Source organism: Besnoitia besnoiti (assembly GCF_002563875.1).
Source record: "Besnoitia besnoiti strain Bb-Ger1 chromosome Unknown contig00015, whole genome shotgun sequence".
Taxonomy (NCBI): Eukaryota; Apicomplexa; class Conoidasida; order Eucoccidiorida; family Sarcocystidae; genus Besnoitia; species Besnoitia besnoiti.
This window is the reverse complement of record NW_021703917.1, coordinates 1,656,786-1,710,507: the sequence shown is the minus strand read 5'-3', so window position 1 is coordinate 1,710,507 and position 53,722 is coordinate 1,656,786. Positions and strand designations below refer to the sequence as shown.

Sequence of the window (53,722 nt, the reverse complement as noted above, 5' to 3'; positions counted from 1 at the left end):
CTCGAGGGGTCGTGGGGCTCGGGGGGGGGTCGGGGCTCGACGTGGGGCTCGATTTCTCCATACGGGGGGGCTGGATCTCTCTCCAGTGGGGGGCTCGACTTCTCCATACGGGGGTTGGATCTCTCCATACGGGGGCTCGACTTCTCCAGTCGGGGGCTTGATTTCTCCATACGGGGGCTGGTTCTCTCCATACGGGGGCTCGACTTCTCCATACGGGGGCTGGATCTCTCCAGTCGGGGGTTGGATCTCTCCATACGGGGGCTCGACTTCTCCAGTCGGGGGCTCGATTTCTCCATTCGGGGGCTGGATCTCTCCAGTGGGGGGCTCGACTTCTCCATACGGGGGCTCGATTTCTCCAGTCGGGGGCTCGACGTCTCCATACGGGGGCTGGATCTCTCCAGTGGGGGGCTCGACTTCTCCATACGGGGGCTCGATTTCTCCATACGGGGGCTGGATCTCTCCAGTCGGGGGCTCGACTTCTCCATACGGGGGCTCGACTTTCTCCAGTCGGGGGCTCGATTTCTCCAGTGGGGGGTTCCATCTCTCCAGTGGGGAGCTGGATTTCTCCAGTCGGGGGCTCGACTTCTCCGTACGGGGGCTCGACTTCTCCGTACGGGGGCTGGATCTCTCCAGTCGGGGGCAGGAGTTCTTCAGTGGGCGGGACCTCGGTGGTCCCCTCCTTGTAGATCTCAGATTCGGCGCACAGGCACTTGACGTTGTCACATTGGTCTCTCACGCGGATGCGGAGTTCCGGCTTCGGGTTGCCACATTCCGTCCAAGAAAGATGTCCGGCACTTCGGGGTGTAACTCGGCGGAGCGAGGCCGTGTATACACGGAGCACAGTTTGAGCCGTAGCCATTGCCAGCCTTGGCATTGCTGGGCAGTGCGAGAACCACCACGATCGCACGTAGTTTGGCAGCTCCTGAAGCACCAGGGGAAAGTAGCAAGAGAGGTTTTCCGAGGAGTGTCCCCTCGATTCATCGGCTGGGGGACGGGGGGGGAGGGGGAAGGAGCCCATGTAACAACTACGAATCGTCGACGGACCGACACCAGTTCTCGGAAACGAGCTTGTTCGAGTGGAAGCTCGAATAGAGGCCCCAATCTCCAAGTGTACCTGGTGTCTCCGCGTGCCAGCATTTATGTGTTGGCAGTCCGTACCCACCCCAAGTTTCCTTGTGCCGACGCGAATGCACGCAGTGGATGCCTTGCCTGCGAACCCGTTACTTGGGGATATTTGTATTCTGCGACGCGTACAGATTTTAACCGATTCCGCCTAACTACCACTCGACAGTGCTGCTAACGACCACTATGTAGACTGCAGCCCTAGAATTCGCGCGAGGACATCGGAGCTACAGAGTGCTTGGGAGTGACGCGTCATCGCAGGAGCCAGCGCTGTGGCTGTCGTGATGTGGGACGTCTTGTCTTTCTGCGCGTTGTCCTCCCTGGCGTGCATCAACGTTCTGAAAGGCTTTTCCATAAAATGCTTCATTCGTCGTGTTTGACGGTGGTTCGCACATAGTTGTGAAACATCAATACACGATGCATCTAGGGTAATCAGGACTTGGAGCCTCTTTGGAAGGCTGGAGACGAAAAATAACCTGAGTCATAACTACGTTCTATAGCGAGCGCTGGCCTTCGTGACGGCCTCGCTCGCACACCACTGACATGTTTACGTAGGAATATGAAATGAGTATCAGGTAAATGCCGTTGTAAACTCCGCGAGACGGAGACAAACGTTTCGTCCTAGTACAATCTGAGACGAGAGTAACATCTCCAAGGGAACAGGAGACAGATGTTTCTCCAGTTACATCACATTGGTTGTACGCGTCCTCCGCAACAACCCCGGACCATCTTCGTTACACACATGCATTGATGTATGGAGAACTAACTTAGTCCATATCTGCCCACGCGTCGTCTTCGATTTCGATAACGGTTTCCGTCTCCGGTGCCTCGCCAGTCACACCACCTTCTTCTGCGCCTTCGAACATGACCTGCTCGCCTTCTGCTTCGCCGCCGCCCCCGCCACTTGCGTACATGCCCGCGCCGATCGCGGCAGCGAGCAAAAGAACACCACCAACGACACCACCGGCAATTGCTGCAGTCGGCGGACCTCCTTCTTCTTTCTCACTATTGCTTCCCTCAGTCGAGGTGTCCTCCTCTTCGATCGGACCCTCCTCAGTGCTCTCGTCTACTCCAGGTTCGCCTTGCTCGCCCTCGCCACCAGTGGTTGGGGGTTCGATCTCTCCAGTCGGGGGTTCGATTTCTCCAGTGGGGGGTTCCATCTCTCCAGTGGGGGGCTGGATTTCTCCAGTCGGGGGCTCGACTTCTCCATACGGGGGCTGGATCTCTCCAGTCGGGGGCTCGACTTCTCCATACGGGGGCTGGATCTCTCCAGTCGGGGGTTGGATCTCTCCAGTCGGGGGTTGGATCTCTCCATACGGGGGCTCGACTTCTCCATACGGGGGCTCGACTTCTCCAGTCGGGGGCTCGACTTCTCCATACGGGGGCTGGATCTCTCCAGTCGGGGACTCGACTTCTCCATACGGGGGCTCGATTTCTCCAGTCGGGGGCTGGATCTCTCCAGTGGGGGGCTCGACTTCTCCATACGGGGGCTCGATTTCTCCAGTCGGGGGCTCGACGTCTCCATACGGGGGCTCGATTTCTCCATACGGGGGCTGGATCTCTCCAGTCGGGGGCTCGACTTCTCCATACGGGGGCTCGACTTCTCCAGTCGGGGGCTCGATTTCTCCAGTGGGGGGTTCCATCTCTCCAGTGGGGAGCTGGATTTCTCCAGTCGGGGGCTCGACTTCTCCGTACGGGGGCTCGACTTCTCCGTACGGGGGCAGGAGTTCTTCAGTGGGCGGGACCTCGGTGGTCCCCTCCTTGCAGATCTCAGATTTGGCGCACAGGCACTTGACGTTGTCACATTGGTCTCTCACGCGGATGCGGAGTTCCGGCTTCGGGTTGCCACATTCCGTCCAAGAAAGATGTCCGGCACTTCGGGGTGTAACTCGGCGGAGCGAGGCCGTGTATACACGGAGCACAGTTTGAGCCGTAGCCATTGCCAGCCTTGGCATTGCTGGGCAGTGCGAGAACCACCACGATCGCACGTAGTTTGGCAGCTCCTGAAGCACCAGGGGAAAGTAGCAAGAGAGGTTTTCCGAGGAGTGTCCCCTCGATTCATCGGCTGGGGGACGGGGGGGGAGGGGGAAGGAGCCCATGTAACAACTACGAATCGTCGACGGACCGACACCAGTTCTCGGAAACGAGCTTGCTCGAGTGGAAGCTCGAATAGAGGCCCCAATCTCCAAGTGTACCTGGTGTCTCCGCGTGCCAGCATTTATGTGTTGGCAGTCCGTACCCACCCCAAGTTTCCTTGTGCCGACGCGAATGCACGCAGTGGATGCCTTGCCTGCGAACCCGTTACTTGGGGATATTTGTATTCTGCGACGCGTACAGATTTTAACCGATTCCGCCTAACTACCACTCGACAGTGCTGCTAACGACCACTATGTAGACTGCAGCCCTAGAATTCGCGCGAGGACATCGGAGCTACAGAGTGCTTGGGAGTGACGCGTCATCGCAGGAGCCAGCGCTGTGGCTGTCGTGATGTGGGACGTCTTGTCTTTCTGCGCGTTGTCCTCCCTGGCGTGCATCAACGTTCTGAAAGGCTTTTCCATAAAATGCTTCATTCGTCGTGTTTGACGGTGGTTCGCACATAGTTGTGAAACATCAATACACGATGCATCTAGGGTAATCAGGACTTGGAGCCTCTTTGGAAGGCTGGAGACGAAAAATAACCTGAGTCATAACTACGTTCTATAGCGAGCGCTGGCCTTCGTGACGGCCTCGCTCGCACACCACTGACATGTTTACGTAGGAATATGAAATGAGTATCAGGTAAATGCCGTTGTAAACTCCGCGAGACGGAGACAAACGTTTCGTCCAAGTACAATCTGAGACGAGAGTAACATCTCCAAGGGAACAGGAGACAGATGTTTCTCCAGTTACATCACATTGGTTGTACGCGTCCTCCGCAACAACCCCGGACCATCTTCGTTACACACATGCATTGATGTATGGAGAACTAACTTAGTCCATATCTGCCCACGCGTCGTCTTCGATTTCGATAACGGTTTCCGTCTCCGGTGCCTCGCCAGTCACACCACCTTCTTCTGCGCCTTCGAACATGACCTGCTCGCCTTCTGCTTCGCCGCCGCCCCGCCACTTGCGTACATGCCCGCGCCGATCGCGGCAGCGAGCAAAAGAACACCACCAACGACACCACCGGCAATTGCTGCAGTCGGCGGACCTCCTTCTTCTTTCTCACTATTGCTTCCCTCAGTCGAGGTGTCCTCCTCTTCGATCGGACCCTCCTCAGTGCTCTCGTCTACTCCAGGTTCGCCTTGCTCGCCCTCGCCACCAGTGGTTGGGGGTTCGATCTCTCCAGTCGGGGGTTCGATTTCTCCAGTGGGGGGTTCCATCTCTCCAGTGGGGGGCTGGATTTCTCCAGTCGGGGGCTCGACTTCTCCATACGGGGGCTGGATCTCTCCAGTCGGGGGCTCGACTTCTCCATACGGGGGCTCGACTTCTCCATACGGGGGCTCGATTTCGCCAGTCGGGGGCTCGACTTCTCCATACGGGGGCTGGATCTCTCCAGTCGGGGGCTCGACTTCTCCATACGGGGGCTCGACTTCTCCAGTCGGGGGCTCGACTTCTCCATACGGGGGCTCGACTTCTTCAGTCGGGGGCTCGACTTCTCCATACGGGGGCTGGATCTCTCCAGTGGGGGGCTCGACTTCTCCATACGGGGGCTGGATCTCTCCAGTCGGGGGCTCGACTTCTCCATACGGGGGTTGGATCTCTCCATACGGGGGCTCGACTTCTCCATACGGGGGCTGGATCTCTCCAGTCGGGGGCTCGACTTCTCCATACGGGGGCTGGATCTCTCCATACGGGGGCTCGACTTCTCCGTACGGGGGCTGGATCTCTCCAGTCGGGGGCAGGAGTTCTTCAGTGGGCGGGACCTCGGTGGTCCCCTCCTTGCAGATCTCAGATTCGGCGCACAGGCACTTGACGTTGTCACATTGGTCTCTCACGCGGATGCGGAGTTCCGGCTTCGGGTTGCCACATTCCGTCCAAGCACCGAAGGCCTCACACACTTCCGCTGTAGCAGACGCGCATACACACAGGGCTGCCGAATACGCCTTTGCACGCTTTTCAGCTTTGCAAGCATGCGACTCTGACTGGCTGGTCCCCACATGTGCGGCACAACAACTCGCAGCGTTGTTGGTCCATTCCGTACGGCACCCCGCGTCCTCACGTCGCCCCTCTCAGCCCTCTCAGACGCAATTCGAAGAACCGCATATCGCGCTTACTCTCGCAATGGCGAACTTCTTTGAGGTTCGGGCACTCCGAGTAGCTCCTCTCCTGCATGTGGCCTGCGCATTCGCTCCACTCGCTGAGCGAGCCACCTGGATCGCACATCACAACGCACCGAGCACGCCTCACTGTAGTTCCAGCCCTGCTGTTACTGCCAGAGCACGCAGCGACCTGACTGCAGAAGGTGGTGGTCACGCCGCGAACGCCTTCAGCGCATGCCCTTTGGGGGCACAGGCTCCTGCGACCCTGGCACGACTTACAGGTGGACTCGGTCTCAGTCTCGTGGCCATCCGGGAAGCAGAACCTGACTTCGGTGGTGTCGTTTTGCAGGCAGGAGCGGGTCTGCTGGTGCAGGCCGTCCTGCACTGGCTCGCAGAGAGACCACGCGCTCCAGGATCTGCAGCTGCCGTCCTCAGCGCCGCCGACGTTGCTTGCGGGGCAGTCGGCGAAGATCTTCTCAGACGAACATTGCTCGCGGGTCGTCATCATCATGCTCTCGATTGGCAAGCCACACTCGGTCCACTCTTCCCACGGTCCGCATGCGCTTTCGATAGCTGCACGCGCGCACAACGCCAGTCCGACACGTACGTGCAAAGGTGCCGGCGTACGGCGACGCAATTTTGGTGGCTGCAGGGACAGCCTTCATGAGAAACTCGCAGCACAGTTGGCATTAGTCACTCTAACACGGCACTGAGCTGCGACACTGCACGCAGAAACCCTCGTGGGCCTTTCAGGTCCGTCGTCGGTCGAGCTTCGGCCACACTCACGGACCGACTGCATGCACGCTTTCAGAGCTACACTCGCCTGACTCTCCGAACCCAGCTGGGAAGTCGTTACCTTCCTTCGGGCACTCCAGGACTTGCACTTGGTTCGCGCATTCCGGAGACTCGGTGTTTTGGCGGCGACGGGTGCTCATGTTGTTGGCCTCGCCCGGGCACTCGCTCCAGGAGCCCCACGGTCCGCACGGGTGTTCAGCATCCTCGCCCTCGCCTTGACCCGGTTGGCAGACGGGCGGCAGCGTCACTTGCTCAGCGGAGCACGGCAGCTTCTCCACCTTCTCCGGCAGGCCGAGGCACGTGCGGGTCTGGACGCCCTCTTGATCGCACATCGACCACGGGCCCCAGCTGACGCAGAAGTCCTGAGAGGGCACCATGTCCACGGAGACGCAGCTCTTGCCGTCGCCCATGTAGCCAGTGTTGCAGCGGCACAAGAAGGATCCCGGCGTGTTCTCACAAACCGCGTTCGAGTCGCAGAGCTGCTCGCCAGACTCGCACTCGTTGATGTCCTGGCAGTGCTTGCCGTCTCCGCTGTAACCGGTTCCGCACTCGCACGTGTAGCTGCCTTCCGTGTTTGTGCAGTGGGCGTGCGGGTCGCAGCTGTCGGTCTGGGTCGCGCACTCGTCGATATCTGCGCAGGAGTTGCCGTCGCCTTCGAAGCCTTCCTTGCATGTGCAGACTGCCTTGTCGTGGTTCTCGCACGACGCGTTAGGAGAGCACGGGGAAGTCTCACCCTCGGTGCAGAAGTCAGTGTGGACGCAGTTGCCGCCGTCGTCGTGGAAGCCGGGTTTGCACGCGCACGTGTAAGATCCTGGTTCGTTGACGCAAGTAGCATTCTCGCCGCACACGTCTGCGACCTCGCACTCGTCCCGATCGACGCAAGACAAAGTGCTGCCTTCGCCCGAGGCAACGTAGCCGTTGTCGCACTCGCACTTGTAGGATCCATCGGCGTCCACGCAGTGGGCGTTGACCGGGCAGGTGTGCACGCCCTCGCATTCGTTCACGTCTGGAGCCCATGCACAACGCCACACACACGCTAGCATCTCGGGACAGGGGCAAAGACCACCAGATATCAGTATGCATGCGACGTTCGACTTTTAATTCGCGGCTGGCGGGGGCAACTCTCTCAAGCAGCAGGCAAACCCCAGAGTCGACTTACTGACGCAGCTCTTGCCATCGCCGATGAAGCCTGACAGGCACTCGCACGTGTACGACCCCGGGATGTTGACGCAAGACGCCTTGTGGCTGTGGCACTCGTTGGTCGAGCTCTCCGCGCACTCGTCGATGTCAGCGCACACGCCGTCCCTCAACTCGAAGCCAGGCTGGCACGAACAGTTGTACGAACCGGTAGTGTTCTCGCAGACCGAGTTGGGTCCGCACGGCTCGCCACTCGTGCACTCGTCGATGTCAACGCAGTCGTGGCCCTGTTGGTTGTATCCAGCCTCGCACGTGCATGAGTATGCACCAGGAATGTTCGTGCAAACGCCGCCCTGAGCGGCACAGTCGTTCGAGCTGGAGTCGGCGCATTCATCGATTTCCTTGCACTGCTCGCCCTCCAGGCGGTAACCCGGTGCGCACTTGCACTCGAAGCTTCCCATGGTGTTATTGCAAATCACACCTTCGGAGCCGAAGCTCGCGCACTGGTTCTCCCCGCACTCATCGACATCGATGCATCCCTGCTCGCCGCGGCCGCCGTTGGCAGTGGTGTAGCCTTGCGGGCAAGTGCACGTGTAGTCGGTGCCGTCCTCGGTTTCAGTACACGTGGCCAGAGAGTGGCAGCCGCCCTGCCCGCAGTAGTCGACCTTCACGCAAGCGCCATCCTTCTTCTCGTAGCCAGCGTTGCAGGAAAACTCGACGCCTCCAACGGTGTTGACGCATGTACCGTTCGCAGGGGTGGCTGCAGCTCCTGATGTGCACTCATCGATGTCTTCGCACACGGTCTGCGAGCCGTTGACCTTCTGGAATCCAGCGTCGCAGACGCACTCGAAGCTGCCTGGAGTGTTTTGGCAAGTCGAGTGCTCAGCGCATCCCGCGGTGTTGGTCGCGCACTCGTCAATGTCCGTGCAAGTCTTGCCGTCCTCAGAAGGCGTGTAGCCTTGAAGGCAAGAGCAGGCGTACGACCCGACTGTGTTGGTGCAGACGCCTCCGTCGCTGCCCTTGGCGCAGTCGTTCGCATCGTCCACGCCGCACTCGTCAATGTCGATGCAGGAGATCGTGCCATCCGGATTGGTCACCACCGTGTATCCGGCCTCGCACTCGCACTTGTACGACCCCGCAGTGTTCACGCACACGCCGCCTTCACGGGGGCACAGGTCGACGCCTTCTGCGCACTCGTCGATGTCAACGCAGCCGTCTTGTGCGCCGACCTTCGTGTGGCCGCTGCCCTTGTAGCCGACGCGGCACGAGCAGGCGTAGTCCGTTCCAGCCTCGTTCTCTGTGCAGTCTGCATTGGCGTCACAGTCGGCGCGGTCCTGGGAGCACCACTCGACGTTGCTGCATTCCTTTCCGTTGCCTTCGAATCCGTCGTTGCACGTGCACTCAAACGAGCCCTCCACGTTCTTACAGGTGGCGTGGGGGGAGCAGTCGCTCTTCTTCAACGCGCACTCGTCGATGTCGTGGCACGCGAACGCATCGCCTTCGTTGTGCGCGAATCCTTCCGCGCAGGTGCACACGTAGCTGCCGACCGTGTTGGTGCAAGTCGCGTGGACGCCGCACTGGTGCGCGTTGGTCGCGCACTCGTCGACGTCTTCGCATGAGCGCCCATCGCCCTGGAATCCAGTCTTGCACGCGCACTCGTAGCTGCCCGCCGTGTTCTTGCACTCCGCACTCGCGTGGCAAGCGTGTTTGCTGGCACACTCGTCGATGTCCTGGCACTTGCCGGTGGGGAGAAGCTCGTATCCGTCGCTGCAGCCGCACGAGTAGGACCCCGGAGTGTTTGTGCAGACACCGCCTTCGGCAGGAGACGAGCAGTTGTTCTCTGTTTGGCATTCGTCGCGGTCCTGGCATCCGCCGGCGCCCAGGCCATCTCCGACGTATCCTTCAATGCACGTGCATTCGTAGCTCGTTCCGTTGTTGACTTCCTGGCAGGTGGCGTGAGGGGAGCAGTTGCTCTGCGCGCAGAAGTTGATCTTCTGGCACCCCAGGCCCCGGCGCTCGTAGCCGGCGTTGCACTCCCACTCGAAACCGCCTTCGGTGTTCTTGCATGAGGCGTTGGCCGGGGTCAGCTCGGGAGTAACTGCGCACTCGTCGATGTCGTGGCACGTGCGGCTGTCATCCATGTTGCCGTAGCCGGACAGACAGCGGCACACCCAGCTGCCTGGAGTGTTGTGGCATTCGGTGTGCTCGCCGCACGCGTCTTCGTTATCCGCGCACTCGTTGATGTCCGTGCATGTCTTTCCGTCGCCGGAGAACCCTGGGTTGCATGTGCACGTGTACGATCCGGCCGCGTTCTCGCAGGTTGCAGACTGGTGGCACGGGTTGGCTGCGCACTCGTCGTTGTCCGTGCAGGTCTTTCCGTCCCCGGAGAACCCGTCGTTGCACGCGCATGTGTAGGAGCCAGGGATGTTGGTGCACGTCGCATCTGCCGAGCAGCCAGCGCTTCCGTCCGCGCATTCGTTGACGTCCGTGCAGCTGTCCGCGCCTTTGCCTTCGCCAGTGAATCCGGCGTTGCACTGACACTCGTATGACCCGTCGGTGTTGACGCACAATGCATTCGTGTCGCAGTCGTTCTGTGGGGTATCCTTGTTGCACTCGTCGACATCGATGCACGGGCTGTCAGGCTTTCCGTTTCCAGAGTAGCCCGGGTTGCAGACGCACGAGAAGCCAACCGTTTCGTTGCGGCAAGTCGAGTTCTCGGTACAGTCGTCGAGACCCTCGACGCAGTAGTCGATCTTTCTGCAGGGGGACTCGATCGTGCCATCGCCGCGGTAGCCCTCCGGGCAGGCGCAGGTGAAGCTGCCTTCGTTGTTGGTGCAGAGTGCATGGGTGCTGCACGCAGTGCCCGACGCGCACTCGTCAATGTCCTCGCAGGTCTTCGTTTCGAGGTTCATGCGGAAGCCGTCGTTGCAGACGCACTCGAAGGAGCCGGTGGTGTTGACGCAGGTCGCGCGCGGGTCGCACATGTGCTCGCCTTGGCACTCGTTGACGTCCTCGCAAGATCCACTGTCGGTTTTCTGATATCCGGGCTTGCAATCACACTCGTAGCTGCCCTCAGTGTTGCGGCAGACGGAGTGAGCTGGGCACTGGTGGGTGTTGGTGGCGCACTCGTCGCGGTCCACGCAGGGGTCGTCCGTCGAGCCGCTGCCGTCCTTCCCATCCCAGCCTCGGTTGCATTTGCATTTGCTGTTCTGGCCGTCCGCGAGGCAGACTGCGTTCTCCGAGCACGTGTGGTCCTTGCACGGGTTCTGCGGCTCGCAGGTGATGCCGTCGCCGTGGAAGCCCTCTCTGCACTTGCAGACGCCCTCCAACTTGTCGCAGGTGGCATGCTGCGAACAAGTGCTGCAGTCGAACTTGGGGCAGACGCGGACTTCCTCGCGGTCGCAGTGCTCGCGCTGGCGTCGGTACACGACGCCACCGACACACTCGTTCCAGCTCGGCAAGTGAGGAGACCAGGGACTCCAGGCGCCGCCTGACCGCACGCACGACGAGATCCACAAAAACACACGCTCGCCTCCACGAAGCGGTTTCTATTAGGCAGTACGAAAGTCACTGACACTCCGAACCCGTATCACCTCCCTCCCCTCCCCCCCTCTCGCAACCGGGGACAATACTATGTCGGCCTCGCGAGGGAGCCGATACACACACACACAGCCCAGTTACCTCTCCCACGAACTGCTTACAGGTGCTGTCGGCCGCGCCGCACTCTCGGACCTCCACCAGCGAGCAGCTAGCGTTATGGCGCTCTTGCAAGCCCTTCGAGTTGCAGAAAGTCCACGGCGTCCATCCGCCGACGCATTCCTCCTTGTTGGGGCACTGGCGGCGCTCAACGTGGTGGTCGCAGCCTGCGCGGTAACGGGTCTGGATCTCGTGTCCCTTGCAGTCTTCCATGCTGGGCGTCCACGGCGTAAACTCGCCACCTGAACAACAAAGGTATGTCGGAGGGCGCAACCCGCACTTGGCCGCCACCTTACGCGGGTCGCCACAGGCGTCTTACTTCGCTCGTGCGCAGACGCTGCATTCTTTTTCGGGGCGTCCAGCATTTACGTCAACCCTTGCCGCGCCACCCCAATGCTGCGCGATGATCGTGCGCGGCCTATGCACACGAGCTTATCCTGCTTACATGATGGAGGCTTGGAGCATTCGCGGGTTTCTACCACATCTCCGCATCGAACGTTGTGGCGTTCCTGCATGAAGCTGTGCTCATCGCAGTACGTCCAGCGGGTAAATACGGCAGGGCATTCCTCTGCCAAGGCACCTGAACGCACAAAAGCAATTCGGCCAACTGATGAAACACGCGCTTCATCGAGGACTCCGCGAATGATGAATCTTTCGAGCGAGCTGTGTGACTCTCTGCAGCCCCTCGTGCTCGCCCACGCGTCGCCAGATACAGAGCGCGACAACACGCATGTATGGCGACGTTAGCCGGACATTGACACCTCCTGCTACGGAATGGAGGAGGCAGCCACAGTGGCAAAAGGACGTCGATGAGATGCGTGTGTGTCGCCTCCCCACAAGCCACGGCCCCCAGTTTGCTATCAGTGCCTCAACGGCTGCACTAAAAAAACCGCGTAGCGTTAGTTTCGAGACTCAACGAGAAAAACCTCATTGAACTCGGACGGACCACGAACGCCTCCACGGTGGAAGAGTTTTCTTCTCCTCCTGGGGCTGCGCCGCGTCCCCTCCGCGAATTGCCTACCTTGGGGGCCCCGGATCGATAGGATGCCAATGGCGACACAGAGTGTCGCCACGGCGACAGACGACCGGCGAAGCGCCATTTTACCGAACTTATCCACTCCCAGACTTCAACAATCATCCATGAACGTTGCAACACACCTCTACAGCCCCCAACCAATGAGGAGGGGGACACGACCTCCACCCGGCCGGGCAGGGGATCGAAGCCGCACACGACAGCCAGAAAGTGCTAGGGGTGCGGAGCACGCCCTTCTGGAGAGTTCGTCAGGTTACGATGAATGTTCGCTTAAGGAAAGGAAAAAAACAGCTGCATTTCACGCCCGTGGCACTACACCGGATTGCACGCAGTAGGAATTACTCATGAAAATAGAGGCGCCGAGCCCTGCCGCGGCGTCCGGTCAAGCTAGCGGGGCGGAAACCTCACGGCGGGGGCCCTAAGCGGGATGATACTGCGGCCTGTTGACCGGGGACGCAGGACATTGAGGAGGTAGATAATACGTGGAATTGGACAAGTTCCACGCGCCAAATTTTTTGGAAACAAACACGGTGAAAAATGGGGAAAAGGAAAACCGAAGCGATCCTCCGAGCTGCGTTGTTGTATTTACTACTAGGGGCGTCAACCAACCAGGGCCGTGGAATCCATTCCAGTGGCTCCGTGGGTATGCTGCCTCGCCCCTACAGGAATGGGGTCAAGGGAAGAAACAAAAAGGCAGGTACAGCACAGTGGCCGGCTCTTTCCCGTGACGGACACTGTTGGAAACTCTGAAAAGGAAAGAACTCCATGGAGCATGGAGAATTCGGTACATAAAGCGAATACCCCAGGCAGAATTCGTCCCGGCAGCAATGCACCACTTTTGCTGCTTGTTTTTTTGTGGCACACGAGAGCCAGCGCTCGACGGCACCGCTGCCTCGGTTTGGCTCGCCTACCCGTGGGTTGCTGCACTACGCACTACATACCCCGCGGCCGATCGGCATGATCCCACGCGCGGACGCTTCGCCCTGGGCCTTTCGGCTCCACTTTCGCCTGGTGCCAGCCTACTACTAGCGTGGGCGCGCGGCTTCTTGTCGCCCGCTCTCCGGCTTCCCACCGCCGCCGCGTTGGAGAACGAGTGCGCCGGGCGCTCGCCGCAGATCCCCGCGGCAGTCCGGGAGCTCGCCGCATCCGCCTGTCGAGATGCGCAGGTAGCTGCTGCGGTGCACTGCCTGTGCGAGGGGAGTGATCTCTGCGGACCGTCTCCAACACGAGAAACCCATTCTGCAGACAGCATGCTGCCCGCAAGGGAAATCGCCCTTGGCATGTCATGACATGCCGACGAATGCCTGCGAGTCAGCAGCGCCTGTGTTTGCTTCTTTCGCGCTCCGCCGTACTGCTGCGGCCCTGCACCACGCGGGCGCTGCCAGAACGGACCGAAACAACGAATCGGCTCCGCGAGCATTATAGGCGTCGTGGCGCCTGTAAGTAGAGCGCGTGCTGCACTTTTTCTCTCCGGTGTTTCCTGACGCATCGGGCAAAAGGGCTTTGGTCCGCAGACCGTGCAAGCGATTTGCGGCTCGCGAACGGTTAAGCACGATTGGAATTCACTTTTGCTGGGGTGGGGTAAAAGGCCTTCAACGGCAATTACCACCTTGGTGTCCGTGCAGGGGAGCGTTGACTTTTTTTCCGTAGTGCTACGATGGTAAATGCACTCGCTTGCACGTCGAATCTCACAGGAGGCGGCACTGCTGCGTACAAGAAGTGTAGTAGCCATCCGTTCTACAGGCTCTAGCGCGCTCGGAACCTCGAGATGTGGCATGTCGCGAGGGCAAGAGGTATCCTTGGGATAGGAATGCTTCATGATGCAACTCCGCTTGCAAAGCGCCCTCGGCCGGAACGCTGGCCAGATCGTTTCGATTGCAGCTATTCTGCGATATGTGGTGTTGCGACGCTTTCCCATGCGTCAAGTGCTTTCGCTTGAGCCAGCACAGTGCGGGTTTAAAATGCAAACAAGTTTGTGTCGGATGGTAGCTTGCCCGGCGACACAGTGTCCGTTGCAAAGACGTTACGATGCATCATGTGGATTTGCTCTAGTGACTACACGAGGCTCGCGCTAAGCACCTGGAGCTCGGGGAGATTGTTAAAAATTACGACTGAGAAGTCGACAGCCCACTCAATCCAGTTAAAGGGGAAGGTACCGATGTGTTCGCTAACCTAGTTATCTGTGCTGGAAACGAGAAACGTCTGGACCCCGCATGGCCACAGCCGTGATGCACGCATTATGCTCACGCTAGTGGATCATGCTTGCACCCGGCCGCGACACATGGTATCTTGCAGCCGTGACATGCGGAATTGTGCCGCACCCCTGTGGCGCGTTGCTCGAAAAACCTTTGAAATAGCAGATCAGTCCTTGTGCAGTGGTCCTCGAGGACGGTCTGCAACGCGGGAGCCAGTTTTCTGTGGGCCACGAGGAAATCAGTCAAGTTCCCAATACTGCGTCTTGGATGCAAGATAAGGCACGTCCACTCAATTCACGTGTCACTGTGAGGCCGGTTTCAACTCATTGTCCCAAGCCGTGACATCACTGGCGCATTGCTTCTCGATAACTGTCTCATTATCGCGCAGCCCTCTTCATAGACGACTACTTGCTGCTGCTTTGTTTGAAAGATCGTGCTGCAGAAGGATCGCAGCTTCGTGCTGCTCATGTCGTTGAACTTGCCGAAGGAGTTGTTCCACTTCGCACCGCTGCACAAACATCGTACAACACTCATTGCTTCTCATCAGTTGCCTCATCATTGGACATGCCAGGAATGCATCCAGTCACAATCACACCGCCTGACATCCGCCATACCCCGGCTCTGGTCTCTCGTACGCTAGAATTCCTCAGGCGTTGATGCGACTTTCAGCGCCGAGCTCCACTGGCGCCCCAGCGCTGTGCGCATGCCCCACCTAGCGTCCTCTATGTTGTCGGTTCGCCTCGTTACTTCCGTCCACTGCGAGGGCTCCCGCGAAAGCTTGCTTCCCTGAGTCCGCCTCAGACATCTGGTTCCGTCCTCACGGCGAAAAATGAAACCTTCTCATTTTGTGCGCTGTACTTCTGCATATGCTGTAGTCCTAGCGAGATACTCCCGGATGACGGCTGACTCTCACTAAGCGGCGGTTCTGCTTGCCTAACAGTCAGACTCCACGTTTGCAACTTGGCGCCGTTCGAAGATGATTGATAATATCTCATACGGCACCATTTGACGAAACCCTGCACCTCCGATCGCGACGCATTCCACGTGCTTTACTCCTCCTTGTTTGGCCTTGTTGTGTCAGGACTTCGTGGAGGAAAACATGGCTGTTTGTTGATCTGCTTCTCTATTTCTTAGTATGTTGTTACACTCACCTGTACGTGCGTATGAACGAGGACGAACGTCGCCGCCGTTACGACAAGCAAGGCGCACATGCACCCGAAAACGAGGAAAGTCCAAAAAACCCGGGCGTGATACTCAGCGGCGGCAGCGGCTTCGGCCACGAATCGGCAGTCGCTTTTCTGAAGTCAGACCCACGTTGCAAAAACAGAAGAGTTTTGGGGAGGCTTTTGCTATTTCGGAAAACAGAGTCACGCCTTCATTTGTCGTAGGCACTTCGAAAACGTATGGCCAGCCGCGATGCGCCGATCTTGTTGCGTATCGGTCGCCACTGCACACGTCTCCGCAGGCGCAGACTAATTTAGACGAAATAACGAAAATAAGTGACTTAAGAGGGCCCACCCATCGCGGAATCGGAGACCGTCAAGATGCTCGACCGACGCCGGCATAGTTACGAGCTGGCTCCTCCATTCAGCGTGTTCCCCCTTTAACTCAGTTATTTCAGTTCGTGCATAGACTGTACCAACACAGGGCTGTGCATGCACAGCTCGTCTGAAGAGCCACGAGCTTAGCGCCGCTCAATGGCAGTTTACCACCCACCCGACTGCACGAGAGGAATCTATTTCGGATGTGTTTCTACTTGAACAATCCATTTCGTCATACTAAACGTGCTGTCCAGTTGTCGCCTCGAGCACGTTCCTGCGACTTCGAACTGTCCTGCGTGAGACACTCAGGTACCCTTTTCATTCTGGCATTCTACCTTGTGAACCCATACTCTCCAGCGCATGCATTGGCGCTCTTTACTCCATCTACGTGTGTCAGCAAGGCGCTAGTGGGCGCCCACGCCGGATGAGCTCCAGAGACAGCAGAACCCAAGAGAGAGGACAGGAAAGGGAGTTTTTGTCTTCGTGCAAAGGCACTCTGCGAACGCGCGCTCTCTTTCTGGAATGAGAGGGTGACCGTCGAGAGCTGCCACTCTCCCGGCACTGCTCTCACGGCGCCAACACCAGCCACCAGAATCGGCCGCACATGTTGCAGAGACCGCTAGAGTAGCTAAGCAGATGACAACGCAGAGCAGGCCCTCAAAAAAGGGACTTACCGCCATCAAGCGTCGCTCCTCTTCGTCAATTACATCCACTGCTGCCCGTACTCGGCGCCGAATCCGCGCGCCTGCGCCAAGCTTCTCCACCACCGCCGACATGCTTTCAACCAACAGCGCATCGGCGCTATGCAGGCGCCGCACCAGCTGCAGGCCCAGGTCTGGAAAAACAGAAAGTGAACTCGTGAATCAACAAAAGCCGTAAATACACATTCCTTCACAAAATGGGGGCAACCAATGCTGCGACAACACCACGTACACAGCACTGCGGGCTGCATGCCATGGCGCAGGTCCGTTAGCTTACAGGGCGTCAGAGTTTGGTTTTCGCCAGACGACTAAATTATTTGTTATTTGGTTTTCTTGCCTCCCCTCTGGCATTAGCATACAGAGAGATCTATCGCCCGAAACTCTCTGCTGCTGGGCTCTTCTTACCGATCTCCCGCGCACTTTCGAAAAGTAAAAGCAGGCGCTGAAGTTGCCGCTGCGGTAATGCGTAGCCGAAGCTGAGTACATATTGCCCAGAAAAGAAAGGAGTAAGGAGATCACGAATCCAGCGCCCCACGGATCACCAACAGAAAGACGTACTGCTCGCATCAAGAACTTCGCCGTGCGTTGCTTTGTTTCTGCATGCGTTCCTACACGTCCACATTACTGTACGCCTTTGTATATATGATTGAACAGGTAGCAAAGGCGAGCGACATGAAGGAACACAGAGAAGCTGCTTCACACATGTGCAGCATCACGGGAAGCAGCCCGGGGTATCTGCCCGCACCGGCATGCGCGGATCTGTGGTGCTGAGCTTCTTTACCACGGGACCGCATTAGCACACCCGCGGCCTTGGAGACGCGTTCCACGAAGGTCCCACCAGACTGTAGGCATGGCTGCAGCCTGCTGCGAGCTTGTTCAGAGCCCGTCAGCCTGCGCGAGGCGATCCTCCGAGGACAGCCTCTGGCTGCACATGTGTAGCAGAATGCGTGATAGCTTGCGGCAGCTGTGTCACGCACATGCTCTGGGGTGCGCGCTTCCCGTTTTCCCGCTTCCTCGGTCCGTCTGGCACCCGTCGCCCTCTTGCTGTCCACTTCCCCGTGTCGGGTCCTTACTGGGCAACGATGACCTCCTGCGTGATGTCCTGAGAGACGTAGAAGCACCGGCGCGGCTGGTCCCCGCCCGGCCTGTGCGTCCTGCCGGCCGACGTTCTGGCGTGGAAGCCGTCGCCTTCGCGTTCTTCGCCACCTGCCGCAGCCCGTCGGTTCGCCTCTCTCGGCACGCTAGGGCCGCGCACAGGTCGGCGCCGTTCCCCGGCGCCTGGAGGCTCGCCGCCTTTCTCTCGCGACGCGCGCGGGCTTCTCCCTCCTCGCTGTGGCTCGCCGGTGGCGGGCGTCTCCAGCTGCAACTCCTCCGCCTGCTCAGCGGCGGCCGAAGGAAAGTGGAGAGGGCCCACAGGGGCGTCCGCACATGCCGCTGGCAAGGCCGCACCCCTGCGCACGAAGGCACATCGCACCGCAGCAAGCGGCGGAATACGAGGACGCGGCGTGAGAAGGCCCCCGTAGACAAGACAGGCAACGGCCCCGGGTCACAAGAAAGCAAAGTTCACATCCCTGTGCGTTGAGGATGATTATCAGCTTTTGCTGAGGGGTGACACCACAGCACACACCAGCAGGCGCCAACCCCCTGGCATGCCACTCCCTCAGCTAGCGCGTGCCCCACTATATATATATATATATATATGACGAGGCACAGATAGGCACATACACGCGAGCGCGAGTAGCTCAACGCACTCGAGTTTCGCGAAGGCCAGCGGGGCGAGCCAGCAGCTGTCAGGCCCCATATTAGTATGCGTATCGAGGTGAACTTGCTGTCGGCTTGAACGTGTTGGACGTGCCAGCACGTCTGCTGATTTCTTTCCAGCCAACGCGTCCACACGCCCTGCACGGCTCTCCCTAGCGGCGGCAGCCCGTGCGTGTCTTCGCAACTCTTTAAAGCGTCCTCTGCGGACTCTAGCTTCGCGTCTAAGCGGACCTCCGCGGCCGCCCCTCGCCGCTGCTCACCGGAAGGCCCACGCGTCGCCGGTCATTTCCTGCAGGAGCCGAGGCAGCCGCGCGTTCACGCCCTCCGTAGGCGACGTATAGAGCAGCGACGTGGCTGTCAACGGCGGCCAGAGATGCACAATTTCCCTGAAGGAAAGGCGAAAGCGTTGAGCCGAAATCTTGAATGACGGAAGACGCTCAGGCGCGCCGCAAGGGCACTGGAGACCGCCGCGAAGTAGCGTCGTGGATAGACACGAGACGAGGGAGCCAAGAAGGGAACACGCACTCCCCCTGAGTGCTTAAGCATATCTGCATCTCTGCCTATGGAGGCATCTCCAGCTGCCGGAGTGGACGCGCAAGGACGCCGTGCGATGGAGCAGGCTCAGGTTCGAGTGCGAAAGGCGTTAAAGGTGATATCGAGAAAAGACAGATAAAACGAGACACTCACCACTCCGAGCCGTCGTTACCGCTTTGGAGGTCTCCCAGAGCTTTTTTGAACGCCTGCACGCCGCCATCGTGCTTCGCGGCTGCGTCTAGCACAGCCGTGAAGAGGAGACTTCCTACTTGCCAGGTTTCGTCCTCCGCAGTCTCTCTCGCGCGCGGCATGACAAGCGAGGAAGCGCCAGAGGCCGAGAACAGCCTCTGTGCTTCGCCTAGGCCTCGCTGCCCCTTGGCCTCCACCTCGGCGACCAGGGCTCCTCGCGACTTGGTTCGTCTTCTCCCCGCGACGGCCTCGCGGCCGCGGCTCTCTCTCCGTGCTGCGCCGTCCGGTCTCTGGTTGCCGCCTCCGCCGTCTGCCGCTCCTTTGTCCTGCACGCGCCGCACCAGGCGCGCCGCTGCACTTTGTCGCGCGCGGCGAAACTTGATTGCAATCCCGAGAGGAAGGAAGCTCCAAGGAACAAAGAAGTCGCTTCGCACCGTCTCGCCGCGGCTCCTCGTCATCTCTAGGCTCGTGCTGTCCTCTTCGCGCCCTCCATCTGCTTCGCTGGCACCTTGTTGGGAGGCTATAGTTGAAACGACGTTTGATGCGAGATGCGCGTTTCGTCGGCGCCTCGGCGTCAAACCCAGGCTTTCGTTTTTTAGCGCCGCCTCTCCGATATGTCGCTCTCGCGTGCAGCGCCCGTCTGTCGCCCCGCGCCCTCCGCCCGCGTGGGCGTGTTCTCCAGTCGCTGCCTCCGCCGCGCACGTCTTCCTGCCTTCCATCCTGTTTGGCAAGAGGGCAGGAACCGCCGGCGCGCTGCGCCGCCTCTCGTCGCCTGCGCCTTCCTCTCCACTCCACAGCTTGGAGGCCACGTCCTCAGCCGTGCCCCCGCTCGAGGGGCGCACAGACAAGGTGGCGCTGGCGCCGAGGTCTACGGATCGGCGTCGCTCGTTTAGAGCGAAAAACGAAGAGACTGACGCAGGAAGCAGAGAAGGCGCGGCAGCGGCGGCGGCCCTAGACGCTCCCGGCTCGAGCGGAAGCGCGAGGCAGTGCGAGAGCGAGCTGCGAAAGAGCGACGGCGAAGCCGACAAGGAGTCAGGGAGAAACGGCAGCACCGTAGACAAGCCCTGCAGAAACGGGAGGTTCGGTTACAAAAAAGAGCAGTTTTTATGTCACAGAGAAAACGGATAAAGATAGATAGGAATCGCTGTGGGAAAGAGGATATCTATCGAACGCATGCAAACACTGGAGAGCGCCGCGTTCCCTCTCCACTGCAGTCAACAGACGGCACACTGGCGGCGCTCCACGCGCAGGGGGCTCGAAGAGCTCTCGGCTATTCTTCCGGCTTACGCGTGTGTGAAGGCGCCCATGATGGGCGCCTTCACACACGCATAGGCTGCCACGTATCTGACCGTACCACTTCCCTACAGACACTATCATCGAGGGGATCCACGCTTGCATGCAATCATATATATATATATATATGTTTTCATGTATATGCATATGGGCACGAAAACGTACGGAGGTAAGACAGCCCTCCACCTGCATTTGCGTGGGCGCCGCACACATGGGAAAGATATGGACAGAGACATGTACTTACGGGCAGGGGAAGGCATGTCGGCGTACATACATACATCGATACATCCATACATACATGCGTATCAAACAGGATATTTCGCTCACTTCGTGAGTCTTTATCCAGGCGAGCGACTGGGAGCTCTGCGCGTCTGGGGTCGCGGGAGTCGAGGGCAGCTGCAGAAGAAGGAAATCAAGCGAGCCAGCCGACGAGAGGAGAAGGAAGCTGACCGCCAGCGCGCAGCTGCAGCCGGCGAGGTAAAAGAAGATCGGCAGGAACGAGAGAAGGAAATTCTCGCGAGCCTGCCTCTGCGCGACACACACGACGGCAAGCACAAGAAAGAAACACAGGAGCAAACTTTTCAAAAATGGATAACAACGCGCTAGGCGGCAGGGCAGCTGCGCCACGCGCACGCAGAAGAAAGGCAAACACACACTCAGCGCCGCAACAACGATCAGGTGCGTACAAACTCCCGTGCGAGGCTGCGCCGTGCATCCGGTGCATCGATTTGTACGGGAAAAGCTACGCATTCACGCGAGTTCGGTGCAGAGAGCGGCCTGCGGCGATGCAGCAGAAATGCATTCAGAGACTTGCAGCAAACTGTCTTGCAGCTTCCCAAAAAAAGCCGAAAACCTCCAGGAGCACAAAAAAGCATCATCACACAGCACACCCACATACCTCTATGGATGTATGCACATATATACATATCTTTACATATGTAGATATGTGACGATTTGTTGGTAGTCGTGTACGCACGAGCCCTGGATTGCGCGTTGCGCCTCTTTTTCAAATCCTTCAGCTCGGATTCCGAGATCTCCTACCAGGGCAGGCGCCGCGCTGTTTGCGAAAGACGTTCGCTTTCGCCTCCAGGCAAAGAACGCGACGAGCGCGCAGGCGACCGCGGCGGAGACAAGCACGCCGAGGAGGACCGTGAGCCGCGAGAGGCGCAGCGTCCCGGAGACAAACGCGTGGAAATTCGTCAAATTCCACTCGAGACTCCGCCAGAGCAGAGGCAAGTCTACGGTCGCGATGGAGACCTCCAGGAGCTCCGCGGCCTCGTCGACCGCTGCGCGAGCTTCTGACCGCGCGACAGGGGAAAACTGCGTCTGCACAAACTCCGCCAGCGCCCGCTGCTCTTCCTGAACGAACGCCAGAAGCTGCCAAATGAACCGCGCGAGACGGCGCCGCCGGCCGGCGTCAGTGCAGCGCAGCACGCCCCCCCGGTGCGGTGCGTCGACGCCGAGGGCGCTCTCGGGCGCGCAACTCGCCTCCGCGGACGCCTGCCTCTCTCCGGCGCCCTCCAGCGACTCGGCAAAAAAGGCAGGTGCCGCGAATTCGCGGCCGTCGCTCGCGAAGGGCAGCACGCGCACCGGGCGAGGAGAGGAGGCCTCGTCGAGGTCGCGCGCTCCTCCGCGCTGCCGTCGGCGCTCCTCGGGCGGCCGCGGCAGGCCCTGAGCGCGATCGCCCACGTCTGCGTCTGCCTCGACCCAGCCCGCGCCTTCTCGAGTCTGTCCTCCTCTTCTGCCTCCCTGGAGCGGCTCCCCGGGCGACGCGGGCCCTCGCGGATCGCCTGCGGCGTGCTGACGCACGTCTCGGTCGCGAGAGTCTGCGCGCGAGCCGCCCGCTGCGTGGCGTGAGGCGCGGCGGCCTTCGCCGTCGCCCGCGCTGTCCCCCTGGCTCGTCGGCTGCGCGTTTGCAGCCAGGTCTGCTTTCTGCGCCTCCTCGAGGCGCCCCGCCGCGCCGCGGCCTACTCGTCGGCTTTGCGCGAAGAGTCGATCCCACGCGCAAGCGCACATGCCTCGCAAGCTGCGCAGAATCGAGCAGCAGCGCTTCCACAGCCTCACGGCCGCGCTGCCGCTCTCTCCTTCCCGACTTGCGTCCGCCCTCCTCGGCACCTCCGCCGCTCCGCTGTCTTGCGGAGACGGCCAAAGGGCGAGCAGACGCTGACGCGCCGCCCACCGCGCCTCGAGCGCTGCTGCGGCTCGTATCGCGGACGCGAGTTCGTCTCGCGGTTCTGATACAGGCGAGTCGTCTTCCTCGAAGTGCTCCCGCGTCGCGCCCTCCGCTGTCTCGCCTCGGGCGCGGCGGGACAGGCCTCTGCGCGTCTCTCCCTGGCTCGCGGGCGGCGCCTCCTCCTCCAGCGACTCCTGGGCGCTGCCTTCCTTTCCTGTCTCGGCGCTTTCCGCGGTCAGCTCGCCCCTGTCTCCAGTCGGCTCGTCCGCAGCTCGTCGGTCCTCTGCGGACATCCGCGGGAAAGGCGCGTCTTCCCGCCCCAACTGCGAAGAAGTCTCCTCGCAGTCGCTGCGGCAGGGGCCCTTTCTCCCCAAGGCGAAAGGCGAGGGGGCGCGCGAGGCAGCGGAGATCGACGAGGAAGAAAACTGTTTCGACTCTCTGCGGAAGACGTGAGAGAAAGCGTCGTCTGCGGCACTCGTCCAGGCGCGCGCCAGGCGATGCAGCTGGTGGCTGATGTCTTCGATTCCAGAGAAGCGCCGCGCCTCCGCTCCCTTTGAGGGAGGGCGTTCTCCGTCCCTCTCGTCTCGAGGATTCTTTCTCTCAAGGCTCGGCATCGGCGTCTCTTCCTCCCCCCTCTCCCCCTCACCCTGCTGCGCGAACGACGGCTCTGGCCTCGAGGTCGCTCGTTCCTCGTCGCCGCTGCCCTCCAAACTCGTCTTCTCCCCCTGCGGGCCTACCTCTCTCTCTCCGCGTCGCTCCACTGGGTCCGCCTCTGCGCGTGGCGAGGCCGGCGATGGCTGCAAGGGAGGCAGTCTGCGCGCGAGACCTCCCGGTGTGCGTCGCCAGATGCTGCCTCTCTCTTTTCTCGACGCATGGAGCGCCGGTCGCGCGTTTTGCCCGCGAGCCGCCGAGTCCTCGAAGCGCCGCGCGCCCTCGCTCTTCCTCCTCGCGTCGCTTTCGCGCGCCCTCGCTTCGTCAGCGGCTCCATCCTCCCCCTCCGCCGCGCCCTGCGCGCCTGGGGGCGGCGGCGCGCCGAAGAAAAAGCCGTCTGCTGCCTTGCCCACCGCGCACAGGGACGCGTCGAGCTGGGGGGTGGCGAGGAAGGCGCTGACGAAAAAGACGAGTGAAAACACCCCCACGAGGGAGGCGAACAGCAGCGAGCGCCGCGCGACCTGCCTGGCGGCGGAGGCGGAAGAGAGCGACGAGGGACAGCGCAGAAGGAGGCGCGCGTAGTGCGACGAAGACGACGACGAAGACGGCGACGAAGGCACAAAGTTTGAAGGCTCGGAGTGCACCGAGGAGGAAGCCAGCGAAACCAACGAGTCGCGGCAGTTCAGCGGAGACGAGGGGATGCTCGAGACGAAACCAGAGAAGGTGTCGCCCTCGGCGGCCGCGTCTGCGGCTAGGCTCCGCGCGAGGACCGAAGGCAGGAGGCGTAGCAGAAGGAGCGGCAGCAGAAGGAACAGCAGAACCGGCGCTAGCGAGAAGAGCAGGTAGCGCGCGAAGGCCCAGACGAGGGTGGAGGAGACAGGCCGGAAGGCGAAGGGCTCTGACAGAAAGCCCAACGCAGAAAACGGCTCCTGAAGGCCTGCGTTCTCATAGAGAAACCGCCCCGCCCCCCCGTCCCCCGCCATTCCGTCCAAGCCGCGTCTCGCGCCGCCCTCGTCGTCGGGCGCCTCCTCGCTGAGCTCCCCGTCGCCGCCGCGCGTCTCCGCCCCGCTTTCAGCCTCGCCCCTGGCAATCGCGTCCGTCTGCTGCGCGAGATATGACCGGTTGATCGCCGTCAGCAGCGCGACGACGTGCGTCGGAGCGCGCACATGCGCCAGAAAGGTCTTCTCCAGCCACGCGCGCGACGGCGTGAGCGCGGGGACGACGCGCGCCCGCCAGAAGTGCGCAAAAGCCGCAGCCAACCCCCCTGCCGCCTGGCGCCTATCGGCTCCCCCCGCAGGCGCCCGCGTGCAGTGCCGCTGAAGGAATGCCGTCCACGGCGGCGCCGCCGCGCGCGCCGGTGGGCGGATCGGGGGCGATGGAGGCGTCTCTGCTTCTCCTTCTTCTGCGGACGCATGCGCCTGGCGCTTGAAGGGCGACGCGGGAGGCGACGGCCGAATGTCTATGACTGGCGCAGGGAGCTGCGGGCGACAAGCGGCGGACGGCAGGCCTTCCTCGGCGTCGCGAGACCGGGAGCTCAGCGGCGCCGCGCCTGAAGATGAACCTGTCGGCGACTCAGCGGATAACGCGACGGACGGCGCCAGCAGCGCCGCAGCCGACGTTGAGGGCGAAGAGGATGAAACAGACGCGCGGGGACCTTGAGAGGACTGCTCAGGGAGGCGCACGGAGGAACTGCGGCGCGAACGGGGGTCGGAAGAGACCCACACAGGCGCGGAAGACGCAGCGGAGGGCTCCTGAGAGTTCGCAGCCCCCTCGGAAGCAGCTGCCGGCGAAGGAGCGGCGGCAGGAGTCGCTGCGTCTCCGGGGCGGCGCATCACGAGTGCCTCAGTCTGCGTCTCGCGCACGCCTCTCTCTCGTGGGCTGGCGTCTTCGGGCTTCGTGTGGAGCCCTTCCGACGCGGTGTTCAGCGGAGCAGCCTCAGCCAGAGAGAGAGAGGAGCGCCCAGCAGTGGACGCGTCGCGCCGTGCGTCTCGAGCCTGAGAAGGGTTTGCAGCTGCCGCAGAGGGGGAACCCAGCGCAACGCAAGAAAGCAGAAGAGACAAGACGAGACAGAGAGGAAGCCGATGAAGGAGACGCGGGCGCAGAGAGGCGCGCGACCGCCGCCGCTCCGAGGGAGGAGAGGACAAACATGCCGAAGACGCAGAAGACGCAGAAGAATACGCAGTTGAAGATGCAGAACAAGAGGCAAATGAAGACGCAGATGAAAGCTGGAACGGAATGGAGGGCAAAACGCGGCGCGACAGAGGGAGAGGAAGACGAGGAGGCGCAGACAGAGCTTCTGAAGAGCGACAGGCCGCACGCAAGGGCGCGCGGGCAGACCGTGCAGGAGGCAGGCGTGAGGCGCGCGAGGTCCCGCTCGCAGGGGAGGAAAGCGACAGCGCAGGGCCTGAAGGGATGGAAGGAGAAGGCAAGAGAGGAGAAGTCGAGAAAGAAGCAGAAGAGGAAGAAGAAAGCGTGGGAGGCCGCCACCTAGGCCGGGTGGCGCGACAGACTACGTCGCACGAGGAGACGGCCATTGCGTCAGAGTTCCATGAATTGGAAAGGAGAAGACTTGTAGAAGAGTGGAGAAAAGAAGACACCTGCTGAAGTTAAGCGGCTCAGAGCCCTCCGTTCCTTCTCTCTCTCCCGGTGCTTTCCCTGCGTCTTCTCTTCGCATTGGTGAAGTCTCACGCGCCGCCGTGTGCCTCACGCCAGAGAAGACACTCGCTCGGTGCACGCACTATCTGCGTCTGCAGAGAAAAGCGTTAGTCCGTTACAACGGCGAGAGCAATGCCTCTTTTTTCGCTTGAAATCGACGGCAAATCGCAGAAGCTTGAAGGTGTCGTGGTGTCTCCTCGTCGCCGTCACCAGTTTACCCGCAGCGTCGGCGGTGTGCGCGGCAGCAATTTTTAACAGGAAGGTTGAAGACGCAGGCGTCTTGCGTGTATGGAGAGTGTCTGAAGCACCTGAGGGCGGAAAAGACAAAGTGGAAAAGTGTTTTCGCGGGATTTTCAGCCGCCATCTGTCGTGTCGAGGCCGAGGACCTTGAAGACAAAGCCGAAATCAGCGGCCCCAGGGGCTGCTCGCCCTCTTGTCTCTTTCTTCACCAGCCAGCGTATGCGCTGGAGCGCCCAGTCTCATTTCCAGTCTCCTCGAAAGAGAAGTATTCACTTGCAGAGGACAGAGAGGAGGGTGAAATGGAGCGAGGAGACAGCTCTTCCCTCCCAAAGCCGAAGGAAAACAAAAGACAACGCGTAGAGAAAGAACAGACAGACTCACACGAAAGGGCAATCGAAAGGCGCGGCCTCTCAAGCGGCACGCGCATGCTTTTCACGCGCTCGCTCTCCCCCGCTATTCTGGTCGCAACATCTTCCAGTCTTTCTTTTCTTCTTCTGGGGCGTCGGGGTGTCTCTGTCGCCTTCGTTCCCGTGGAGACGTTTGGAGACTACGCCAGAGTCCTCCAGGAGAGTCTTACCGGAGCCTTCAGACGGAAGAACTCGGATGGAACTCCATCCGAGATATATCGCCGGGGTTGGCTCCTTCACCTGCAGCACCCTGTTCCCCCGGTGTACGTAAACGGCTGCGTCTTTTCTGGTTCACCGATTGAGGGAATTTCGCGCCTTCTCGTCGCTTGTCTCGGCTTCGGCTGCTCTGCGTTCCTTTCTCGCTCGACGGGCTCCGAACGGTGAGGCGGCGCGGTGCCTGCCTGCACCACGCGTGTATAGAATGGCGACGGCGAAGGCGACGTTTTGAGGAAAAGAGTCATCTAAGGAGGATGGCGAGCGAGGTCTCTCCCCCGTGCCCCCTTCTGATGTGTCAGCTCTAAACTGCGGCGAACTTCCTTCGGCGTGTAGCTCTGACTTGCGGCCTCGTCTCTCTGCTTCCTCACGAGGGTTCGCCGAGGTGTCTGCTCTATCCAGTTCAGCGTCCTCTCACCACCTTTTTCCTTCTACTCTCCTTTTTCTCTCATCGCGACGTCGTCTCTGCCTGACTGTCGGCTCTGCGTCTCCAGCCCGTCCCCTCGCGGCGCCTGTTGTGGGTGGGCTTCTCTGTTTCCCGCGCGTTCTCTCAAAAAGATGCTGGTCCGCCCGTTGGGGGACTTCCCGTACCTGCTGCGGCAGCGCGTCCAGGCCCTCCGGCACTGGTACCGGAACTCTTCTCTCTTTGCGAAGAACCTGATTTTCGTCTGTCTCGGCGCGGGGGCTGGGTACTTGGCGGGGCGAGTCGAGCGCCACCGCCGCCTCGCGGAGGGCGACCTGAACCGCAGCGTGCAAGTGACCTTCTACTCGCTGCCGCACTCGCCCGCGCTCTCCACTTCCGCGCCGCCTGCGACTTCTTCCTCTTCTTCTTCCCTTGCCGCTGCTCTCCCTCCTGCGGCGGCCGCGACAGCCACGGAGGGTGCGCGTGCGGCTGAGGAGGAGGAGGCGTGGAGAGAGTCGCGCCGGTCGTTCGAGAGCGTCTGGAACCAGAGCGCGCGCGCCGTGCAGCGCCTGCCGGGCTACTCGTGGACGCAGATCTACCGCCTGTCGCCGCAGCAGTCCCACGTCTTCCCGGCGGCGGGCCGTAAGAGCGCCGCCGCCGCAGCGGAGAGACGCGGCATCTTCGGCGCGAAGCGCAGCGACGACGCGCTGGAGAAGCTCGACGGCTGCGGTCGCGCAGAGGAGCCGAGGGAGACGCGCGCGGAGGGTGACGCGCGCGCAGCGCCTGCCGCGCCGCGGCCGCCTGACTACATTCAGCTGAGGCAGTGGTTTGGGGACGTGCGAGAGCTGCAGAAGCGCGACGAAGAGCACGGAAAAAACGGGGGCTTGGCTGCGATGTGCTCCAACACTGAATCCGCCGAGTACGAGATCATCGTGGACGACTCCTTAGTCCGCATCATTCAGTCCTGAGGACGTAAAAATCAGCGACAGCCCGGCGGTGTAGGGCGCAGGAGCGCGACGGAGGAAGGAGCCTGAGCCACTGGAGGGGGGAGGGGCGGGAGAGCGCCAGCAGGCAGCCGCAGCGACAGAGAGTCCACGCCTCGCACAGGAAGCCCTAAACCGTAGTTTAACGAAGCAGCGCGGAGAGAATACACTCGCGGCGCGAAGGCGGTGGAAGTGAGAAAAGAACTGATTCTGGCGGGGAGGCGAGGCGGTGCGTCGTGGCACCGCCTACGTGTGCTTCATAGAGGCCGTTTCCGCCACATTTGTTTCATGCCTTGTATTGTCGTCGTTCTGCCCGCTTCTGAAGCGCCTCTTTAGGTCGTTTTGACTCACGGTTGTGTCTCGTTGGCATGTTTTCGTTTCATCGGCAGTTGAATGCTTGCGTGTCTCACTGCCCTCTCCACGTAAAGCAATGTTTAATTGGTGAGTTATTTTCATTCGTACTTTCGACAGCAGTCTGTAGAGCGTGGTGCGCGATCTCAGCAGCCGACGCCCGCCAGCCAAGACACTCGAAATCGCTGTCACGCCGAAAGATAAATATGTAAAAATATACACACCATGCAGGCACCTGACCACATATAGGCTTTTTATTCGCTCATCCGAAGTTGTCTGCACATGCCCGCATGATTCGAGGTAGCTCAATCTCCCAAGGTGCGGCGAACAGGCGATCACGTGCTACCCTCTGCGAGACTGCCCATACATAGCTCACCCGAAGCACTTGCATATACATATATATACACGCATATATATATATATATATATATGCATATAATCAGTGTGTACGCTGAAGCAGATCTCCCTGGGTCATGAGTTCGAGTTGTCTGTCCTGCTGCGTCCGGGTGGTGTTTCCTGTCTCGTCCGTAACGTGGATGCATCCCCTTTGCGACTTGCGTTCAAAAAGGAGAACAGGAGTCGTGGCATACGACCCTATGCGAATCAGGCGAAGCGGTGTGTCGCGTCTACACAGACTACGAAAGTGCTTCCCGCCACTGAAGTGTATCGTTTCGCGCAGGAGCCTTCCCGCAGGTCGCCCTCTTTCGCTAGCGTCCGAAAAAACTCGGAAGTCGCCTACGCAGCACTTTGGATTTCTCTCCGTATTTCGAATACACTCGCATTTATAGCCCGCACACGAGGCGCCGAATTCAGAGGCCCCTCGCGTGAAGCAAGCGTGCGAAAACGATGTGGCGGAGTGAGATTCGCACAGAATGCTGATCCCGTCGGCGAAGAGCCTCGCACACGAGGGGCACGTGTAACGCGCGAGAGACAAAAAAAACTGGTTGTCCAACATTCGAGGCGCCCTCGATGGTCCTGACCCACCTCGAAGGCGCCTTCTGGAGCCCACAGCTTATCTATCCACTGAATTTTTTCCGTTTTTTGCATCGTGACTCTCAGATCTCGCCTTCAGGGCCCTGTCCGCACACTAGCCACACACTCGACACACGCACTGCCGAAGCGAACGCCTCCCCCTCTGCGCCCTCCGCGTCTTCACTTCTCCGTTTCGAGCCTCTCTCGCCGCAGCTCCTTCGCCTCGTCGGCGCCTGCCCGACAGAGGACGCAGAACTCGCCAAGGCAACGCCGGCAGAGTCCCTCTCCCCTGAGTGTGTGCCTGTGGTGTGTGCGGTCGCTCGCAACGGGGAGACCCCGCCTCGCTTTTCTCGCGGAAAAAAGATATTTATCTTTTTTTGCGCTGTCTTCTCTGTGCCGCCTCATCGCAGCGAAATGCCGCAGAAGACTCCTTTCTCGCTATTTCAGCAAAACTGCGTCTTCGTTCGCGAACCTGGTGGAACGGGTCGGTGTCGTGCAACCCGCACATATGTATCGTTATATCCATAAATATATATATGTACCTATAGGTATGTATATACATGCATTCAACTATCCAGATGTGCTTGTGCATGCCCGCGGGTGCCCGGCTCTCTATAAGATGCACGTAGGGGGTGGGCGGCGAGTGCTTTGGCACATGGAAGGCGAGCGAGGCAGTTCGTCGGCGTAACGAAAGAAACGGAGGGCAAAAAACTGTACACGAGACACGTTTTTTCCTTCGTCTCAGTGACGACGCTGAAGCTCCTCAATCTCCTGAATGACCGTCTCGAGTGGGGGAAGCGTCAGATGCGCGATGCGGCCGTTCCTGAACAGAAAGAAAAAATTCACTCGCCGCTGAGAAGAGAGGCCCGCGCAGAAAGGAGCACGAAAGGGCGACACACACATCTGCTCAGCGCGTTTCCGCCTGGTTTTTTGCGGGAGAAACCGCCGGGAAAGCGTCGACTCAAATCGAACTTACAGCTGCGCCATCTCGTAGACCGCCTTCTGAACAGAGACTGGAAATTCCAGAAAACGCTCAAGAAGATCGCCGTCGAGGAAGCCTTTGCTCGGGACTGTCGCAGAGCCGACCTTCACGCTGTGGAACGCCACGGTGCTGAGATCTAAAGGTTCAACACACGACACAAGCGCGCCGCTGCCGTCGCTGACACACCTCCCATGCGGGTACCTTCGAAGTTTTCTTCTCCCTCTCCTCCATGTATATATATATATATATTTTATATCCATATCTATATATATATATATATAGACACACGTATGTTAATAGCTCTCTCCATGCGTCGTCCTGCAGGTGGGATGTAGTGGCGTTCCTACGACCGTTGCATGCGCGGATGTGCGGCGCCTCGCTCGCCCTCTGCTCGTTTCTGTGTGCCACTTTGCATCGCGCTGGGCGCCTGCCGTCTACCTCTCTGTTGGCGTGATGCCCAATCTCCAGAATCGATTCTCCAACGCATCGATGTCTTCCTCTCTCTCGCTCCCTCGCCACGGTACGCGCCCGACTCAAGCTTCCCCCTCCCCGAGTTCCCCCCTTCCCCCTCCCTCCCTCCGTAGAGCGCCGAGCGCATGGCTCTTTCTTGCGTTTAGGCTGTCTGCCTAACTGTCATTATTTTTCTCTCTCGCGCGCCGTGGCTCGCCTGCCCCTGCCCTTTTCCCCCCTCCCCCTGCGCGTCCGCGCGGGTTTTCTCTGCTCACTGCCGACGTTCTTGGTGGCCTTTGTGACGGCGTCCTGGAGGACGGCGAGTCTCGCAAACGTTTTCTCGTCGCGGATCTGGAGCAAAAGCCCGATGGAGCCCTCGGAGCTGACCCAGAGCTTGGAGTTCCTGCCCACGACGAGCGGCACCCCGCGCGTCTCCTCTCGCCCGTGGCTCGCCCGCGCCGCGCCGCGCCCTCCTCCCTCCGACCCGCCAGGGGCGCCCGCCGCCTCCGCCGCCTCCGCCGCGTCTGCCGCCGGACCGCGGACCCTGGCGGCCTCTGCAGCGCCCCTCCGGCGCGGAGTCGCGACGTAGCGCTCGTGGGTGGGGAAGGGGATGATTTTGTTGATCGACGCGCCCGCGTGGATGTAGGAGACGCCCGACATGCGCACGCACACCGCGCTGCACAAACAGTCGTTCGGCGCGCGGCCGCAAAGACTGCATGCGTCTGCTGAGGGCGGCGGCGCGCGCGTCGCGTCGCCCTCCTCGGACAAAGTCAGCGACGCGCGCTGCAGAAGCCAAATGTTTCGGTCTGCATCCGCCAAGTAGTGCAGATCCGGAGTCACGCACGACACCGCTCTGCGAAAAAAGCAGAAAAAACACGCAAAATCTCTGCAAACATTCCACACTGCAGGTCGCCAACGGCTGCCCTCCCCGGAGGGGCAGGTGACTCCTCTCCCCCAAAAGCGAGCTTGTCTCTTCTCCTCTCGCCGCGAAGGCAGTGAACAACCGACGGCCTCTAAAGGCCTCTCGAAGGCCGAGCCCGCTTGTGCGTCTCGAGGAGAAGCCACACTTCGCACTGCATGTGCGAGGGTTGAAGACAGACAGACACAGACAGAGAGGCAGAGGGAGACTTCTACGCTCACGCGGTTCTCCTGCCTCGACTCCTCACGGTGCGCAGCTGTACGGGGGCGCGGAGACTCTTCCCTGCTCGATCCCACTCGCTTGTGCGTCCTCCGTCTCGTTTTTTCATTGTTCTTGTCCCTCGCGCACCGCGCGCCGTTTCATGGACAGACGACCTTCGAGCTCCCTTCCCACGTCGACTCCCTCAGGCGGTCACGGCGCCTTTTGCTTCTCCGTTCAACACGTGAGTGAAGAGCTCGACTTTTTGCAAGACGTTTTCACTTTTTTATATTCTTCGTACCGCTCGCTCATGACTTACAGCGCCCAGCAGGCGTTCGTATCTCGCGCGATCTCTTTGAAGGCTTTATCTCGCGCGTTGAAGCGCAGCAGCACGGCGGAGGCCACCATGTCGCCGAGGCAGACGACCTCGTCGCGCCTGAACAAAGAGAGAGAGAGGGCATCAGAGGCGAGCGCCCTGACTTCCGTACGGATGCGGCGCCAACGCACGCGAGAAAAGGAAAGGATGGACCCCTCCGCGCTCTGCCTTGCGTGCTTCCCTGCGCGCCCTCGTTTGCAGCTTCTTTGGGGTCGTTTTCCGCGCTCCGGCGCGGCTGTGTCGCGGCGTACCAGGTGTCGACGCTAGAGACGTAGGCGTTCGAAGAGTGGCTGCAGACGAGCTCGAGGTGTCCCTGGAGCATCTCAGCGACTTCGCGCCCTTCCTCGCGCCTGCGCGGTCGCCGCCCTCCGCCCAAATCGGCGTGGAAGCCGCCCTCTCCACCTCGTGCCGGGTCGAAACTCGCTTCAGAGGCTTCACTGCCGCCCCCGACGCGAGACGACGCAAAAGACGCGTCCTGCACCTCCTCGCGGAGGCCAAAGAGACGAACCTGAGGCAGACGTCCGCCCAAACGCAACACTCGCGCCGCGCAAAAATCGAGCGGCCAAACCCATCGTGTGCATGCATCCACGCGCTTGCAACGCGGGGGTGCAGCGCGTCTGGCGGGCGCGCTGCCGGCCTCTGAGGAAGCGGGAAGCTGGCGCCGAGGTCTTCGCGCGCTGGATGCGGAGGAGAGGCCGCCAGGGTCGTGAGGCAGCATGTCCAGCGAAAAGCACCGAGTGTCTGCTTTTTTAAGGATGTTTCACTTACGCGATGATTGCATGCAGCCAGGAGAAGACCCTGGAACGACCGAAGGTGCTGCACGCCGCTCTTGACCTCGTGAATGTGTGCGGCGGGCTTCACCACTAGTATGCCGTCGGCCTGCAAAAATGAAAACTTGGCGATGCAATATTGAGAAATATGCGCCGACCCAACGCTCCGCGAGGGGAATCTCTTGTCTCTCTGTGGCTGTCGACACTCCTTCCCTCCCTCCCCCTACCCTGTCCCCCCGCCCCCCTTCTGTGGTCTTCTTTCCTCGTTAGTTCTCTCTTCGCGCGCGTTGCGGTTCGTGCTTCCGTTTTCGTTCCTCGTCCGCTCTTTGCTCGCCCGTCTGCCTTTCTGTGTGACCTGCAATTCCGCTGCCCTCCCTTCCCCTCTCCCCCCCTCGCTCGTCGCCAAACTCCTGTCTCGCCGCTTTTTCTCTCGGGGACGCTCACCCCGCGGCGCACGTCGAGGAGGATGATAAGGCCTTCTTTGGGCTCGGAGTCGCTGACCACGACCTCGGCAGTCCCCACGCACAGGAGAGATCGCTTCCTCCTTCGTTTCTCGGCTTCCTCCGCGCCGGTGGCCGCTGCGTCTCTGTCGTCGGGCTCGCGATCGCTCTTGGCGGCGCGCCCGCGCGCGCTCGTCGCGGCAGAGACCGCTTTTTTCGCGGTTTTTCTCGAGAGATACGGCGTCGAGACACTCTTCGCCAGCGCCGGGTGCGCAGGATCTAGCGAGGCCACGCAGATGGCAGCCGCGATGTGCTGCGCCGCGGGGATCAGGTAGCAGCCCTCGACGGCGCACGTGAGAGGATCCACGAAGAGCAGACACGAAGGCATCACCAAACCGTCCTGCATGCACCAGACATACACACAGGCGTTCTCACCCCGCCTCTGAATTCGACCCTCGAAAACTTCCTTGCCCACTCTTGTGCTCTGCCTCACTCTCTCGCTTTGTCTTTCTGTCTCCTTCTCTCTTCTCTCTCTTCGCTTCCTTTCTCCCTCTCTTCTCCTCTTCCCTCTTTGTCTCTCGCGGGAGCTTACAGGATGCACCACTTCTCGCGGGCAGGCAAGGACGATGAGGTTTTCCTCCGGCAGGACGCAGAGCGCGTCGACGGTGCGACCGATGGGCAAGGCGCGAACCTGCAGCCGCTGCGCCCGCTCGCGCACGCCGACGCAGAGAAGTGGCGCCGCCTGCGCGGTTTGAGCGGCTTGCGGCGCTGGGGGGTGTGCGCCCGTCGCCCCGCGCGAGAAAGTTCCGCCGGGATCCAGCGCGGCGGCCGCAGACGGGACGTGGATCCAAAGGACGCCGAGCTGCGCGTCTGTGAAGGGCGACGCAAAGTCCGCGAAGGCGCCCACGCCGCAGGAGGGCACCTCCTTGAACTGCAGCTGTCCTGGGGCACACACAGGCACGAAGCGCAGACGCTGATAACTCCTTCCTCCGCGCGGAAGGGAGGAAAACTCTGCGCAGATGCGACGCAGCGCGAACGCCAACACACGCGCGTGCACGCACATGCGCTTGTCTGGGCGCGCGAGTCGAGGAAGCAGCGTGCCGTCCAAGAACCGAAAACGAAACACAACAGAAATTGCCGCACAACGCGAGCACGCCGGGAGAGAACGAGAGAGCTGCTGCCTCCGGGCTTGCGTCGCTCTTCTCGAAAGCCCGACAGGGCACGGCGGTCACAAGCCCCCCGGTGCCCGCGGACTCGTCATCTGGCAGTTTCGATGCGGGAAACCTGCACTGATTCCGGATTCACGATCGGCATCCCTGGAGTCGCGGCACAGCGAGGTCTCCCCTCGGGACCTGGGCTATCGAAGACCTTCTCGAATCGTGTTTCGTGTTGTCTCTCGATGCGCCGACCTCATCGCTGGCGCGCCCTACCCGTCTTGGAGGCGTGGATCAGCGCAGGGCGGTTGCCACTGCAGAAGACGCCCGCCAGATTCCTCTCAGTCAGCCGCTTCACCTCCCAGCAGACGCAGAGACGCTCCACTCCGCCCTGCGGTGCTGGCACCGACGCTGAGGAGGCAGAAGAGGCAGAAGATATGTGCGTGTGCGCCTCGGCGCGGGAGAAGCCGCGGTCTGCGCGTAGTCGCTTGCTCTTCTTGTGGAGCGCGCGCAGCACGTCGCGCCTCTCAGGCAGCGGGAAGAGACGCAGGGGCTCGCTGCCTGCGTGGACGGCCTTACGCTGCGCCAGGCGCACAGAGAAGGCGCGCGAGGTCGCGCGCGAAACCGCGAGAGTCTGTGACACCAAGCGCCCGTCGCTGAGGCCTACAAAGAGCCACGCGCTATCCTCCATCGTGCAGAGAAGGACAGAGGAGACGCGGATACCGATGTCGTCTGCAGAAAGCGAGAAGAAAGAAGCTCACGCGAAAAAATGGGAGGTGAGGGAGAAAGGCCTGCGCAGAGGACGCAACACGAGGCGAAAGGGGCCATACCGGCCGACACCCAACAAGAAGAGAGTAAAAAAGATGGAAGAAAGAACGGCAAAGGAACGCACCACACCGTAGAGAGGAGAGATCCACGTGAGGAAAAACGAGACGTCTTCGAAGGAGAAATTGCAGAGTGAAGTCGGGGCTACGCAGAACGATTCATCCCCTGTCTCACAAAGGGCTCAACCTCGCAGGGTGCACAAAACGCATGCGCAGATGCAAGGATTTGTTCGTGTCACAGCGGCACGTTGTATGCGACGCCCGCACACACACATGCAATTCCCCTAAACTCCATACTACTGACAGCCGCGGGGGATCCACTTGTCTCCACTGGCACGGACCTCCGTAGGCCTCGCAGGAGGCGAGTTCTTTGAGAGAGGGGAGGGCGAGCAGGACGACTTTGCCTTGATCAAAGTCCGCGACGGCGGCGAGGCCTTCGTCGCCCGGTTCGCCGGTGTTTTCGGTGGTGCAGCTCTCTTCTGCGTTGCCGTCCTGCGCCTCAGCCCTCTTGCGCGGCTCCTCGAAGGCCAGCGCGTCGAGCCCGACGGCGTGGAACGCGGCGATCTCTTCGCAGACCTTCCGCACACTCCGTACGCGAGGCGCGACGGCAAGCACTTTGTCCTCTCCCCCCGGCAACAACTCGAGACACGCCACGTAGCCCTGATCCAGCGCGAGCGCGAGGGCATCGCCCCGCCGGTCTCCACGCGCCTCCGCGCACGGAAGGGACACCGAGGCCGCGAAGGAGACTGCCGGCGCCAGCGCAGCCTCTCCCGACGCGGCGTGCAGCGAAAGCGGAGACTCGGCGCCGGGCGAGAAGGCGAGCGAGAACTCAGCGAGGAGTGCAAAGGAGAAGGGATCGATAAAACGCAGCGAAGCGGGAAGAACCTGGGAAGAAGCGGGCAGGAGAAAGCACCGGAGGCACGATGACACATGAAACAGCAAAAAAACTCGAGAGCGAAGTGCAAACGGCCGCTAGCTAAGCCTCTGCACGCCTCTCAACCCCCACGCCCTCCCCCGCCCCGCCCCCCTCACACGAATCCGCATGAGCACTCGCGTAAACCAGGCACAGGCATAGAGGTATATCCTTTTGAGCACGTCAGTTGTGTCGTTTCTGAGTCGTTTCTGTAGACTGTTTTGCTGTTTTCATCCCCGTCCTGCTCCCGTGCCATGTGGTGCCGCGCCCTCAGAAGACAAGCGCAGACGAGGCGACGCGCAGCAACCCGAGCCAAGCCGCGAGATGCCTCTCGCGTGAGCGACGCGCGCGTGTCTCTGTGCGACAGATCGCACTCTGCACGCCGCACGATTCGCCCCTGCACATATGCGCTCAGCAGCAGCAGCGCGGTGTCGTCGTTCAGCGACCTCAGTGCAGATCGCAGACAGATCTTTCAGTCGGCGTTGGCGCAGCGCGTCCACTTGTGGTCTTCAACACACGCACCCCTGCGAATCTCCCGAAGCGCCCCGCCGCGCAAAGGCCGGAATCGACCCGTGGCGCGCGTGTTTGACTCTCTCTCTCGCTCCCTCCCTGAGCCGCTGTCGCAAGGTTTCGTTCTTTTCTGCGCACCTGAAGGATCGCCGGCCGACAGCAGAGAGGCAGGACCTCTGCGTCTCCATTCTCCTCGCTCTCGGCCTTCGTTCTCCGCGACTGGTCCGCGAGGCGCACGATCGCCGCGAGCAGGGTCGTCGCGTCGCGCTTGAAACCGAAGGTCTCTGGAGCCTTCGCCTGGCCGCCAGCCCTGTCTCCGCCGGCGCCCGCATACCCCCCCCCCGCGACCGCCGCGGTTCCACAGACGCGATCGACTTCGGCAAGCACCACCTCCCGCGCGCGCCTCTCGCCCCTGCGGCTACGACGCTCCGAGGCCGCGTCGCCCATGTTGACGTCGAGGGACCCCGGGTGCGCGGCTGAGACAACGAAAAAAGTCGGACACAGACGGCAGAAGAGAAAATTCTGTAGATATCGAGATGCATACAGATGCGGTAAAAACAAGATGCACACATCGCGAATGAAGGCTCGGACCTCGCTCCTTTGCGGCACCTTCCGCGTGGCCGCGGCATCTGCCAGACGGCGCTGCTCGAGGCCACCGAGAAGAGGGTATTTTTCCCTTTCGTATGCTCTTTTTTTCCCGCTCTTTCTCACCTCTCCACTGCTCGTTGCTGTGACAGCTCCTCTCTGCTTTTGCACTCTCTGGTCCCGCTTTTCGCGCTTTGTCTTCTCACCTTTCTCGGCCTCTTCATCTTCGCTCTCGTGCTTCACGCGCCACCCCAGCACCCGCGTCTCGCGGGGGAAAGCGAGGACCGCGAGCGGCCCGCGCGGCGCTGCATGTGGCCGCGCGCTTTTCTCTTCTCGACTCGAGCCGCTGTCCACGCCCCTCGCACGCTTCACTCTGCGCCGAGCGCCCGCGAGGAGGAAGTCGAGAAGAGACAAATCGAGGCTCCACAGGCCCTGTGGAGGCGCCGCGAGAGGAATGCTGCGGCAGGCGGGATGGAGCGCCACGCCGCTTCGAATGAAGCGCAGGGACGTGCTGCGCCCCTGGCCGCAGGCGACAATCAGCTGACAAAAAATCGAAAGTCAAGGAAAAACGGCGGAAATTAACCGAGACGGACATGGAGAAACGGAGAAAGACAGCTTGAAAAGCAAAGGCATGCAGCTCACGCGTCACGGCGAACACAGCCTACGTTCCTCGAAAAAGCTTCCCAACCGAGGTTCAGGTCCACGCGCGAGAATGAATGGCGACAGCGCGCGCGAAGCAACTGCCCCACGAGAAAGGCGACGGGTGCCCCCCCTGTGGTGCGAGACGCCTTCTGCGTGCACACAGCTGCTCACCAGTCTCTGCCCGTGGCCTTCGACATCTGCCGCGCAGCAGTCGATGATCGGCCCCAGGTTGGGGAAGACCTGGAGGAGCTGGAGCCGGCCTGAGAGGTCGAGTCCAGCGGGGTCGCAGGGGTGCTCCAGCTCGGCAGCCTCCGCGCCTCTCCCCCGAGCGGCGCCGGGCCGTCATCCTCACCGTCCCTCCCCCGCGCCGCCTTCCTGCCCGCGAGTCCGCCTCCGTCCTCGCCGCCCGCCTCTCCGTCGAGCGCGGCTTCGGCGCCCCCGAAGTGGGGCCCTTCGAGGTCGCGCTGCAGGGCGCGGACTGAGCGTCCCACGTCGAGAATGCGAAGCAAGAGCGAGTCTGAGGTCGCGGACGCGACAAAGAGGACGCCGTTGCCCAGGTAAGACAAACCCGTCGGCTCTGAGGCTTGCCCTAACCACTCCACGCACATGCGGGTCGCCACCCACGGGGCCGCGCGCGGCGCCGAGGAATTCGCGCAAACTGAGGAGCTACTCGAGGAAGCGGAGCCTGAGAACGGCGAAGACGCACGCACAGAAAAAGAGACACGCAGCGAAAACGCGTGGACGAGAGCTGAAGCGATGTGACAGCGGCCGGAACTCGCGTGCTAAGACATGCGTACAGTCTGTATGCAATGCTGGGTTTTCAAATACACGCGAGACACACACGACTAAAAGCACTTCACACGACAGGCGCGAAAAGCACGAAAACCTTGGATCCAGGGTCAACAAAGCCTCTCAAGATCTAAAAATCCACGAGTCCGAGTTGCCCGTTTCAGGCCCTTTTTCCGCGCGCCTCCATGCGCCGAGATTCAGGGTTTCCTGCGACATGCGACTCCAGCGCGACGCGTGCGTTCAGCTGACCCCCATGGAGGCGCGTCTCCCCTCTCGATGCACTCCATTTTTCTACTTTTGTCGCGGGTAACTCACTCTCTAGCCCCAGCATCCTGCGCCGGTCCACGGTCGCTCCGAGCAGACAGGTCTCGAAGAGAATGAGCATGTAGATTTGCCCCATTACGTCGCCTAAAAGGAAGACTTTGCTTCGCTGCGGCGCTCCAGCGGCGTCGGGCGCGCCTTCCTGCTCGCCGTCGCCGCGCATTTGCTCCACGGCGACGATTTCGTGCAACCCCGGTGGCATGCCGCGGTGCCGCAGAACGACAGGGCCCATGACGCCGCCGTCGAGGCGCGTGGCGCCGAGCGCCGGGATATTCTGGCCGCGAGTATCGAGGGTGCGCGATAACTGGAGATAAAAGATCTCGTCCGAACCTAGAATCAGCAGACACGGCGCGTCCGCTTCCGCCACTCCCTGCGCCTCCGCACCTCGGGCTCGGCGCCCGCGCGAGGCGGAGACGACCGCCGGCGCGAGCAGGCGTGTGCTGCCGTCCTTGACGCGCAGAGGCTGCGGCAGGTAGGGCGAGGTCCACGTGAGCGGCGAAGAGGACTTGGAGGGGTACAAGCAGTCATCGAGAGGCAGACGCACAGCTTTCACTAGTCTCTGCAGACGGTGGAGGCTTCCCGTGGCAGAGGAGACAACGCCGAGTGCCGTTTCAAACAGCACGCAGAGATGCGCAGAGAGGAAGCCGGGCGAGCCCACGGCGCCCGCGTCGCCTGCGGCCGGCGCTCCTGACTCGCATCCGTTCGCGTGCCCGCAGGCGAAGTAGGAGAAGGAGGAGGAAGGCGCTTCGGTCGGAGTCTCGCCTCGGGGAGGGAAGCGGGGCCCTGAACGATGCGAGGCGCCTTCTACGCTGCCTTTTCGGCCGTGGACCTGGGGGCGGAGGCGCGACGAAGCTGTCTGGTAGCTCTCCTCGGGCGGAAGGAAGCACATATCCAGGAGGTTGTGCTCATCGAGACGAAAGAGACGAACCCCCGCGAACAGTGATCCGCCCCGGCTCCGCGACGAGGACGGCGACAGGCCCCTCACACGAGAACCAGAAGCTGGGGAACACGCGACAGCCGCGCTGCTTAGCGGAATGTACTGAAGAAGCGACTCGTACTGGTAGACCGCAATGCAGCGCGTGGCGGAGCAAACGGCCATCAAAGGACCGCCGTCCACGAAGCGCGAGCCGGGCTCCTGAAGACAGAGCGCGCAGCAGCGGAGACGGCAACGTGCAAGTGATGGAGATTCAAGAAAGCAGGACTCCGCACACAAAAGAAGACGCCAGCACCGCCTCTGTGCGCGGAAGATAACGGCGCCGGCGCTGAGAAAGGCGAAATAGGCAAATATTCCAAAAACTGCGTTCCTTTGGGTTCAGGATCGCCCACGGGTCACTTATGCCGAAGAACGGAAGAGGAAAAGGCGTAATGCGCGTGTAATGCATATACAGTCTCTTTCTTCATGGGGAGAGGGAGGTGCTTCTAGTTCTCCAATTCCAACGGTACATGCAGTAGCCACCTGTTTGCTCTTATGCTGAAAAGAGACCGCGGAAGAAAGCCACCAATCGTATGACGGCAATGCTCGGTCAATATGTGACGAAGGAAAAAGATACGTCGCAGCAGCTATGTGGCACAGGAAACTCGTGAAGTCGCCTGTGATTCTTACCTTCAGATCGACACTCTCGAGTGTCACTACAGTTTGTTTCTCTTCGTCGTAACGAAGAAGCAGGAGAATCTGTCGGTCTGTAAGGACGAGGAGGTCCTCCAACTCCCCCGGCGAGCTTCCATCCTGCCTCGAGGTGCGCGAGGCGTCGGTGACGCGAGGAAATGCCGCCATGCAGAAGACATCAGCATACAGAGGAAGGGTGATAGGGTTGAAAGCCTCACCAGATGTCCAAGACGTTTCTTCTTCGCCCTCATTTTCCTCGTCCTCTTCCGCCCCCTCATCGTGCCGCTGCGTGTCGCGATGCGATGTAGTGGCTCCTGCATCGGCCAGCGAGACGGCTTGATTCTGGCGACCAGGTTCCTTGACAGGAGAAGCCTCGCCCATATGCACGTCGGCGTGGCCATCTTCCGCACTGCCGCTCTCCAGAGCAGGAATATCACGCTTGTCCGCGACGGCCGACAGGCCGCGCGCGGGGTTTGTTTTCGGGTGAACGAACACCAAGCTGTTAGGCCGCGCCACCACCAGCGTCCGGGTGTGCGGACACCTGAAGTGCAGCGAAAGGCTGCATCTCGCACATCCAGGGAGCTGAGACGTGACAAAATAACAGAGCGTCGAGGCCGACGGCGGGGACGGCCCGTCTTGAGCCGTTCCCATTTTCCCGCGGAGGCGAATGCGTTGCCCAGGGGGTGTCGGGAGGAAGAAACTCACGCTCCTGTAGCAGAACCCAAAGGGATCTGTTTAGCAGGGAACGCGGCGGAGCAACTCAGTCAGTACACCCGCCGAAAACAAGGTGACCTCCCGGATTTTGCCGCTCCGCTGCGAAAGGATCCGCAGACAGCTCGGGGAGGCACCCGTCAACTTCCACTCCAACCGAACAACGAGTGGAACGACGTACCTAGCTTACATCAGATGTGTGGCTTCATAAAATTCTATACGAAGTGGGAAGGATGCCTTGCAGCAACGTGCCGTACCGAGAGTGCGGGCCGTGCTGAAGAAATCGAGAACTTGCAGCTGTGTATACAGGAAACGACAGTCAAGAAATAAGGACCTGGAGGACACCGAGCAAACAAGCTGACGGCCTCCAAAGTACGAAAAGCCTAGATTGCAGTGCTGGAAACGGGCAGCTTTCACGGTAAAGGGATGAAGAACACGTATAGGCAGTCTATAATTCGGTTCCGATGCTGTCGTCCGTCATCCGCTGGTGTGCTACGGTCCATCCCAAGGCACAATGAGACATGAAAAAGCCGGGAGAAGAACTATCGTCGAAAAATCCTGCCAGAAGATGCAACAATTAAGGGAAAGGAAGACGAACTCTGACAACACGCAGAGGGGAGTCATGAGGCTACCAGCGTTTTTACACACTGCTCTGTTCGCATGCAATTCATGCAGCAAGGACAGACTTTTGTACCTAGAGTGTGGCTGTGGCTGCGATCGGCACATCTCTCAATTACCAGGTGCCTATGGAATTGCCGTAGTCATTGGCATTGTTCCTGAAAAACAGACCTATTTCGGGGCGGTATCTTTTACCAAACAAATCTCTTTTGTGTTCGGCGCATAAAGCGGCGGGAGGGTGATGCCATCGAAACGCTGGCGTTGCAAGCGGCCACACGCGCCCACAAGCGTGCTCCTTTAACTGACACTCACGCAACGGTCATGTTGTGTATAAGAGATACGCGGTTAATGCTTGTGTGGATACGAAGCATGTTAATCCCGCTCTTGTGCAAGAGGTTTTCTGTTGTATGTGAAGGTGACGACAAGGGAGGTACCGGGAGCCGCAGGGAACACTTTGCCTGGAGGGCCGTAGTACCTGTTGGCCTTACCCCGTCCACTCTCAACGGCGCCCGGGCTCAACATGTCAAACCACAGCGTGTGTGACACCGTATGTAGCGTCCGCTTGTAGTCGGCAGGCATATGCATTGCCTTGAAAGGGACACGGCTCTTGGAAATTTGCACAACCTCGAGAGTATGCTTGATTCACGGTTGATCCGATCCTGTGCGCAACAGAAACATGCGTATGGAAGTCGGGGAAGTCTGTTGAAGGCACCGCCTGGCTTTGCGCCGCTGGTACCTCCGCATCACTCGCGCTTAGTCGAGCTGTGTTGGAGCTCACACCCGTCCCAGGCTCTCTTTCAATTCCTCATCCGGTGGTCAGCAAAAGTAAGCGAGTGGGCGCGCACCGGCTTCCAATTCATGTTCCTACACTGCCACCTGGGCTCATCTATTGCAGCGAAACCCATAGCGCAGTAAATGACGCCTTCAGTTTGCATGTCTGTGGCTGCTGGGACACTAGGAGTTCATCAGCGCAAGACACAGCGTGTGCCTGCAAGTGATGCATCACACGCCGAGCAGGAGGCACCGCGAAATAAACGGGCTTGTGAGGAAAAGCACAGTTAAGCAGAACGGTGTGGCGTGGAAACGGTCGAGATGGCACGCTATTGCCGGTCAGCTGTCCTCCCGCGGAGTCAGTTCGGTAACAGTTCTCTACGGAAACGAATTCGATATTCATGCGTTAAAGCTCTAGAAGACTGTCCAACTGTTATCATGCATACACAGCTCAGGCCTGTGATTGCCAGGAGGTGTGACTTGAAGTAAGTTGCAGCTTCAAAGAGAGCTAATGTGGTTTGGGTGCCACTTCTGGCCGGTAACTGTCACAAAAACAAGGATTATTCGAATGCAAATCCCTGTATTTCCTCGCTGGACCACTACGGGCACTGTCACTGGCGTTGTCTACCAGCGCACATGAGGGGGACACACACTGATGGAAGCAACTGGAATGCCCCAGGATGACGAGATCCGGTAGAATACAACAGCGGTCACGTCTCGCTTGGGCCTCACCAGCGGGCTGGGAGTGAGGTCCTGGTATGGGGCAAAGTGGCAGCGTCAGGAGCCGCACGGCGAGGATGGTCGATGGTGAGTAGTAGACCGATTATCTGCCCTTGTCGCAGGGCAATCCTTCGTTGAACGACGGAGCGAAGCGCAGTTGGCGCAGAGACTATGGGCCGCAGAGTACCGGAATAAGAAGATCTCAATCAAGAAAGAATAACGGACAGAAGCTCTCTGAAAACACGCCTTAGTGCGATTGTACCCTACATCTCCAGACATTCCCTCGTCGCTGTTAGCCAAGTTTCTAACTGTGGTACATCGTCCAGAACCTGTGTTCGGTCCGACACGGGAGCCAGTGTCCACACCCAAACCGTGGCTACTCAATCGTCATCGCTCGTATACATAGGCAGCGCGTGAGTGCGTCTAGATTCATGAGTTCAACTGTGTAAGGCATTTCTGGATCTCGCCGAGCCACGCGCCGCGCTCTTACAATCGAAAGAACGGGGAAAGACAATTGAAGAGGGCGACCATTTTCGTATGCGACAGCCAAATGATGCTGAGCGCTTTTCATGGTCCCTCGTCCTCAAGGACGAATTGCGCCCCCCATCGAATGCTCTTGAAAGGCTAAAAGGAACTCTCGTCCCGATTCGCCCGCTACCGGAGTACGCGTCTTCCACGTGCAGCCCAAGGCGGACGGACTCTCCGCCTCGTGGGCAGGGTGCGGAAACAGCAGCGGCAGCCGGAGACGCCACTCGCGTACCCTTGCACGGTGAGACCGGTGAGACGCACAGACAACTATCGTCTCTTAGGGAAGAAGTGGCCCCGCTACGTTCCAGCTAGGCGGGGTGTGTATTCGCCTTTCGAGGAGACGGTGACGCTTCTCTGCGGTGTTGTGCGTACTGTTGCTCTGATTAGATGACTTTCAGCGGTGAGGAGGGTTATGGGTGGACGATTCAGCACGGGACACATTCACGCGAGGTAAAGTTGTGTAGTGGCAAGGTCTCTCCAGATTACTGCACCTTTTCGATGCTAATGCGGAACTTTTTTTGTCTCTACTGTCTCTGTTCATCATGAAAGTTGCTCTAAGGTATGTCGTGTGGTTGTCTGCGTGTACGGGGATCCCCATCCGGGCAGCGGCTGGCGAGGATCTCAAGGTTAACGAGTGCACTCCAGATGGTTCTTTATCGTCGTCTATTTCCCTTGAACTCAGCGAGAAGCAGAAAGTCATCCATTTTTCGTGTCCTTCTTTCGATGGACGACCGCTTGTCCTGGCCCCCAATTCTTCTACAGAAGCGTATACCGTATCGGGAGATCTGTGCTCCGGGGAAGAGGCGGTCCCCTTAGCAGTGGCTTTGCCAACGGCCCGCCACAGGACTATCAAACAAGGGGGAGACGGCGCCACTGAAAAGCTTTCTATTGAAACTCTGCCAACTGATGCAGATAAAAAGATCTGCTTCCGTTGTGCTGATGGTGCCGGACGCGCACTGTGCTCTGTGTTCGTTACCGCTCTCAGATCCGCGCCGCAGCCCCCAAGTAAGCAGAATCGTAACGACCATAAAAGCGAAGAGCAGCTGCTGATCCGATCCAAACCCGCCTGTTTCGCTGATCCGTTATTTGCACACTGGCTTCTTGTGGGGGGTGAATGCAGTCTTCCGCAGAAGCTAGCTCAAATCACGTTGCACGACTTGTGTGCCAGATTCAAACCTGCCGAGAGGGTATGTTGTTGCATTTGCAGCTTCCCAAAAGCAGGCGTACGCTCGCTCGAAGAGTTTGCTCTTTCTTTGTTATTTTCAGACACGTGCGCATCCCCGAGTCGGGCTGTCTGGTTGGATGCAGAGGCCAACAGCGTCCTCACCTTTCACTGCGGATCGCGATACGATAGCTTGGATCCCGTGACTGTGGAAGAGGGAGGCGAGCAATACATCTTTACCAACCGTTTCTGCGATACCCCCAGTACACTTGACAAGGTGTTGCCAGGCGCTTCTATTTCGGAGGTAGCAGAGCCCAGTCCGCCTTACAGCGACGTATGGAAGAGCTTTCAGCTGTCAATCAAAGAGCTCCCCGACAACAGCCAACGAATGCTGTGCTACAAGTGCTTCAATAGGAAAAGTGCGATTGGATGTAGGGTCGTTATTACTGTTTCTCCGGCGAAGCTACCGGCAGCGCCGAGAGAAAGAACTACAGTCACGACTCTTCCACAAACCGTCTCCGCCGCGCCGATTCTCAGCACTTGTGCCGCGATGTACCCACTGGTCTTTACGGCACTATTAGTCGTAACTTGTTAGCATGTTCGCGGAGTGTAGGCTGTCAAACGCCATGGGTGACAGGCGCAGAGCGAACCGTAGGTCCATTCGCTGTCAGAATCAGCTGGAAATTACGGAGCTCCTACCACTCAAACGAAACAAATAATAGACACGCGTGACACACCATATTCCCCGCCAGCTGCTCGACGCCTTTCAATCCTCTCTTCTCTTCCGAGTGACGATGCGTCAGGTTCTCTTTATATAAGGGAACCCGTATCACTGCGCCTCTTTAACAGGTACGTTTTTTTGCATCCCCATGAGTACAGTTTTTTCTGCAGCTGTCTGCTCCCTACGTAACTGCCGCTGACTCGTTCAGAGTTATATTGCCAGTCGTGCATTGTTCAAGACACGGTGAACAAACGGGCGTACGTATCCAGACACGCCAAGGAATCGCCAAGTCTAGAGGAAATCGCCAAATTCTGAGCGGCCTTTCAGCGGCCCGAGTGTTTAGAGAACGTCGGCTGGCAGCTCATTGGCTGACCCGTGGCTCAAACTGCGAGACTGAGAGTTCGCTCTAACTACGTGCGCTGCTCCAAAGGTCCGATTGACCGCATGTCATACTCCTGCCGCTCTTCGGCAGCCGACTATGTGCGCCAACGCCTTTGCAACCCTCAGCCGAACTGCGACAGTGCAGGCAGACCTGTGGATGAGGCTTCGCTGCGGCCAACTCTAGCAGCTCTGCGCGGGTACGAGGTTTCAGCTCTCGATTTTCAGTGAGGATACAAGGAGATACGACAGTTTGACGCCTTTTAGCATCGAAACATGAACGCATTTGCGGGCGGGCACAGACGACCAGGCTGCGATAACCTCGTTAGTGGACCGTGCTTGACCGAAATACAGCTGCTCCATGCAACAAGAGGGGACAATTTGGCGACTAGAAGCTTCAGAAGACGCACAGGAGAAATGAGGCACGTTCCCCTGAGGGACTTCTTTGGTCCCGCCTCAATAAAGCCTCCAAGGAACGTGCTGATCTCCGACGTTACGCGACGAGCGTAAAAATTATTGGTCTCGACGCAGAGGACTTCTCAGCGCCTCGGAAAAGAGTGACGGCACAACCACACAACGGTCCCAAACATAAACTCTGGTTCGCTACAGACATGCAGCATTGTCCGCCCTCACACAACGGCGTGTGTGTCTCAGAAACTACAACGCAGAGAGAGAACTCCTCAGTTTTCTAGAGAAGAGTCTGTTCTGAGCCACACAGCAAAGCCGGAAAACGTGCTACTCACTCACGCCACGCCCGTTACACGTCTCCACGCGACTCAAACACATTGCTGTCACTTTCGCTCAGATGGAAGATGGCCTCTCATATTTCTCCTCACGTCCCCACGTTTTCTCTGTTCTTCGTTCCCTCGACTTTTCGAGCCGCATCTGACTCCACACCGGTGACTGCGCTGAACGTGTTTTAACGTTCGGCTGCCTACAGTCGCCCCTGCAATGCCGACTTACCGCGGTTCCCCCCCCTCCCCCCGCGTTGTGCCCGGTTTGAAAGGTTTTACACAAGTTACAAGGGAGCACACTGCTCGACGTTTACGAACGCGTCGCATCACGCTCCGGAGCGGTGACAGTCCCGCGTACACAATGGAGATGTTTGGCCCCCAGGGCCTCTGCGTAGCTGCTCAGAGAAAAAATCAAAGCGGTGCAGTAACCCAGGCGCACCTAGCGGGAAAACAAACCCTGCGCTCAGGAACAGCGGAGCTGCAATGCGCCCTCTGGGGTGACCGAAACCCGCCTCGCGAGAAGGCGGCAGACAAAGGGCGCTTCCGTCACCGTACAGGCGCATCAACTGCCTCAGGCTGCACGCGACAAGTCTGAACAAATGCCTCGTCGCCCATCGCGACCACCCTCGTGCGAAGCGCACAGACAGCAGAGACAACTCTGGGCACCGGCTCTCCTCTCTTGGAAAGCACGCCGAATTCTTAGCATAGACAGCTGCTGCGCACCTGCGGCCCTTCCTTCCGCTCCTCTCCTGCAGGACACGACGCCCCGGTCGCAGAGGGCACAGAGGTCAAGCGCCACGAAGGACGTACTGCGAAAGCTTCACCCCTTCGCTTCGCGGCTCAAGCCCCGAAAGGCGGCCTCGCCACGCACGCGTTTCCTCCCGACCAACGCCGTAGCGGCTGCAAAGACACTCTCCACACATCCGTATACGCGCGTAGAGACATAGACACATGAGCGTGCGTCCGCATGCAGATATATACATGTATAGAAATATATATATATATATATATGTATTGATATATAGAGTGAATGGGGACAGGCGCTTGTTTGCCTCTCCGCGCACGTGCACATCCGATTCTGAATTTGCTTCCTTCGCGTCGGCGTGCCGACGAGCAAGAAAACGCAACCCGAAGCGCCAAAAAAGGTACGGAGCGAGTGCAAACTCCACACTCTGCGGGATCGCGCAAGCGGTTTTCGCACGGCAGTTTCGGCGAACGCGACCTCGCCGGACAGAGCAGAACAAATAACTTTTTGGACGGTGAGAGGCGCTAAGAAGGAGGCGTCTCCCCGAAAAAAATCCACCTGCTGAGCAACTTCGCACGAGACGCGCCGGGGACGGCCCCTCGACGCCCGTCCTCGCGTTTTCGGAAGAAGTCCTCGCCATGACACCTCCGCGCTACCACACCTCCTCTTCCCCACGAATCCTGCAGACTCTCCCGTCGCGCTGCCGGCTTGTTTTTGCGCAGCGTTCCTTTCTTAAATATACATGCGCACACGTCAATGCTTGCCGAGAAAACGAGAAGCGATGCCACCCACAGAGAGACGCACGGTGACACACATGCATTCACATACGCGTATCCACATCTCCATCTACATGTATGTATATACATCATACGCATACACGCACGATTCGACACACGCGAGTCACGCATACATCCCGAGTAGGGTTCCTTTTTGGAATGCATCACCAAGGTGCAGAGACGCAGAGGAGCGCTTCGAGACAGAAACACAATCGACACGACTGAGTGAGAGAAGAGAGCGTTTCGGCTCCTCTCGTCTTCAGAATGATAGAAAATGAAGCACGCATGCACGAGCGCGTCACACAGAAGCGCCGCACCTTGCAGGCCCCCTACACAACAGAAACAGCGAAGCTGCTTCTTGCTCTCCTTAAGTCGCCGCCTCCTGCCTCACTTCTTATACTTGCCACAGCCCCCCTCCTCTGTCAAAAAAACCGGCACCACTGAACCGCATTTGCCATTCCCTGCGAACACGCAGCGCGCTCTCTCACCCCTCTCTCCGCACAGCGTCCGCCGCCTCCCTTGCCTCTCGCCTGCCGATTCGCCTCATCGACCTTCTCCCGCGCTCGCCTCCTCAGTTGCTGCGCAAACACGCAAGTCCTCTGAGCCTCTGTCTGTCTGTGTCTGTCTTTCTATCTCTCGCCCCCCACCCCCGCCCCGCCCGCCCCCCCCTCTCTATCTCCGCTAGTCGCCTAGTGGCGCGGTTGCCCCTAAACGCCCTCCGGGCTGCCTCATCTCCGGCTGGAACGGCGCGCGCCTGCATGCGACCTATGGGGCGTTTTTTTTCGCGCGCCTACGCCACAAAGGGCATCGCGGAGGAGGAGGCGCTCGCCGGCGCTGCCTGAACGGTTTGGTGACTCAGCGTCCTCGGCATGCCGTACACGCTCGGCGTGGTGGTGAAGGACGCACACTGCCGGAAGAGCGCCGAGGGCATCGCGTGGAGCTGCTGCTGAAGGATCAGCTGCTGCTGCTGAACGAGGGCCTTCGCCAGCCGCCGCACGCGCCGCTCGACGCGATTCAGCTTCTGATGAAGGTCAATCTGCATCTGCAGAAGCTGCCGCCCCGTGGACGTGCCGCAGACGCGGTTGCATGACTCCGCAAACTCCTTCACTGCAGCGAGAAAAAGCAAAGAGGGAGAAAGACGGGCATGCGAGCCCAACGAACAGTGGACGCGACGCACAAAGGCGCACACAAACAGACGCGCGTAGAAAAGACACGCGGCACCGAAGCGGAAGGAGGACGCGGCTGCCACTCAACATCAGGTTCAACGCTCAACCAAAGGCATCCGCCACTCTTGCATATACACAGTTCCTGATCAGTATACCATCCCTCCCCCCCCCTCCCCCCGCCCCCCGACAGATGCGAAACCCACGAGAGCGCCTTTTCCGCGCCCCTCAAACCTCAAGACTCACCTGTGATGAACTCCACGCCGCGCGTGTAGTAGAGGTTCAGAACGTCGAATGCTTGGAAAAGAGGAATGTCTGCTTTCTGAGAGAGGAAACAAAGGCGGCACGCACGCTGAAACGAATGAAACACCGCCCTCACTCGCAAAAGAGGCATCGACCGCAGAGGGAGAGGCCATGGGGACTCGAAACTGGAGATAGAGCCGGCTGCCTCAGGAAAGTCAGCCGCAGCATTTCCTCTCCTCGCCCCGCGGCCGTCCTACGTCGCAAGCGGGCGCGTACGTGTAGAGGGCAGATTCGCGTAGTCTCTCGAGGCGCAGGTATCCCGAAAGGCACGAGCTGCGCACGCGCAGGAGTAGAGAGCCGTCTCTTTTCCAGTTGCGACGCCGCGCGCCAGCACTCCGCGACCACGGCGGCATATGAAGCACAGACTGCGGCGTCCATTTCGCATACACTACTACCTCTTCTTTGCCTCGTGTGACAGCTGCGCCCGCGCCGGTTCTCCCCTCCCTCCTCCCTCCCCTCCCCCCGCGCAGTTGTTGCCCCGGCGAACTCACTTCGAGGGCATCGAGAATGGCAGGGTGCTGCAGGATGTCGAGTGGATGGAGGCTGCCCAGGTTGAGGCAGGCGACTTCTCGGCACTCGGATTCGTCCTTTTTCTTTTCGCGTTTGTCGTCTTGGTGGCGGTGGCGGCCGAGTTGGAGCAGTCCGCGCGAGCCAACCTTGCTGAAGAACCTAGGGAAGCGTTTTCTCCGCTTCTCGGGTTTCTCCGCCGCGTCCCACGCGGTGTCCCGCGAGCCCTGCAGCGCCCGATCCTCGTCGCTCTCGTGCTTGGCGCGCTCGCGCTCGCCGTCCTCTGTTTCCACCGCGCCCTCGTCGCCGTCGATCGCGGCGGCGTCTTCGGCTTCAGTCATCTTCGAGTCGCAGTAATCCACGCCCTTCCGCACGGCCTCGGCCTTGTCCCCGTCCTCCCGGCGCTCCTTCTCTTTCTCTCGCTCTCTCTCTTTTTCGCGGGCGTCGCCGTCGGAGCCGCCGACTTGGAGGCCCTCGTTACCCTCGGTCGGCGGCCGCGCCGTAGTGGAGCACTCGCTAGTCAGGCCTGTGGTTTTCCGCTCCAGCTTGGCGCCGCCCCTCGCGCCCGCGCCGCCGCCCTTCCCCCCTCCTCCGTTCCCGCCCCCGGGGGCCTTCTCGTCGCCCGGACGGCCGCCCCCTCGCTCGGCCGCCTCGCGGTCCGAGTCGAGAAGCAGCAGCGTGCCCGAGTAACTCCCCCGAGGGGCGCCGGCGCCCGCCCAGCTGCTGGGCGCGCGATCGAGGTCTCCGCGCGCCGCAGAAGATGCACGAGGCGGCGCCGCGCCGCAAGGGTCGCCAGAGGGCGCGCCTCCGCCGCCTCCGCCGCTGTCTGGCGGCGCGCCGCCCGCAGGGAAGCTGCCCTCCTCGTTCGCCTTCTTCCGGGCGGGGCCTGAAAATGCGGGCGAGAACTTGCTGCTGCCGTCAACTGAACTCCGCGAGAGACTGTTCCAGTTCCGCAGCGCCGAGGCGCCGCCCCCCGCTGGCAGTGAAAACAAAAAGTCCGTCTGCTGGAAAGCCTTCGTGAGCAGGTCCTCGTTGCGCGCGTCCTTCTCCAGATGTTCATGGTAACTCGCCTCCGCCGCCAGCCGGCTCGACATATCCACATACGCATCCAAAATGATACCTGAAAAAAGCGATCCACAGAGCGACCGAGTGAGCACGAATGCAGCTCTATGCTGATCACCATCGCCGCGCGCAGAATAGGGCGTTTCGTCAGCGCAGAAAAAGAAGCGAAGGAAGGAACGACTCGCAGAAAACGCGAAGACGGCCCCGAAGAGAGGCGCGTTGCCGACAAGGGAGACAGAACAGACTCCTGCTCACGGAACCCAAAGCTGCCATTAAAAATGGGAAAAAAGCAGAGGAAACGCGCGCGAACCGCGAACTTGCCTGTGACGATGTTCAGCAGAGTCAGGGTCGTGAAACAAATGAAACAGACGAAAAAGATGCGGCTGAAGGGGTGCTTCTCGGCCGTCGAGTTCGCCACGCCATTCCACCCTGAAAAGAAGACAAAAAAGGAAAATCCAGGCTCGACTCATAAAAGAATGTGTTTTGAAACGACCCCAAGCCCCGAAGGTGAGACAAAAGACTGACACCAAACAAAAACCCTCCGGCCGCGCAAGCTGAAGATGCTTCAAGTCCCGTCGTAGTTTCTTTCCTCTTCTCTCGCAAGCAGCGGCCTCTCTGCATGTCTGTAGCCTCCGGAAAGCACTCTCCACCGGTTTTACGGCGCGAAGCCTCACTTCGCAGGCGTTTCCTCGTGACTCGATCTCTGCATACCTTCGAGGGTTAGGACAGTGAAGAGGGTAAACATGGAGAGGACCAAGTTCCCCCACAGGAGACTCATCTCTGCATCGTCCGCATCCTGAAATAAAGGAATAAAACGCGAATATAATCAGACGAGTGCAAGGCGGAAGGTGCGCACGCAGCAGCTCGAAACTCCGGCACACAGACGTGCAGAGTAAAACACCAACATCCTGCGTCTCGAAAGCATACACATATCAACACAAACATATCCACAGAGCATACGCGTTTATCCATGTGATCATATGCACACAGGCGCAGAGACACACACCCCCCACGTGCGTGAATGTGCTCCTGATTGCGCCAGTGAATGCCCACGCGGTCCATGGAACAAAACAATGCCTAAATATACAAATATATACGTACACATACATACATATACACACATATATATACATATACATATTTAAACAAACATGCATGCGTCTCGATACACGTGTGCCTCGCGTCTGGGCATGCGGAAAAGGAGACAAACATACGAGAAAAACTCCACCTTTTGTCACTGCGCCGAGAGACGCGGGATAACTCACATAGAAAGTCCAAGTGCAGAAGATCGCGCAGGTATAAATCACGCAGAAAACGAACAGCGCGGTCCACTGCAGAGACCGGAGGCTGTGCAAAACGCCTGAAGGAGCAACGCAGAAAGAAAAAAAAAGAGACGGCTGACGCGAGGCACTGCCGAGACACCGAAACCTGGAAGACCAAAAAAAGATCCAGAATTCATCTTCACCTGCATACATATATATATGTATATATATATATATGCATGTGTGTATGTACATGTATGTATGTATAAGTGAAAAAACACGCTTCCATCAGTACGCACCCCGTGGCGCCCGCGGGAGCACCGCCTCGAGAGAGACATGTCAGCAAGTCGCGATCGGTTCCTCTTCTTTGCTGTCTCTCGAGACGTGTTACACGGAACGAATGAACATAGAGATGAGAACATGGAGACAAATGCTGCGACGGAGGCAGGCACTGTCAGGTGCTCGCGTGCGTGGAGATGCCTTGTGAGAAGCCCATGGAGACCGCTGAGCCTTCGGCCCCGAGGAAAACTCACTTTTCGTGAGAAGAAACAACTCCCGACAGGAGAAGGTGAGACGATACACGCGGAAAAGCTGAATGGTATCCAAGGCCTGCGCACACGCAGAAAAAACGCGCGCACGCGGCGAAGTCAGGCTCCCCCTCAACATCTTTCGCGAAGCTGCTTGTCTCTCTATCTGAACATTTCTCTCTCTCGCAAAGCATTTCTTTCTTTCTCTCTCTCTCCCATTTCGCTGTTCCTGCTCACCAGCAGCGCCATGTGCGTGCGGCTGACGGTGA

At 59.8% G+C, this 53,722-nt stretch overlaps 6 protein-coding genes across 6 annotated transcripts in view; 1 reads left to right on the top strand and 5 right to left on the bottom strand.

Moving 5' to 3' along the window:
- Positions 1 to 1,889: 1,889 nt before the first annotated feature.
- On the bottom strand, positions 1,890 to 3,077 carry BESB_029470 (microneme protein MIC12; the record flags this gene model as incomplete). The annotated part of the gene is made up of 1 exon (XM_029361621.1): positions 1,890 to 3,077. The coding sequence occupies one exon, from the start codon at positions 3,075 to 3,077 to the stop codon at positions 1,890 to 1,892; it is 1,188 nt and encodes a 395-aa protein (XP_029215521.1).
- A 1,083-nt stretch (positions 3,078 to 4,160) lies between these two features.
- On the bottom strand, positions 4,161 to 12,091 carry BESB_029460 (microneme protein MIC12; the record flags this gene model as incomplete). The annotated part of the gene is made up of 8 exons (XM_029361620.1): positions 4,161 to 5,167; positions 5,379 to 5,474; positions 5,628 to 5,936; positions 6,220 to 7,164; positions 7,318 to 10,785; positions 10,997 to 11,233; positions 11,437 to 11,571; positions 12,013 to 12,091. 8 exons carry the CDS (start codon positions 12,089 to 12,091, stop codon positions 4,161 to 4,163), a joined length of 6,276 nt encoding a protein of 2,091 aa, XP_029215520.1.
- Positions 12,092 to 14,613: 2,522 nt separating this feature from the next.
- BESB_029450 (uncharacterized protein) lies at positions 14,614 to 25,596 on the bottom strand (the record flags this gene model as incomplete). Its single annotated transcript, XM_029361619.1, has 9 exons — positions 14,614 to 14,727; positions 15,371 to 15,517; positions 16,435 to 16,595; positions 16,867 to 16,937; positions 17,535 to 17,912; positions 18,483 to 18,608; positions 18,910 to 20,009; positions 20,566 to 20,766; positions 21,280 to 25,596. The coding sequence occupies 9 exons, from the start codon at positions 25,594 to 25,596 to the stop codon at positions 14,614 to 14,616; spliced, it is 6,615 nt and encodes a 2,204-aa protein (XP_029215519.1).
- Positions 25,597 to 27,135: 1,539 nt separating this feature from the next.
- On the top strand, positions 27,136 to 27,948 carry BESB_029440 (uncharacterized protein; the record flags this gene model as incomplete). Its single annotated transcript, XM_029361618.1, has 1 exon — positions 27,136 to 27,948. The coding sequence occupies one exon, from the start codon at positions 27,136 to 27,138 to the stop codon at positions 27,946 to 27,948; it is 813 nt and encodes a 270-aa protein (XP_029215518.1).
- A 2,079-nt stretch (positions 27,949 to 30,027) lies between these two features.
- BESB_029430 (uncharacterized protein) lies at positions 30,028 to 41,416 on the bottom strand (the record flags this gene model as incomplete). Its single annotated transcript, XM_029361617.1, has 16 exons — positions 30,028 to 30,109; positions 30,263 to 30,404; positions 30,994 to 31,571; positions 32,155 to 32,271; positions 32,463 to 32,719; positions 32,980 to 33,090; positions 33,426 to 33,821; positions 34,014 to 34,363; positions 34,852 to 35,307; positions 35,741 to 36,284; positions 36,961 to 37,298; positions 37,614 to 37,947; positions 38,221 to 38,309; positions 38,402 to 38,734; positions 39,154 to 40,294; positions 40,763 to 41,416. The coding sequence occupies 16 exons, from the start codon at positions 41,414 to 41,416 to the stop codon at positions 30,028 to 30,030; spliced, it is 5,922 nt and encodes a 1,973-aa protein (XP_029215517.1).
- Positions 41,417 to 49,419: 8,003 nt separating this feature from the next.
- BESB_029420 (transporter, cation channel family protein) overlaps positions 49,420 to 53,722 on the bottom strand; it is a gene marked incomplete at both ends in the record, with an annotated part of 7,612 nt that continues 3,309 nt past the window's right edge. Inside the window, 9 exons of the mRNA XM_029361616.1 lie at positions 49,420 to 49,736; positions 50,039 to 50,114; positions 50,587 to 51,180; positions 51,307 to 51,722; positions 51,986 to 52,093; positions 52,376 to 52,460; positions 52,930 to 53,024; positions 53,460 to 53,535; positions 53,691 to 53,722. The exon at positions 53,691 to 53,722 is cut by the window's right edge and continues 256 nt beyond it. Of these exons, the coding sequence (XP_029215516.1) occupies positions 49,420 to 49,736; positions 50,039 to 50,114; positions 50,587 to 51,180; positions 51,307 to 51,722; positions 51,986 to 52,093; positions 52,376 to 52,460; positions 52,930 to 53,024; positions 53,460 to 53,535; positions 53,691 to 53,722 (1,799 nt within the window). The remainder of the gene's footprint in view (positions 49,737 to 50,038; positions 50,115 to 50,586; positions 51,181 to 51,306; positions 51,723 to 51,985; positions 52,094 to 52,375; positions 52,461 to 52,929; positions 53,025 to 53,459; positions 53,536 to 53,690) is intronic.